Source organism: Ranitomeya imitator, chromosome 1, assembly GCF_032444005.1.
Source record: "Ranitomeya imitator isolate aRanImi1 chromosome 1, aRanImi1.pri, whole genome shotgun sequence".
NCBI classification, from domain to species: domain Eukaryota; kingdom Metazoa; phylum Chordata; class Amphibia; order Anura; family Dendrobatidae; genus Ranitomeya; species Ranitomeya imitator.
The window spans coordinates 23393860-23454807 of record NC_091282.1 but is presented as its reverse complement, the minus strand read 5'-3'; the positions used below and the strand labels follow the sequence as shown (position 1 = coordinate 23454807).

Genomic DNA, 60948 nt, shown 5'->3' with positions numbered 1-60948 from the left:
GGCTCCGCTCACATTACACACACGGCTCCGCACACATTACACACACATTACACACTTGGCTCCGCACACATTACACACACGGCTCCGCTCCGCACACATTACACACACGGCTCCGCTCCGCACACATTACACACACATTACACACACGGCTCCGCTCCGCACACATTACACACACGGCTCCGCTCCGCACACATTACACACACGGCTCCGCTCCGCACACATTACACACACGGCTCCGCTCCGCACACATTACACACACGGCTCCGCTCCGCACACATTACACACACGGCTCCGCTCCGCACACATTACACACACGGCTCCGCTCCGCACACATTACACACACGGCTCCGCTCCGCACACATTACACACACATTACACACACGGCTCCGCTCCGCACACATTACACACACATTACACACACGGCTCCGCTCCCCACACATTACACACACGGCTCCGCTCCGCACACATTACACACACGGCTCCGCGCCGCACACATTACACACACGACTCCGCTCCGCACACATTACACACACGGCTCCGCTCCGCACACATTACACACACGGCTCCGCGCCGCACACATTACACACACGACTCCGCTCTGCACACATTACACACACGGCTCCGCACACATTACACACACGGCTCCGCTCCGCACACATTACACACACGGCTCCGCTCCGCACACATTACACACACGGCTCCGCGCCGCACACATTACACACACGACTCCGCTCCGCACACATTACACACACGGCTCCGCACACATTACACACACGGCTCCGCACACATTACACACACGGCTCCGCTCCGCACACATTACACACACGACTCCGCGCCGCACACATTACACACACGGCTCCGCTCCGCACATATTACACACACGGCTCCGCTCACATTACACACACGGCTCCGCTCCGCACACATTACACACACGGCTCCGCTCACATTACACACACGGCTCCGCTCCGCACACATTACACACACGGCTCCGCTCCGCACACATTACACACACGGCTCCGCTCTGCACACATTACACACACGGCTCCGCTCCGCACACATTACACACACGGCTCCGCTCCATCCTCCTCTATCACACTAGACATCATCCAGCACAGCAGAGTCCTGCAGACACTGAGAACCCTGGAGCTCCGCCCCTGATCATGTGACTCCTCCCCATGTGACTGATCACATGACGGTGACGTCACACAGGTCCTGTCCGCACACGGAGCCGCTCTGCAGGTGGAGGAGGTAGGTGCTGTGTCCTCACCCCGATCTACAGGGAGTCGCCCTATTTATAGCCACCATCACCCTGCACTGTATATGGGGGAGAGAGAGTGACAGACCCCGCACTACACATGGAGGAGAGAGAGTGACAGACCCCGCACTACACATGGAGGAGAGAGAGTGACAGACCCCGCACTACACATGGAGGAGAGAGAGTGACAGACCCTGCACTACACATGGGGGAGAGAGAGTGACAGACCCCGCACTACACATGGAGGAGAGAGAGTGACAGACCCCGCACTACACATGGAGGAGAGAGTGACAGACCCCGCACTACACATGGAGGAGAGAGAGTGACAGACCCCGCACTACACATGGAGGAGAGAGAGTGACAGACCCCGCACTACACATGGGGGAGAGAGAGTGACAGACCCCGCACTACACATGGGGGAGAGAGAGTGACAGACCCCGCACTACACATGGAGGAGAGAGAGTGACAGACCCCGCACTACACATGGAGGAGAGAGAGTGACAGACCCTGCACTACACATGGGGGAGAGAGAGTGACAGACCCCGCACTACACATGGGGGAGAGAGAGTGACAGACCCCGCACTACACATGGGGGAGAGAGAGTGACAGACCCCGCACTACACATGGAGGAGAGAGAGTGACAGACCCCGCACTACACATGGGGGAGAGAGAGTGACAGACCCCGCACTACACATGGAGGAGAGAGAGTGACAGACCCCGCACTACACATGGAGGAGAGAGAGTGACAGACCCTGCACTACACATGGGGGAGAGAGAGTGACAGACCCCGCACTACACATGGAGGAGAGAGAGTGACAGACCCTGCACTACACATGGGGGAGAGAGAGTGACAGACCCTGCACTACACATGGAGGAGAGAGAGTGACAGACCCCGCACTACACATGGAGGAGAGAGAGTGACAGACCCTGCACTACACATGGGGGAGAGAGAGTGACAGACCCCGCACTACACATGGAGGAGAGAGAGTGACAGACCCTGCACTACACATGGAGGAGAGAGAGTGACAGACCCCGCACTACACATGGGGGAGAGAGAGTGACAGACCCTGCACTACACATGGAGGAGAGAGAGTGACAGACCCTGCACTACACATGGGGGAGAGAGAGTGACAGACCCTGCACTACACATGGAGGAGAGAGAGTGACAGACCCTGCACTACACATGGGGGAGAGAGAGTGACAGACCCCGCACTACACATGGGGGAGAGAGAGTGACAGACCCCGCACTACACATGGAGGAGAGAGAGTGACAGACCCTGCACTACACATGGAGGAGAGAGAGTGACAGACCCCGCACTACACATGGAGGAGAGAGAGTGACAGACCCCGCACTACACACGGGGGAGAGAGAGTGACAGACCCTGCACTACACATGGAGGAGAGAGAGTGACAGACCCCGCACTACACATGGAGGAGAGAGAGTGACAGACCCCGCACTACACATGGAGGAGAGAGAGTGACAGACCCCGCACTACACATGGAGGAGAGAGAGTGACAGACCCCGCACTACACATGGAGGAGAGAGAGTGACAGACCCCGCACTACACATGGGGGAGAGAGAGTGACAGACCCCGCACTACACATGGGGGAGAGAGAGTGTCACGATTCACACCGTGACCGTCACCCCTACGTCACGGGTCGGGGTGACTTTAGGCCAACAGACGGCTATCACATGTGCAGGGGGGTTATCTTAGTTATCGCTCCACTGCTAACAATGTGATGAAACAACACACACAAGGCTATAGACCTCTTAGTTTACAGCAGGGGCTTATTTTAGGTATCCCACTGCTCTTCAATATACCACGAACTGCAGGGATTTATGTATATCCCGCTTACAGTTCCACTTAACACTTGCAGCTCTCTGGCGCCCCCTTACTCTCAGGTCAGATTAGGTACTGCACCCTGGGTAATTAGTCGCCAGACAGGCTGCCTGCTATGTACTGGCTATTGGGCACGCTGCAGCGACGCGATAAACTACTCCCACTCAGGCAGGAACAATAATTATTAACGCCGCAGTCGCTACAACATCACCCAAAAGCCTGCACGGTATTGCTGCTACCAGCTCCGATTAAACGGGTCCGAAGCTAACTCAACACAGTAGCGTAATTCCCTTCAGGAGACTTAGGGTACGTTTTAGAGCATGGAGAAAGAACTAGTATTAAATATATACCCCACAAAAGTTAGGCAGTGCTTTATCAAAATATTTTACAAGGATGTTACAAAAGAGACAATTGCAAATATGTACAGGGTAATTATAAAAAAACAAGGATTACATGAGAATAACACTTACATGTGTTCAAAGCATTGCAGGCAACCAGGCTAGTGGAGTTTCCATCTGTCCCAATGCATCAGTAGCACTCTGGGTAGGAACAGCTCTTCACGTCAGACTCACATGTTCTCCCAGCAGCAGACTGACTCCTGGGATCTGGCCAGACAGTTATAGCTGCAGCCTGTGACATCCTAGAAAGGGGTTGGATCACCTCGTCCCTCCTACCTCTTCAGCTTTAGTAATTCAACCTTAAATTTGTCTAATTTCTATAACTCCGCTCCAGAACATGTCATGGTCATAACAAACCCAGCATTCATCTCGTATTAACATTGGCATTCTAACGAGATCAAATATGTCATATGTGTGATGCGTCATTACAGAGAAATCCCTACTTTTTTACCTGATGGAGTTAGAAGCTCAGGTTTACCGTGGTGGATAGATCCACCGAGAGAGATTAAGAATATGTATTTTCCTGTTCCTATCTTAAATGGTTTGCCTAATATCTTACAAAAACAGAACAAAGAACTTCCATGGATTCTAGAGATTTCTAATCCAGTTATAGCTGGAGAAGAGTTTGAGCCTTCCAAAGCGATCGTAAATTCCTTTCTTCAATAAATCTCCCCCCAGTACATTGGCAAGGCAGCTCTTGGCTGAGTGAAAGGGAAGGGGGGGGGGGGGGGGGCTTTTTAGCCTACAGCCTGCTAACAAGAGAAACTACTTATATGATATTTCATACAATATCGTGACAGATTGTGACAGACCCTGCACTACACATGGAGGAGAGAGAGTGACAGACCTTGCACTACACATGGAGGAGAGAGAGTGACAGACCCTGCACTACACATGGAGGAGAGAGAGTGACAGACCCTGCACTACACATGGAGGAGAGAGAGTGACAGACCCTGCACTACACATGGAGGAGAGAGAGTGACAGATCCTGCACTACTCATGGAGGAGAGAGAGTGACAGACCCTGCACTACACATGGAGGAGAGTGAGTGATAGACCCTGCACTACACATGGAGGAGAGAGAGTGACAGACCCTGCACTACACATGGAGGAGAGAGAGTGACAGATCCTGCACTACACATGGGGGAGAGAGAGTGACAGACCCTGCACTACACATGGAGGAGAGAGAGTGACAGACCCTGCACTACACATGGGGGAGAGAGAGTGACAGACCCCGCACTACACATGGGGGAGAGAGAGTGACAGACCCCGCACTACACATGGAGGAGAGAGAGTGACAGACCCCGCACTACACATGGAGGAGAGAGAGTGACAGACCCTGCACTACACATGGGGGAGAGAGTGACAGACCCTGCACTACACATGGAGGAGAGAGAGTGACAGACCCTGCACTACACATGGGGGAGAGAGAGTGACAGACCCCGCACTACACATGGGGGAGAGAGAGTGACAGACCCCGCACTACACATGGAGGAGAGAGAGTGACAGACCCTGCACTACACATGGGGGAGAGAGAGTGACAGACCCTGCACTACACATGGAGGAGAGAGAGTGACAGACCCTGCACTACACATGGGGGAGAGAGAGTGACAGACCCCGCACTACACATGGATGAGAGAGAGTGACAGACCCCGCACTACACATGGAGGAGAGAGAGTGACAGACCCTGCACTACACATGGAGGAGAGAGAGTGACAGACCCTGCACTACACATGGAGGAGAGAGAGTGACAGACCCTGCACTACACATGGAGGAGAGAGAGTGACAGACCCTGCACTACACATGGAGGAGAGAGAGTGACAGACCCTGCACTACACATGGGGGAGAGAGTGACAGACTCTGCACTACACATGGGGGAGAGAGAGTGACAGACCCCGCACTACACATGGGGGAGAGAGTGACAGACCCCGCACTACACATGGGGGAGAGAGAGTGACAGACCCCGCACTACACATGGAGGAGAGAGAGTGACAGACCCTGCACTACACATGGGGGAGAGAGAGTGACAGACCCCGCACTACACATGGGGGAGAGAGAGTGACAGACCCCGCACTACACATGGAGGAGAGAGAGTGACAGACCCCGCACTACACATGGAGGAGAGAGAGTGACAGACCCTGCACTACACATGGGGGAGAGAGTGACAGACCCCGCACTACACATGGGGGAGAGAGAGTGACAGACCCTGCACTACACATGGAGGAGAGAGAGTGACAGACCCCGCACTACACATGGAGGAGAGAGAGTGACAGACCCCGCACTACACATGGAGGAGAGAGAGTGACAGACCCTGCACTACACATGGGGGAGAGAGTGACAGACCCCGCACTACACATGGGGGAGAGAGAGTGACAGACCCTGCACTACACATGGGGGAGAGAGAGTGACAGACCCCGCACTACACATGGAGGAGAGAGAGTGACAGACCCCGCACTACACATGGAGGAAAGAGAGTGACAGACCCTGCACTACACATGGAGGAGAGAGAGTGGCAGACCCTGCACTACACATGGAGGAGAGAGAGTGACAGACCCTGCACTACACATGGGGGATAGAGAGTGACAGACCCTGTACTACACATGGGGGAGAGAGAGTGACAGACCCCGCACTACACATGGATGAGAGAGAGTGACAGACCCCGCACTACACATGGAGGAGAGAGAGTGACAGACCCTGCACTACACATGGAGGAGAGAGTGACAGACCCTGCACTACACATGGGGGAGAGAGTGACAGACTCTGCACTACACATGGGGGAGAGAGAGTGACAGACCCTGCACTACACATGGGGGAGAGAGTGACAGACCCCGCACTACACATGGGGGAGAGAGAGTGACAGACCCCGCACTACACATGGAGGAGAGAGAGTGACAGACCCTGCACTACACATGGGGGAGAGAGAGTGACAGACCCCGCACTACACATGGAGGAGAGAGAGTGACAGACCCTGCACTACATATGGAGGAGAGAGAGTGACAGACCCTGCACTACACATGGGGGAGAGAGAGTGACAGACCCTGCACTACACATGGGGGAGAGAGTGACAGACCCCGCACTACACATGGGGGAGAGAGAGTGACAGACCCTGCACTACACATGGAGGAGAGAGAGTGACAGACCCCGCACTACACATGGAGGAGAGAGAGTGACAGACCCTGCACTACACATGGGGGAGAGAGTGACAGACCCCGCACTACACATGGGGGAGAGAGAGTGACAGACCCTGCACTACACATGGAGGAGAGAGAGTGACAGACCCTGCACTACACATGGAGGAGAGAGTGACAGACCCCGCACTACACATGGGGGAGAGAGAGTGACAGACCCTGCACTACACATGGAGGAGAGAGAGTGACAGACCCTGCACTACACATGGAGGAGAGAGAGTGACAGACCCCGCACTACACATGGAGGAGAGAGTGACAGACCCTGCACTACACATGGAGGAGAGAGAGTGACAGACCCCGCACTACACATGGGGGAGAGAGAGTGACAGACCCCGCACTACACATGGGGGAGAGAGAGTGACAGACCCTGCACTACACATGGGGGAGAGAGAGTGACAGACCCTGCACTACACATGGAGGCTCCTGTAATGACTCAGTGCAGGGAGGAACCTTTCTTCTGTTGCACATTATTTCTCAGTTATCAGGATGTCACAATACACATGGAGGCTCCTATAGTTTTTTTTGTGTGTGAGTGGTGAAGGACACGGGCAGGAAGTGTCCAGTGTGACGGTTCCTCCTTGGTGACGTGTTGTATGTTCTGAGCGGCCTCGATGCTGAATAATCTCTCGTGATCAGTAATATTGTTGTTCTGCGCATTTCCAGTTCATTGTTTGTAGAACTACAATGATCTCAGTCGGCGGTGATCTATTGCAGCAGCTCAGACTTTGGGCTTCTCTACAAAGAGATTCATATGTAACAATGGATTCCAGTCATGAAGGAGGAATCTTTGTTTCTCAGTAGATCAAGAAGTCGCGGTGTCTTGGAGTTTGGTCATGACATCTGCGGTGTGAATCTAGAGAAGACATATTCTATCAAGAATCAGAGATTAATATAATATCTATAACAAAGTCACCTCAGCTTCGCTGCTGGTCCATCCCATAAATCTCCCTCCTTATCACTGTGTTTCATCTCTCTGTAAATAATAACATGCGATGAATATGTGTTAGAATAACAAAACCAGTTGGTAAATATACCAAAGCTGTAGATAGAGATACGGGTCTCACACGAGGCTCTAATATTAGTCGCCAGGGGAAAGTATACAGAACTGAACATGACGTTCTTAGTTTAACCTTCTGATCAGATTGTATGAAGTGTTATGGACCTGGTGGTTAGGAGCACCCGGCACGACCTGATAGTTAAACTCACACAGGACAAGCTCTGGGATGTGGGAGCTATGCTGACCGCAATCCCTAATCCTATCACACACACTAGAAATAGCCGTGGAGCGTTCCTGACTCTCCCTAGACGCCTCTTCACAGCCTAAGAGTTAGCTAGCCCTAGAGATAGAAAATAAAGCCTACCTTGCCTCAGAGAAATTCCCCAAAGGAAAAGGCAGCCCCACACATATATTGACTGTGAGTAAAGATGAAAGTCACAAACGCAGAAATGAAACAGGTTTCAGCAAAGGGAGGCCAGACTTACTAAACAGACAGAGGATAGGAAAGGTATCTTTGCGGTCAGCACAAAAAACTACAAAAGACCACGCAGAGTGTGCAAAAAGACCTCCGCACTGACTAACGGTGCGGAGATGCCACTCTGCATCCCAGAGCTTCCAGCTAGCAAGACAAAATCATGATAACCAGCTGGACAAGGAAACAATGAACAAATAATAACTATCAGGAACTTAGCTTCTGCTGGAGAAGACAGGTCACCAGAAAGATCCAAGAGCGAACTGAACCAGTACAGGAACATTGACAGCTGGAATGGAGTAACGATCTGAGTGGAGTTAAATAGAGCAGCCAACCAAAGGCTAACCACGTCACCTGCGTAAGGAACCTCAGAAGCAACAGCTTCACTCACAGCCACCAGAGGGAGTCCATGGACAGAACTCGCCGAAGTACCATTCACGACCACAGGAGGGAGTTCGACAACAGAATTCACAACAATGAAGCCACTGCTACGTCAACGTGACCCTACCTAGTTAGACCGCACATGGAGTACTGTGTCCAGTTTTGGGCACCGGTGCTCAGGAAGGATATAATGGAACTAGAGAGAGTACAAAGGAGGGCAACAAAATTAATAAAGGGGATGGGAGAACTACAATACCCAGATAGATTAGCGAAATTAGGATTATTTAGTCTAGAAAAAAGACGACTGAGGGGCGATCTAATAACCATGTATAAGTATATAAGGGGACGATACAAATATCTCGCTGAGGATCTGTTTATACCAAGGAAGGTGACGGGCACAAGGGGGCATTCTTTGCGTCTGGAGGAGAGAAGGTTTTTCCACCAACATAGAAGAGGATTCTTTACTGTTAGGGCAGTGAGAATCTGGAATTGCTTGCCTGAGGAGGTGGTGATGGCGAACTCAGTCGAGGGGTTCAAGAGAGGCCTGGATGTCTTCCTGGAGCAGAACAATATTGTATCATACAATTATTAGGTTCTGTAGAAGGACGTAGATCTGGGTATTTATTATGATGGAATATAGGCTGAACTGGATGGACAAATGTCTTTTTTCGGCCTTACTAACTATGTTACTATGTTACTATGTTACCTTACTGACCCACTGAGAAGGTCACCGTGACGTGGCAGCGGGTTCACACAGTCCGATCAGAAGTCTAATCTAAGAACATTCAGTTCTGTATATTTTTCCCTGGCAGCATTAGATCAGTGTGTGACCATGTGGATGTAGTTTTCATGTGAAGGCGTGACCTTCTTTGACGCTGCTTTAATGGTGGCGCTTTCTTGACAAGTTATTCTGCTCCTCTATCCAAGCAGAAAGAATGCAATATCTGCACTATATTCCGTGGTGCTTGAAAATTTGTGAACTCTTCAGAATTTTTTTTTATTCTGAAAAACAGATGACGGAAACCAGGTTAAATATATTAGACAAAATATTAGACTTTGTACCAGAATGGAGAGAATCGCGTTAGGCGTAGTGATGAGCGAATATACTCGTTACTCGAGATTTCCCGAGCACGCTCGGGGGTCCTCCGAGTATTTTTTTTTAGTTTTTCTTGCCGCAGCTGAATGAGTCAGCATAAGTACATGTGGGGATTCCCAAGCAGTCAGGCAAACCCCACATGTACTTATGCTGGCTAACAGATGTAAAGCATTCAGCTGCGGCAAGAAAAACTAAATTTCCGAGCACTATAAAAATACTCGGAGGACCCCTGAGCATGCTCGGGAAATCTCGAGTAATGAGTATATTTTCTCATCACTAGTTAGGTGGGCTGTGCTGATGGACATGAGGAGCCTTGAAGTTTCAGATAAGGGTTTTATTAGCACCAACGCGTTTCGGCAGACCAGTGCCATTCTCAAGGTCAAAAAAAACAAATGACCTTTGCGAAAGACACAGAAATGCGTTGGAAGTAATAGAAACCCCATCTGAAGCTCCGAGGCTTCTCATTTCCCGCAGTGCGGCCTGTCTAACGTGATTCTCTCCGTGCTGGTAAAAACAGATGTAGAAGGTATCTTCTCCAGCCACGGGGCACCAGCAGTGGATTTTCACGTTTTTTTTTACACACCACCACCAGATGAGCACAATCGCCCCCTCTGTGGGCCTCTTTTTTTAAAAGGTACTGCCCTATTGGCTGAACTAAGGAAAATGATCCAATATTATATGTCTGAGTGGCTAAAGTTTGTGAACCTCTGCTTTCAGTATCCGGTGTGACCCCTTGTGCAGCAATAACTGCGTCTAAACGTTACAGGTAATTGTTCGATAGTTTTCGATATCGGCTTGGAAGAATTTTATCCCATTCCTCCATACAAAACAAACATCTTCAGCTCAGTTATGTTAGTAGGATTTCTCCTATCAACTCAGATCCACAACATTTCTAGAGAACTAAAGTCAGGACTTTGACTTTGCTGTTCCTAAACATTGACTGCAGCCAGTCATATGTCGCTAATGGGCTGCTACGATCTTACTTCAAACGAAATTGACATGTAAAGGAAGTGAGAGATCAGCAGCAGTTGTGCCTACCTCCAGATGTCACTTTTATCTAATGGAAAAGAGAGTAAAGTGCTCTTTGGTGGCTGCTGATTGTCTGCAGAGCTCATAAGACGTAACACTGTCACATGAGACCCGGTGCTGAAAATTACGTTGCGTTCGTGATAAATTTATTTTACATGAGTTAATATTGTAATTGAAAAGGCGATATCCAAGTAGTAGACAAACCTTTTAACATTAGCTAATGTGAGAGAGGCCTTTGGTTGCTGAGAGGTTACCTTGGGTTCCTTTATGACCATGGACCACTACACGTTTTGCTTTAGGAGTCATCTTTATTGGCCGACCACTTCTGGGGAGGGTAATATGGCCTTGTACATCATCCATTTGTACACTATCTGTTTGATGGTGGATTGGTTCAATCTCTACAGAGACGGTTTTGTAACGTTTTTCAGCCTTCGCATCAATAACTCATTTTATTACCATATTTTTCAGACTATAAGACACACCAGACCATAAGACAAACCTAGCTATTTCCTATCCTGGTATATCTAGTCCCCTCATCCATCTCCTGGTATATATGGTCCCCCCTCATCCCTATCCTGGTATGCATGGCTCCCTCATCCCTCTCCTGTTATACATGGCCCCCTCATCCCTATCCTGGTATGCATGGCCCCCTCATCTCTGTCCTGGTATGCATGACCCCCTCATCCCTATCCTGGTATACATGGCCCCATCATCCCCATCCTGGTATGCATGGCCCCCTCATCTCTGTCCTGGTATGCATGCCCCCCTCATCCCTGTCCTGGTATGCATGCCCCCCTCATCCCTATCCTGGTATGCATGGCTCCCTCATCCCTATCCGGGTATACATGGCTCCCTGATCCCTATCCTGGTATACATTGTCTCCTCATCCCTGTCTTAGTATACATGGCCTCCTCTTCCATATCCTGTTATGCATGGCCCCCTCATCCCTATCCTGGTATGCATGGCCCACTCATCCATAGCCTGGCCTGCATGGCCCCCTTCATCCCTATCCTGGTATGCATGGCCCCCTTATCCCTATCCTGGTATGAATGGCCCCCTCATCCCTATCCTGGTATGCATGCTCCCCTCATCCCTATCCTGGTATGAATGGCCCCCTCATCCCTATCCTGGTATGCATGCCCCCCTCATCCCCATCCTGGTGTGCATGGCCCCCTCATCCCTATCCTGGTATGGTATGCATGGCCCCCTTATCCCTATCCTGGTATGAATGGCCTCCTCATCCCTATCCTGGTATACATGGCCCCTGTTATGACCTGGTGGTCAGGACAATAATGGACCTGGTGGTTAAGAGCACACGGAATGACCTGATAGTTACTGATAATAAGGACGAGCTCAGGGACGTGGGAACTCTGCTGACCGCAATCCCTAAACCTATCAAACACACTAGAAATAGCCGTGGATTGCGCCTAACGCTCCCTATGCAACTCGGCACAGCCTAAGAAACTAGCTAACCCTGAAGATAGAAAAATAAAGCCTACCTTGCCTCAGAGAAATTCCCCAAAGGAAAAGGCAGCCCCCCACATATAATGACTGTGAGTAAAGATGAAAATACAAACACAGAGATGAAATAGATTTAGCAAAGTGAGGCCCGACTTACTGAACAGACCGAGGATAGGAAAGGTTACTTTGCGGTCAGCACAAAAACCTACAAAAAGACCACGCAGAGGGCGCAAAAAGACCCTCCGCACTGACTCACGGTGCGGAGGCGCTCCCTCTGCGTCCCAGAGCTTCCAACAAGCAAGACAACAAATTAAATAGCAAGCTGGACAGAAAAATAGCAAACCAAAGAAATACAAGCTGGAACTTAGCTTCTGATGGGAAGACAGGTCACAAGAACGATCCAGGAGTGAACAGACCAATACTGGAACATTGACAGGTGGCATGGAGCAAAGATCTAAGTGGAGTTAAATAGAGCAGCAGCTAACGAATTAACCTCGTCACCTGTGAAACTCAGAAAGACCCACCAGAGGAAGTCCATGAACAGAACCAGCCGAAGTACCATTCATGACCACAGGAGGGAGCCCCACAACAGAATTCACAACAGTACCCCCCCCCTTGAGGAGGGGTCACCGAACCCTCACCAGAGCCCCCAGGCCGACCAGGATGAGCCAAATGAAAGGCACGAACCAGATCGGCAGCATGAACATCAGAGGCAAAAACCCAGGAATTATCTTCCTGACCATAACCCTTCCACTTGACCAGGTACTGGAGTTTCCGTCTCGAAACACGAGAATCCAAAATCTTCTCCACCACATACTCCAACTCCCCCTCAACTAACACCGGGGCAGGAGGATCAACGGATGGAACCACAGGCGCCACGTATCTCCGCAATAACGACCTATGGAACACATTATGGATGGCAAAAGAAGCAGGAAGGGCCAAACGAAATGACACAGGATTGATAACCTCAGAAATCTTATACGGACCAATGAAACGAGGCTTAAACTTAGGAGAGGAAACCTTCATAGGAACATAACGAGATGACAACCAAACCAAATCCTCAACACGAAGTCGGGGACCCACACAGCGCCGGCGGTTAGCGAAACGTTGAGCCTTCTCCTGGGACAATGTCAAATTGTCCACCACATGAGTCCAAATCTGCTGCAACCTATCCACCACAGTATCTACACCAGGACAGTCTGAAGACTCAACCTGCCCTGAAGAGAAACGAGGATGGAAACCAGAATTGCAGAAAAACGGCAAAACCAAAGTAGCCGAGCTGGCCATTTGTCTGAGGATGGAAAGCCGAGGAAAAAGACAAATCAATGCCCATCCTAGCACAAAAGGATCGCCAAAACCTTGAAACAAACTGGGAACCTCTGTCAGAAACGATGTTCTCCGGGATACCATGTAAACGAACCACATGCTGGAAAAATAATGGCACCAAATCAGAGGAGGAAGGCAATTTAGACAAAGGTACCAAATGGACCATCTTAGAAAAGCGAGCACAAACCACCCAAATGACCGACATCTTTTGAGAGACGGGGAGATCCGAAATAAAATCCATAGAAATATGCGTCCGGGGCCTCTTCGGGACCGGCAAGGGCAAAAGCAACCCACTGGCACGAGAACAGCAGGGCTTAGCCCGAGCACAAGTCCCACAGGACTGCACAAAAGAACGCACATCCCGCGACAAAGACGGCCACCAGAAGGATCTAGCCACCAAATCTCTGGTACCAAAGATTCCAGGATGCCCAGCCAACACTGAACAATGAATCTCAGAGATAACTCTACTAGTCCATCTATCAGGGACAAACAGTTTCTCCGCTGGGCAACGGTCAGGTCTATCAGCCTGAAATTTTTGCAGCACCTGCCGCAAATCAGGGGAGATGGCAGACAAAATTACCCCCTCTTTGAGAATACCCGCCTGCTCAGGAAAACCCGGAGAGTCAGGCACAAAACTCCTTGACAGGGCATCAGCCTTCACATTCTTAGAGCCCGGAAGGTACGAAACCACAAAATCAAAACGGGAGAAAAATAATGACCATCGAGCCTGTCTCGGATTCAACCGTTTGGCAGACTCAAGATAAGTCAAATTCTTGTGATCTGTCAAGACCACCACGCGATGCTTGGCTCCTTCCAGCCAATGACGCCACTCCTCGAATGCCCACTTCATGGCCAACAATTCACGATTACCAACATCATAGTTACGCTCAGCAGGCGAAAACTTTCTAGAAAAGAAAGCACATGGCTTCATCACCGAGCCCTCAGAACTTCTTTGCGACAAAACAGCCCCTGCTTCAATCTCAGAAGCATCAACCTCAACCTGAAACGGAAGCGAAACATCTGGCTGGCACAACACAGGGGCATAAGAAAAACGACGCTTTAACTCCTGAAAAGCCTCTACAGCCGCAGAAGACCAATTGACCACATCAGCACCCTTCTTGGTCAAATCAGTCAACGGTTTAGCAACTGTAGAAAAATTAGCGATGAAGCGCCGATAAAAATTAGCAAAGCCCAGGAACTTTTGCAGGCTCTTCACAGATGTCGGCTGAGTCCAATCGTAAATGGCCTGGACTTTAACAGGGTCCATCTCGATAGTAGAAGGGGAAAAAATGAACCCCAAAAATGAAACCTTCTGAACTCCAAAGAGACACTTTGACCCCTTCACAAACAAGGAATTCGCACGAAGGACCTGGAACACCATTCTGACCTGCTTCACATGAGACTCCCAATCATCCGAAAAGACCAAAATATCATCCAAATACACAATCAGGAATTTATCCAGGTACTCTCGGAAGATGTCATGCATAAAGGACTGAAATACTGATGGAGCATTGGAAAGCCCGAATGGCATAACTAGGTACTCAAAATGGCCCTCGGGCGTATTAAATGCTGTTTTCCATTCATCGCCTTGTTTAATACGCACAAGATTATACGCCCCTCGAAGATCTATCTTGGTGAACCAACTAGCCCCTTTAATACGAGCAAACAAATCAGACAGCAACGGCAAAGGATACTGAAATTTGACTGTAATTTTATTAAGAAGGCGGTAATCAATACAAGGTCTCAAAGAACCATCCTTCTTGGCCACAAAAAAGAACCCTGCTCCTAACGGTGATGACGACGGGCGAATATGGCCTTTCTCCAAGGATTCCTTTAGATAACTCCGCATAGCGGCGTGTTCTGGCACAGATAAATTGAACAATCGGCCCTTAGGAAACTTACTACCAGGAATCAAATTAATTGCACAATCGCAATCCCTATGAGGAGGTAGGGCACTAGCTTTGGGCTCATCAAATACATCCCGATAATCCGACAAAAACTCTGGAACTTCAGAAGGAGTGGAAGATGAAATATACAAAAATGGAGCATCACTATGTACCCCCTGGCAACCCCAGCTGGACACAGACATAGATTTCCAGTCCAATACTGGATTATGAATCTGTAGCCATGGCAACCCCAAAACGACCACATCATGCAGATTATGCAACACCAGAAAGCGGATATCCTCCTGATGTGCAGGAGCCATGCACATGGTCAATTGGGTCCAATACTGAGGCTTATTCTTGGCCAAAGGCGTAGCATCAATTCCTCTCAATGGAATAGGATACTGCAAGGGCTCCAAGAAAAAACCACAGCGCCTAGCATACTACAAGTCCATCAAATTCAGGGCAGCGCCTGAATCCACAAATGCCATAACAGAATAGGATGACAAAGAGCAAATCAGAGTAACAGACCATAGAAATTTAGACTGTACCGTACCAATGGTGGCAGACCTAGCGAACCGCTTAGTGCGCTTAGGACAATCGGAGATAGCATGAGTGGAATCACCACAGTAAAAGCGTAGCCCATTCCGACATCTGTGTTCTTGCCGTTCAGCTCTGGTCAAAGTCCGATCACATTGCATAGGCTCAGGCCCATGCTCAGATAGTACCGCCAAATGGTGCACAGCTTTACGCTCACGCAAGCGTCGATCGATCTGAATGGCCAAGGACATAGACTCATTCAGACCAGCAGGCATGGGAAACCCCACCATGACATCCTTAAGGGCTTCAGAGAGACCCTTTCTAAAGATTGCTGCCAGGGCACATTCATTCCACTGAGTGAGCACATACCACTTTCTAAACTTCTGACAATATATCTCCGCTTCATCCTGACCCTGACACAGAGCCAGCAAGATTTTCTCTGCCTGATCCACTGAATTAGGTTCGTCATAAAGCAATCCAAGCGCCAGGAAAAACGCATCAACATCACGCAATGCCGGATCTCCTGGCGCAAGGGAAAATGCCCAGTCTTGAGGGTCACCACGTAACAAAGAAATAATGATCTTTACTTGTTGAACAGGGTCACCTGAGGAGCGAGGTTTCAAGGCAAGAAACAATTTACAATTATTTTTGAAATTCAAGAACTTAGATCTATCACCAAAAAACAAATCAGGAATTGGAATCCTAGGCTCTGACATCGGATTCTGAACCACAAAATCTTGAATGTTTTGTATCCTTGTAGTGAGATTATCCATCCAAGAGGACAGACCTTGAATGTCCATGTTTACACCAGTGTCCTGAACCACCCAGAGGTAAAGGGGAAAATAGAGACAAAACACACTGCAAAGAAAAAAAAATGGTCTCAGAACTTCTCTTATCCCTCTATTGAGATGCATTAGTACTTTGGGCCACCTGTAATGTTATGACCTGGTGGTCAGGACAATAATGGACCTGGTGGTTAAGAGCACACGGAATGACCTGATAGTTACTGATAATAAGGACGAGCTCAGGGACGTGGGAACTCTGCTGACCGCAATCCCTAAACCTATCAAACACACTAGAAATAGCCGTGGATTGCGCCTAACGCTCCCTATGCAACTCGGCACAGCCTAAGAAACTAGCTAGCCCTGAAGATAGAAAAATAAAGCCTACCTTGCCTCAGAGAAATTCCCCAAAGGAAAAGGCAGCCCCCCACATATAATGACTGTGAGTAAAGATGAAAATACAAACACAGAGATGAAATAGATTTAGCAAAGTGAGGCCCGACTTACTGAACAGACCGAGGATAGAAAAGGTTAATTTGCGGTCAGCACAAAAACCTACAAAAAGACCACGCAGAGGGCGCAAAAAGACCCTCCGCACTGACTCACGGTGCGGAGGCGCTCCCTCTGCGTCCCAGAGCTTCCAACAAGCAAGACAACAAATTAAATAGCAAGCTGGACAGAAAAATAGCAAACCAAAGAAATACAAGCTGGAACTTAGCTTCTGATGGGAAGACAGGTCACAAGAACGATCCAGGAGTGAACAGACCAATACTGGAACATTGACAGGTGGCATGGAGATCTAAGTGGAGTTAAATAAAGCAGCAGCTAACGAATTAACCTCGTCACCTGTGAAACTCAGAAACACCCACCAGAGGAAGTCCATGGACAGAACCAGCCGAAGTACCATTCATGACCACAGGAGGGAGCCCGACAACAGAATTCACAACAGGCCCCCTCATCCCTATCCTGACATGCATTCCCCCTTTATCCCTATCCTAGTATGCATGGCCCCCTTGTCCCTAGCCTGATATGTATGGCCTCCTCATCCCTATTCTGGTATACAGGGACCCCATCTACGTCCTGGTATGCATGGCCCCATCCTTATCCTGGTATGATTGGCCCCTATCCTGTATGCATGGCCCCCCTCATCCCTATCCTGGTATGCATGGACCCCTTATCCCTAGCCTGGTAGGCATGGCCCCCTTATCCCTATTCTGGTAGGCATAGCCTCCTCATCCCCCTCCTGGTATGCATGGCTCCCTCATCCCTATTCTAGTATGCATGGCCTCCTCATCTTGGTATGCATGGCTCCCTTGTCCCTATTCTGGTATGCAGGGACTCCATCTGCGTCCTGGTATGCATATCCCCATCCTTATCCTGGTATGATTGGCCACTGTCCTGTATGCATGGCCCCCCTCATCCCTATCCTGATATGCATGCCCCCCCTCATCCCTAGCCTGGTAGGCATGGCCCCCTTGTCCCTAGCCTGGTATGCATGGCCCCCTTGTCCCTAGTCTGGTATGCATGGCCTCCTCATCCCCATCCTGGTATGTATGGCTCCCTCATCCCTGTTCTAGTATGCAGGGACCCCATCTGCGTCCTGCTATGCATATCCTCATCCTTATCCTGGTATGATTGGCCACTGTCCTCTATACATGGCCCCATCAGAAAAACATTAAAAAAACATAAACTATTACATTTAGCTTCCTTCACTCCCTCGCAGCATCTTATTCTGATGCCAGCAGCTGATTTTAGCTTGTAAGCAGCTTATGGTAGTGCCATCATTCGCTGCTCGCAAGCCGAGGACAGCTGATGGAATACTCGCTGCTCTCCACGACGGGACTATGGGAGTGGAAAGCAATGAATATTCATTGCTCATTAATAGCAGACACGCTGTTAGCCGCAGCAGCCGGCTTCCTGCAGCTGCTAGCGTTCATGTGTACCCGCTACTAAAGGTAATGAATATTCACTGCATTCCACGCCTATAGGAGTGGCAAGCGGTGACTGTTCATTCCCTTAAGTAACGGGGACATGCGAAAGCCCGGCAGCTGCAGGAGCCGGTTGCTACGGTTAACAGCGTGTCTGCTATTAAAGAGAAATGAATATTCACTGCTTTCCACTCCCATAGGTGTGGAATGTAGTGAATATTCATTACTCTTTAGCAGCGGGCACAGGAGTTAGCCGCAGCAGCTGACTCCTGCCTCCTGTGACCTGCTGCTCGATCGCTGCCGGGGCCAGACAGGGCATTCTGGACTATAAGACGCACTCCCCATTTTTTTCTACATTTTTTGTAGGAAAAAAAGTCAGTCTTATAGTCCAAAAAATATACCGTATATACTCGAGTATAAGCCGAGATTTTCAGCCCACTTTTTTGGGCTGAAAGTAACCCTTTCGGCTTATACTCAAGTCATACCCAGGGGTCGGCAGGGGAGGGGGAGCGGGGGCAGTGTAATTATACTCACCTGCTCCTGGCGCGGTCTCTGCAAGTCTTTTCCCCGGTGCCGGCAGCTTCTTCCTGTAGTGAGCGGTCACATGGTACCGCACATTACAGTAAGGAATATAGACCCGACTCCACTCCCTTAGGGGTGGAGCCGCATATTCATTACTGTAATGAGCGGTACCATGTGACTGCTCATTACAGGAAGAAGCTCCCGGAGCCGGGGAACAGACGTGCAGGGACCGCGCTGTTATGAAGGCAATCCAGTGACACAGTGTGCCAGCAATCAGAACACATACAGTGATCTGACAATAACCCAAAAACAATAGAACGAGCTCTGAGACGTGGAATCTCTGTAGACCGCAATACCTGAACCTATCCTAAACACAACTAAAGGGAGCTGTGGATTGCGCCTGACACTACCTATGCAACTCGGCACAGCCTGAGGAACTGACTAGCCTGAAGATAGAAAAACAAGCCTGGCTTGCCTCAGAGAAATACCCCAAAGGAAAAGGCAGCCCCCCACATATAATGACTGTTAGCAAGATGAAAAGACAAAACGTAGGGATGAAATAGATTCAGCAAAGTGAGGCCCGATATTCTAGATAGAGCGAGGATAGCAAAGAGAACTTTGCAGTCTACAAAAAAACCCTAAAGCAAAAAACCACGCAAAGGGGGCAAAAAGACCCACCGTGCCGAACTAACGGCACGGCGGTACACCCTTTGCGTCTCAGAGCTTCCAGCAAAATGAATAGACAAGCTGGACAGAAAAAATAGCAACAAAAGCAAAGAAGAACTTATCTAAGCAGAGCAGCAGGCCACAGGAAAGATCCAAAGCTCAGATCCAACACTGGAACATTGACAAGGAGCAAGGAAGACAGAATCAGGTGGAGTTAAATAACAAAGCAGCCAACGAGCTCACCAGAACACCTAAGGGAGGAAGCTCAGAAGCTGCAGTACCACTTGTGACCACAGGAGTGAATTCAGCCACAGAATTCACAACAGTACCCCCTCCTTGAGGAGGGGTCACCGAACCCTCACCAGAGCCCCCAGGCCGACCAGGATGAGCCACATGAAAGGCACGAACAAGATCTGGAGCATGGACATCAGAGGCAAAAACCCAGGAATTATCTTCCTGAGCATAACCCTTCCATTTAACCAGATACTGGAGTTTCCGTCTAGAAACACGAGAATCCAAAATTTTCTCCACAATATACTCCAATTCCCCCTCCACCAAAACCGGGGCAGGAGGCTCAACAGATGGAACCATAGGTGCCACGTATCTCCGCAACAACGACCTATGGAATACATTATGTATGGAAAAGGAGTCTGGGAGGGTCAGACGAAAAGACACAGGATTGAGAATCTCAGAAATCCTATACGGACCAATAAAACGAGGTTTAAATTTAGGAGAGGAAACCTTCATAGGAATATGACGAGAAGATAACCAAACCAGATCCCCAACACGAAGTCGGGGACCCACACAGCGTCTGCGATTTGCGAAAAGTTGAGCCTTCTCCTGGGACAAGGTCAAATTGTCCACTACCTGAGTCCAGATCTGCTGCAACCTGTCCACCACAGAATCCACACCAGGACAGTCCGAAGACTCAACCTGTCCTGAAGAGAAACGAGGATGGAACCCAGAATTGCAGAAAAATGGAGAGACCATGGTAGCCGAGCTGGCCCGATTATTAAGGGCGAACTCAGCCAACGGCAAAAAGGACACCCAATCATCCTGGTCTGCAGAAACAAAACATCTCAGATATGTTTCCAAGGTCTGATTGGTTCGTTCGGTCTGGCCATTAGTCTGAGGATGGAAAGCCGAGGAAAAGGATAGGTCAATGCCCATCCTACCACAAAAGGCTCGCCAAAACCTTGAAACAAACTGGGAACCTCTATCAGAAACAATATTCTCAGGAATGCCATGCAAACGAACCACATGCTGGAAGAACAAAGGCACCAAATCAGAGGAGGAAGGCAATTTAACCAAGGGCACCAGATGGACCATTTTAGAAAAGCGATCACAGACCACCCAAATGACTGACATCTTTTGAGAAACGGGAAGGTCAGAAATGAAATCCATCGAAATATGTGTCCAAGGCCTCTTTGGGACCGGCAAGGGCAAAAGCAACCCACTGGCGCGTGAACAGCAGGACTTAGCCCTAGCACAAATCCCACAGGACTGCACAAAAGTACGTACATCCCGTGACAGAGATGGCCACCAGAAGGATCTAGCCACTAACTCTCTGGTACCAAAGATTCCAGGATGACCAGCCAACACCGAACAATGAAGTTCAGAGATAAGTTTATTAGTCCACCTATCAGGGACGAACAGTTTCTCCGCCGGGCAACGATCAGGTTTATTCGCCTGAAATTTTTGCAACACTCGCCGCAAATCAGGGGAGATGGCAGACACAATGACTCCTTCCTTGAGGATACTCGCCGGCTCAGATAAACCCGGAGAGTCGGGCACAAAACTCCTAGACAGAGCATCCGCCTTCACATTTTTAGAGCCCGGAAGGTACGAAATCACAAAATCGAAGCGGGCAAAAAATAACGACCAACGGGCCTGTCTAGGATTCAAGCGCTTGGCAGACTCGAGATAAGTAAGGTTCTTATGATCAGTCAATACCACCACGCGATGCTTAGCTCCTTCAAGCCAATGACACCACTCCTCGAATGCCCACTTCATGGCCAGCAACTCTCGGTTGCCCACATCATAATTACGCTCAGCAGCCGAAAACTTCCTGGAAAAGAAAGCACATGGTTTCAACACTGAGCAACCAGAACCTCTCTGTGACAAAACCGCCCCTGCTCCAATCTCAGAAGCATCAACCTCGACCTGGAACGGAAGAGAAACATCTGGTTGACACAACACAGGGGCAGAACAAAAATGACGCTTCAACTCCTGAAAAGCTTCCACAGCAGCAGAAGACCAATTAACCAAATCAGCACCCTTCTTGGTCAAATCGGTCAATGGTTTGGCAATGCTAGAAAAATTACAGATGAAGAGACGATAAAAATTAGCAAAGCCCAGGAACTTTTGCAGACTTTTCAGAGATGTCGGCTGAGTCCAATCCTGGATGGCTTGGACCTTAACCGGATCCATCTCGATAGTAGAAGGGGAAAAGATGAACCCCAAAAATGAAACTTTCTGCACACCGAAGAGACACTTTGATCCCTTCACAAACAAAGAATTAGCACGCAGGACCTGGAAAACCATTCTGACCTGCTTCACATGAGACTCCCAATCATCTGAGAAGATCAAAATGTCATCCAAGTAAACAATCAGGAATTTATCCAGATACTCACGGAAGATGTCATGCATAAAAGACTGAAACACAGATGGAGCATTGGCAAGTCCGAACGGCATCACTAGATACTCAAAATGACCCTCGGGCGTATTAAATGCAGTTTTCCATTCATCTCCTTGCCTGATTCTCACCAGATTATACGCACCACGAAGATCTATCTTAGTGAACCAACTAGCCCCCTTAATCCGAGCAAACAAGTCAGATAACAATGGCAAGGGATACTGAAATTTAACAGTGATCTTATTAAGAAGGCGGTAATCAATACACGGTCTCAGCGAACCATCCTTCTTGGCTACAAAAAAGAACCCTGCTCCCAGTGGTGATGACGATGGGCGAATATGTCCCTTCTCCAGGGATTCCTTCACATAACTGCGCATAGCGGCGTGTTCAGGCACGGATAAATTAAATAATCGACCTTTAGGGAATTTACTACCAGGAATCAAATTGATAGCACAATCACAATCCCTATGCGGAGGTAGGGCATCGGACTTGGGCTCTTCAAATACATCCTGATAATCAGACAAGAACTCTGGGATCTCAGAAGGAGTGGATGACGAAATTGGCAAAAATGGAACATCACCATGTACCCCCTGACAACCCCAGCTGGATACCGACATAGAGTTCCAATCCAAAACTGGATTATGGGTTTGCAGCCATGGCAACCCCAACACGACCACATCATGCAGATTATGTAGCACCAGAAAGCGAATAACTTCCTGATGTGCAGGAGCCATGCACATGGTCAGCTGGGCCCAGTACTGAGGTTTATTCTTGGCCAAAGGTGTAGCATCAATTCCTCTCAACGGAATAGGACACCGCAAAGGCTCCAAGAAAAACCCACAACGTTTAGCATAATCCAAATCCATCAGATTCAGGGCAGCGCCTGAATCCACAAACGCCATGACAGAATACGATGACAAAGAGCATATCAAGGTAATGGACAGAAGGAATTTGGACTGTACAGTACCAATGACGGCAGACCTATCGAACCGCTTAGTGCACTTAGGACAATCAGAAATAGCATGAGTGGAATCACCACAGTAGAAACACAGCCCATTCAGACGTCTGTGTTCTTGCCGTTCAACTCTGGTCATAGTCCTATCGCACTGCATAGGCTCAGGTTTAATCTCAGACAATACCGCCAAATGGTGCACAGATTTACGCTCGCTCAAGCGTCGACCGATCTGAATGGCCAAAGACATAGACTCATTCAAACCAGCAGGCATAGGAAAACCCACCATGACATCCTTAAGAGCCTCAGAGAGACCCTTTCTGAACAAAGCTGCCAGCGCAGATTCATTCCACAGAGTGAGTACTGACCACTTCCTAAATTTCTGACAATATACTTCTATATCATCCTGACCCTGGCACAAAGCCAGCAAATTTTTCTCAGCCTGATCCACTGAATTAGGCTCATCGTACAGTAATCCGAGCGCCAGGAAAAACGCATTGACATTACTCAAATCAGGGTCTCCTGACGCAAGAGAAAATGCCCAGTCCTGAGGGTTGCCGCGCAAAAAAGAAATAATAATCAAAACCTGTTGAACAGGATTACCAGAAGAATGAGGTTTCAAGGCCAGAAATAGCTTACAATTATTTTTGAAACTAAGAAACTTAGTTCTATTACCAAAAAACAAATCAGGAATAGGAATTCTTGGTTCTAACATAGATTTCTGATCAATAGTATCTTGAATCCTTTGTACATTTGTAACGAGATTATCCATTGAAGAGCACAGACCCTGAATATCCATGTCCACACCTGTGTCCTGAAACACCCAAATGTCTAGGGGAAAAAAAAGACTGAACACAGAGCTGAGAAAAAAAAATGATGTCAGAACTTCTTTTTTCCCTCTATTGAGAATCATTAGTGGGGCTCCTTGTACTGTTATGAAGGCAATCCAGTGACACAGTGTGCCAGCAATCAGAGCACATACAGTGATCTGACAATAACCCAAAAACAATAGAACGAGCTCTGAGACGTGGAATCTCTGTAGACCGCAATACCTGAACCTATCCTAAACACAACTAAAGGGAGCTGTGGATTGCGCCTGACACTACCTATGCAACTCGGCACAGCCTGAGGAACTGACTAGCCTGAAGATAGAAAAACAAGCCTGGCTTGCCTCAGAGAAATACCCCAAAGGAAAAGGCAGCCCCCCACATATAATGACTGTTAGCAAGATGAAAAGACAAAACGTAGGGATGAAATAGATTCAGCAAAGTGAGGCCCGATATTTTAGATAGAGCGAGGATAGCAAAGAGAACTTTGCAGTCTACAAAAAACCCTAAAGCAAAAAACCACGCAAAGGGGGCAAAAAGACCCACCGTGCCGAACTAACGGCACGGCGGTACACCCTTTGCGTCTCAGAGCTTCCAGCAAAACGAATAGACAAGCTGGACAGAAAAAATAGCAACAAAAGCAAAGAAGAACTTATCTAAGCAGAGCAGCAGGCCACAGGAAAGATCCAAAGCTCAGATCCAACACTGGAACATTGACAAGGAGCAAGGAAGACAGAATCAGGTGGAGTTAAATAACAAAGCAGCCAACGAGCTCACCAGAACACCTAAGGGAGGAAGCTCAGAAGCTGCAGTACCACTTGTGACCACAGGAGTGAATTCAGCCACAGAATTCACAACACCGCGCCAGGAGCAGGTGAGTGTAACGCAGTGCGCGATATTCACCTGCTCCCCGTTCCACCGTCGGCACCGCTGCGTCTTCCGCGTCCTCTGCAGTGACGCTCATGTCAGAGGGCGCGGTTACGTGATTAGTGCGCACCGCCCTCTGCCTGAACGTCAGTGCAGAGGACGGGGAAGACACAGCGGCGGTCGGCGGTGGAACAGGAAAGGTGAGTATAGCAAGTGCCGGGGGCCGGAGAGGTGAGTATGTGATTTTTTTATTTTTTTCATCGCAGCAACAGCATATGGGGCAAATGTCTGTATGGAGCTGCTTATGGGGCCATGTGCAGTATTATATGGGGCAAATACCTGTATGGAGCATCTTATGGGGCCATGTGCAGTATTATATGGGGCAAATATCTGTGTATGGGGCCATGTGCAGCATTATATGGGGCAAATATCTGTATGGAGCATCTTATGGGGCCATGTGCAGTATTATATGGGGCAATTATCTGTATGGGGCCATGTGCAGCATTATATGGGGCAAATATCTGTGTATGGGGCCATGTGCAGCATTATATGGGGCAAATATCTGTATGTAGCATCTTACGGGGCCATGTGCAGCATTATATGCGACAAATATCTGTATGGGGCCATGTGCAGCATTATATGGGGCAAATATCTGTATGGAGCATCTTATGGGGCCATGTGCGCATTATATGGGGCAAATATGTCTATGGAGCATCTTATGGAGCCATGTGCGCATTATATGGGGCAAATATCTCTATGGAGCATCTTATGGGGCCATGTGCGCATTATATGGGGCAAATATCTCTATGGAGCATCTTATGGGGCCATAATCCTCATTTGTGGAGCATTATACAGGGCAAATGTGTCTATGGAGCATGTTATAGGGTCATAATCAACATTTGTGCAGCATTATATGGGGCATATTTTAATATGGAGCATCTTAGGCTACTTTCACACTAGCGTCGGGCTCGGCTGTTGTGAATTCTGTGGCTGAATTCACTCCTGTGGTCACAAGTGGTACTGCAGCTTCTGAGCTTCCTTCCTCAGGTGTTCTGGTGAGCTCGTTAACTGCTTCGTTACTTAACTCCGCCTGATGCTGCTATCCCTGCTCCTTGTCAATGTTCCAGTGTTGGATCTGAGCTTCTCCTGATTGTTCCTGTGACCTGCTGCTCTGTATAGCTAAGTGCTTTTTTGCTATTTTGTTGCTTTTTTTCTGTCCAGCTTGTCTTTTGTTTTGCTGGTAGCTCTGAGAAGCAAAGGGTGTACCGCCGTGCCGTTAGTTCGGCACGGTGGGTCTTTTTTGCCCCCTTTGCGTGGTTTTTGCTTTAGGGTTTTTTTGTAGACTGCAAAGTTCGCTTTACTATCCTCGCTCTGTCTAAGATTATCGGGCCCCACTTTGCTGAATCTATTTCATCCCTACGTTTTGTCTTTTCATCTTACTCACAGTCATTATATGTGGGGGGCTGCCTTTTTCTTTGGGGTATTTCTCTGGGGGCAAGTCAGGCCTATTTTTCTATCTTCAGGCTAGCTAGTTTCTTAGGCTGTGCCGAGTTGCATAGGTAGTTGCTAGGCGCAATCCACAGCCGCTTTTAGTTGTGTTTAGGATATGATCAGGTGGGCAGTCTACAGAGTTTCCACGTCTCAGAGCTCGTTCTTTTGTTTTTGGGTATTTGTCAGATCACTGTGTGCGCTCTGATCGCTAGGCACACTGTGTCTCTGGATTGCCTTCATTACACCTTTCATTAGCAGACATAACAGTACAAGGAGCCTAACTAATGATTCTCAATAGAGGGAAAGAAAAAGTTCTGACATCATTTTTTTTTTTCTGCTCTGTGTTCATTTTTTTTTTCCCCTAGACATTTGGGTGATTCTGGACACAGGTGTGGACATGGATATTCAGGGTCTGTGCTCTTCAATGGATAATCTCGTTATAAATGTACAAAAGATTCAAGATGCTATTGATCGGAAATCTATGTTAGAACCAAGAATTCCTATTCCTGATTTGTTTTTTGGAGATAGAACTAAGTTTCTAAGTTTCAAAAATAATTGTAAGCTATTTCTGGCCTTGAAACCTCATTCTTCTGGTAATCCTATTCAACAGGTTTTGATTATTATTTCTTTTTTGCGCGGCGACCCTCAAGACTGGGCATTTTCTCTTGCGCCAGGAGACCCTGTATTGAGTAGTGTCGATGCGTTTTTCCTGGCGCTCGGATTACTGTACGATGAGCCTAATTCAGTGGATCAGGCTGAGAAAAATTTGCTGGCTTTGTGCCAGGGTCAGGATGATATAGAAGTATATTGTCAGAAATTTAGGAAATGGTCAGTACTCACTCAGTGGAATGAATCTGCGCTGGCAGCTTTGTTCAGAAAGGGTCTCTCTGAGGCTCTTAAGGATGTCATGGTGGGATTTCCTATGCCTGCTGGTTTGAATGAGTCTTTGTCTTTGGCCATTCAAATCGGTCGACGCTTGCGCGAGCGTAAATCTGTGCACCATTTGGCGGTATTGCCTGAGGTTAAACCTGAGCCTATGCAGTGTGATAGGACTATGACCAGAGTTGAACGGCAGGAATACAGACGTCTGAATGGGCTGTGTTTCTACTGTGGTGATTCCACTCATGCTATTTCTGATTGTCCTAAGCGCACTAAGCGGTCCGCTAGGTCTGCCGTCATTGGTACTGTACAGTCCAAATTCCTTCTGTCCATTACCCTGATATGCTCTTTGTCGTCGTTTTCTGTCATGGCGTTTGTGGATTCAGGCGCTGCCCTGAATCTGATGGATTTGGATTATGCTAAACGTTGTGGGTTTTTCTTGGAGCCTTTGCGGTGTCCTATTCCATTGAGAGGAATTGATGCTACACCTTTGGCCAAGAATAAACCTCAGTACTGGGCCCAGCTGACCATGTGCATGGCTCCTGCACATCAGGAAGTTATTCGCTTTCTGGTGCTACATAATCTGCATGATGTGGTCGTGTTGGGGTTGCCATGGTTACAAACCCATAATCCAGTATTGGATTGGAATTCCATGTCGGTATCCAGCTGGGGTTGTCAGGGGGTACATGGTGATGTTCCATTTTTGTCGATTTCGTCATCCACCCCTTCTGAGGTCCCAGAGTTCTTGTCTGATTATCAGGATGTATTTGAAGAGCCCAAGTCCGATGCCCTACCTCCGCATAGGGATTGTGATTGTGCTATCAATTTGATTCCTGGTAGTAAATTCCCTAAAGGTCGATTATTTAATTTATCCGTGCCCGAACACGCCGCTATGCGCAGTTATGTGAAGGAATCCCTGGAGAAGGGACATATTCGCCCATCATCATCACCACTGGGAGCAGGGTTCTTCTTTGTAGCCAAGAAGGATGGTTCGCTGAGACCGTGTATTGATTACCGCCTTCTTAATAAGATCACTGTTAAATTTCAGTATCCCTTGCCATTGTTATCTGACTTGTTTGCTCGGATTAAGGGGGCTAGTTGGTTCACTAAGATAGATCTTCGTGGTGCGTATAATCTGGTGAGAATCAGGCAAGGAGATGAATGGAAAACTGCATTCAATACGCCCGAGGGTCATTTTGAGTATCTAGTGATGCCGTTCGGACTTGCCAATGCTCCATCTGTGTTTCAGTCTTTTATGCATGACATCTTTCGTGAGTATCTGGATAAATTCCTGATTGTTTACTTGGATGACATTTTGATCTTCTCAGATGATTGGGAGTCTCATGTGAAGCAGGTCAGAATGGTTTTTCAGGTCCTGCGTGCTAATTCTTTGTTTGTGAAGGGATCAAAGTGTCTCTTCGGTGTGCAGAAAGTTTCATTTTTGGGGTTCATCTTTACCCCTTCTACTATCGAGATGGATCCAGTTAAGGTCCAAGCCATCCAGGATTGGATTCAGCCGACATCTCTGAAAAGTCTGCAAAAGTTCCTGGGCTTTGCTAATTTTTATCGTCGCTTCATCTGTAATTTTTCTAGCATTGCCAAACCATTGACTGATTTGACCAAGAAGGGTGCTGATTTGGTTAATTGGTCTTCTGCTGCTGTGGAAGCTTTTCAGGAGTTGAAGCGTCGTTTTTGTTCTGCCCCTGTGTTGTGTCAGCCAGATGTTTCTCTTCCGTTCCAGGTCGAGGTTGATGCTTCTGAGATTGGAGCAGGGGCGGTTTTGTCACAGAGAGGTTCTGATTGCTCAGTGATGAAACCATGTGCTTTCTTTTCCAGGAAGTTTTCGCCCGCTGAGCGTAATTATGATGTGGGCAACCGAGAGTTGCTGGCCATGAAGTGGGCATTCGAGGAATGGCGCCATTGGCTTGAAGGAGCCAAGCATTGCGTGGTGGTATTGACTGATCATAAGAACTTGACTTATCTCGAGTCTGCCAAGCGCTTGAATCCTAGACAGGCCCGTTGGTCGTTATTTTTTGCCCGCTTCGACTTTGTGATTTCGTACCTTCCGGGCTCTAAAAATGTGAAGGCGGATGCTCTGTCTAGGAGTTTTGTGCCCGACTCTCCGGGTTTATCTGAGCCAGCGGGTATCCTCAAGGAAGGAGTCATTGTGTCTGCCATCTCCCCTGATTTGCAGCGGGTGCTGCAAAAATTTCAGGCGAATAAACCTGATCGTTGTCCAGCGGAGAAACTGTTCGTCCCTGATAGGTGGACTAATAAACTTATCTCTGAACTTCATTGTTCGGTGTTGGCTGGTCATCCTGGAATCTTTGGTACCAGAGAGTTAGTGGCTAGATCCTTCTGGTGGCCATCTCTGTCACGGGATGTACGTACTTTTGTGCAGTCCTGTGGGATTTGTGCTAGGGCTAAGCCCTGCTGTTCTCGTGCCAGTGGGTTGCTTTTGCCCTTGCCGGTCCCAAAAAGGCCTTGGACACATATTTCGATGGATTTCATTTCTGACCTTCCCGTTTCTCAAAAGATGTCAGTCATTTGGGTGGTCTGTGATCGCTTTTCTAAAATGGTCCATCTGGTGCCCTTGGCTAAATTGCCTTCCTCCTCTGATTTGGTACCTTTGTTCTTTCAGCATGTGGTTCGGTTGCATGGCATTCCTGAGAATATTGTTTCTGACAGAGGTTCCCAGTTTGTTTCAAGGTTTTGGCAAGCCTTTTGTGGTAGGATGGGCATTGACCTATCCTTTTCCTCGGCTTTCCATCCTCAGACTAATGGCCAGACCGAACGAACCAATCAGACCTTGGAAACATATCTGAGCTGTTTTGTTTCTGCTGACCAGGATGATTTGGTGTCCTTTTTGCCGTTGGCTGAGTTCGCCCTTAATAATCGGGCCAGCTCGGCTACCTTGGTTTCTCCATTTTTTTGCAATTCTGGGTTCCATCCTCGTTTCTCTTCAGGACAGGTTGAGTCTTCGGACTGTCCTGGTGTGGATTCTGTGGTGGACAGGTTGCAGCAGATCTGGACTCAGGTAGTGGACAATTTGACCTTGTCCCAGGAAAAGGCTCAACTTTTCGCTAATCGCAGACGCCGTGTGGGTCCCCGACTTCGTGTTGGGGATCTGGTTTGGTTATCTTCTCGTCATATTCCTATGAAGGTTTCCTCTCCTAAATTTAAACCTCGTTTTATTGGTCCGTATAGGATTTCTGAGGTTCTCAATCCTGTGTCTTTTCGTTTGACCCTCCCAGACTCCTTTTCCATACATAATGTATTCCATAGGTCGTTGTTGCGGAGATACGTGGCACCTATGGTTCCATCTGTTGAGCCTCCTGCCCCGGTTTTGGTGGAGGGGGAATTGGAGTATATTGTGGAGAAGATTTTGGATTCTCGTGTTTCTAGACGGAAACTCCAGTATCTGGTTAAATGGAAGGGTTATGCTCAGGAAGATAATTCCTGGGTTTTTGCCTCTGATGTTCATGCTCCCGATCTTGTTCGTGCCTTTCATGCGGCTCATCCTGGTCGGCCTGGGGGCTCTGGTGAGGGTTCGGTGACCCCTCCTCAAGGGGGGGGTACTGTTGTGAATTCTGTGGCTGAATTCACTCCTGTGGTCACAAGTGGTACTGCAGCTTCTGAGCTTCCTTCCTCAGGTGTTCTGGTGAGCTCGTTAACTGCTTCGTTACTTAACTCCGCCTGATGCTGCTATCCCTGCTCCTTGTCAATGTTCTAGTGTTGGATCTGAGCTTCTCCTGATTGTTCCTGTGACCTGCTGCTCTGTATAGCTAAGTGCTTTTTTGCTATTTTGTTGCTTTTTTTCTGTCCAGCTTGTCTTTTGTTTTGCTGGTAGCTCTGAGAAGCAAAGGGTGTACCGCCGTGCCGTTAGTTCGGCACGGTGGGTCTTTTTTGCCCCCTTTGCGTGGTTTTTGCTTTAGGGTTTTTTGTAGACTGCAAAGTTCGCTTTACTATCCTCGCTCTGTCTAAGATTATCGGGCCCCACTTTGCTGAATCTATTTCATCCCTACGTTTTGTCTTTTCATCTTACTCACAGTCATTATATGTGGGGGGCTGCCTTTTTCTTTGGGGTATTTCTCTGGGGGCAAGTCAGGCCTATTTTACTATCTTCAGGCTAGCTAGTTTCTTAGGCTGTGCCGAGTTGCATAGGTAGTTGCTAGGCGCAATCCACAGCCGCTTTTAGTTGTGTTTAGGATAGGATCAGGTGGGCAGTCTACAGAGTTTCCACGTCTCAGAGCTCGTTCTTTTGTTTTTGGGTATTTGTCAGATCACTGTGTGCGCTCTGATCGCTAGGCACACTGTGTCTCTGGATTGCCTTCATTACACCTTTCATTAGCAGACATAACACTCGGCCCGTTACAGTGCGTCGGGCCGAGGTACCGACGCATACTGTGGAAGCGCCGCACAACGGGGCAGCAGATGCATTTTTTCCACGCATCAGCTGCCCCATTGTGAGTTGCGGGGAGGAGGGGGCGGAGCTTCGGCTGCGCATGCGCGGTCGAAAATGGCGGACACAACGCACAAAAAAAGTTACATTGAACTTTTTTGTGCCGACGGTCCGGCGCAACCGTCGCACGACGGTTGCGACGTGTGGCAATACGTTGCAATGCGTCGGTAATGTTAGTCTATGGGGAAAAAACCCATCCTGCAGACAACTTTGCAGGATGTGTTTTTTCACCTAAACGACGCATTGCGACATGCAGCGAAAAATGCTAGTGTGAAAGTAGCCTTATGGGGCCCATCATAAACTGTATGGAGCATTATATGGGGCTCCTGATTTAATATTCAATGCTGATAACACTCAGATCTACCTCTCTGGCCCAGACGTCACCGCTCTGCTGTCTAGAATCCCAGAGTGCCTATCGGCCATATCCTCCTTCTCCCCTCGCTTCCTCAAACTCAATGTGGACAAATCTGAACTCATCATCTTTCCTCCATCTCACAGATCTTCCTTACCTGACCTATCTATCGCAATCAATTACATCATGCTTTCCCCCGTACCGGAAGTCCGCTGCCTAGGAGTAACCTTCGACTCTGCCCTGTCCTTCAAACCGCACATCCAAGCACTTTCCACCTCCTGTCGCCTCCAGCTCAAAAATATCTCCAGAATCCGTCCTTTCCTCAATCGTCAATCTACTAAAATGCTTGTGCATGCCCTCATCATCTCCCGCCTTGACTACTGCAACATCCTTTTCTGCAGCCTCCCTGCTTACACCCTTGCACCTCTCCAGTCCATCCTTAACTCTGCTGCCCGACTAATTCATCTCTCTCCTCGCTACTCCTCCTCTTCCCCCCTCTGCAAATCTCTTCACTGGCTCCCACTCCCTCAGAGTATCCAGTTCAAATTACTAATACTAACCTACAAAGCCATCCATAACCTGTCTCCTCCATATATCTCTGAACTAATCTCCCGATATCTTCCCTCACGTAATCTCCGGTCCTCCCAAGACCTCCTTCTCTCCTCCACACTTATTTGCTCTTCATCCAACCACCTCCAAGACTTCTCCCGAATATCCCCCATCCTCTGGAACTCTCTGCCCCAACACGTCCGACTATCAACCACATTTGGATCCTTCAGATGGAACCTGAAAACCCATCTCTTCAGGAAAGCATACAGCCTGTACTGACCGCGCTGCCTCCACACCACTACCGGAGCTACTGCCTCACCAACACCGGAGCTCCTGCAACCCTCAACCTACTGTCTCCTTCCCAACCATCCTGTAGAATGTAAGCCCGCAAGGGCAGGGTCCTCGCCACTCTGTATCAGTCTGTCATTGTTAGTTTGTTGACTGTAAGTGATATTTGTATTTTGATGTAACCCCTTCTCATGTACAGCAGCATGGAATCAATGGTGCTATATAAATAAATAATAATAATAATAATAATAATATGGATATTCAAAAACACTTAACCTACTGATGTCTCAATTAATTTTACTTTTATTGGTATCTATTTTGATTTTTGAAATTCACCGGTAGCTGCTGCATTTTCCACCCTAGGCTTATACTTGAGTCATTAGGTTTTCCCAGTTTTTTGTGGCAAAAGTAGGGGGGTCGGCTTATACTCGGGTCGGCTTAAACTCAAGTATATACGGTAAAGGTACCTTCACACTCAGCGACGCTGCAGCGATACCGACAACGATGTCGATCGCTGCAGCGTCGCTGTTTTGGTCACTGGAGAGCTGTCACACAGACCGCTCTCCAGCGACCAACGATCCTGAGGTACCCGGGTAACCAGGGTAAACATCGGGTTACTAAGCGCAGGGCCGCGCTTAGTAACCCGATGTTTACCCTGGTTACCAGCGTAAAAGTAAAAAAAACAAACACTACATACTTACCTACCGCTGTCTGTCCCCGGCGCTCTGCTTCTCTGCACTCCTCTTGCACTGGCTGTGAGCACAGCGGCCGGAAAGCAGAGCGGTGACGTCACCGCTCTGCTTTCCGGCTGACCGACGCTCACAACCAGTGCAGGAGGAGTGCAGAGAAGCAGAGCGCCGGGGACAGACAGCGGTAGGTAAGTATGTAGTGTTTGTTTTTTTTACTTTTACGCTGGTAACCAGGGTAAACATCGGGTTACTAAGCGCGGCCCTGCGCTTAGTAACCCGATGTTTACCCTGGTTACCAGTGAAGACATCGCTGGATCGGTGTCACACACGCCGATCCAGCGATGTCTGCAGGGAGTCCAGCGACAAAATAAAGTTCTGGACTTTCCTCAGCGACCAACGATCTCCCAGCAGGGGCCTGATCGTTGGTCGCTGTCACACAGAACGATTTCCGATATCGTTGCTACGTCACAAAAAGCAACGATATCGTTAACGATATCGTTATGTGTGAAGGTACCTTAAGTCTTTAGAATTTTCCTTTGATTTTTCCCATGATTTACTTCCACAAAGATGTTGTGACAATCAGACTTTTATAGATCCCTGTTCTTAAAATTAAACATGTCGCCCCCTCACACCTGATTTTCATCCTATTGATTGAAAACATCAGACTTTAGTTTCACCTTCAAATTAGTTGTTAATCCTAAATGTTCACATACGTTACTGATTAACAGATATGTGATACTGGATTATTTTCAAAGTTTCATATTTTTGAATCATTTGTTTACGGTATTTTGATTCCTTATCTACTTTTAGGACTAAATAATCTGATGTAAATTTAGGGCAAATTTATGTAGGAAAAAATGAAAATTCTAAACTGTTCACACACTTTCAAACATCACTTTATCCCTCAAATGTTTCTACTAATTATCTCCAGTTAATTTTTGTGTTTTTCACTTGTTTATATTTACTGTAAGATCTTCTGATCCTCTTTAGAATAAAGATCTTCTGTTGAATTTTTCTAAATAGGAGATTTTCCCTGTCTGATCCATCAAAGATGACTAAGGACAGAGACAAAATGGCGGAGAAGATACTAAACCTCACCCTTGAGATACTCTTCCATGTTACCGGAGAGGTGAGAGGCTCTGATGTCATCACATGACCTCATTATCTATGGGAATAACAGGGGATATGACCAGAGAGGAGAGAGGTTCTGATGTTATCACATGACCTCATTATCTATGGGAATAACGGGATATGACCGGAGAGGTGAGAGGCTCTGATGTCATCAAATGACATCATTATCTATGGGAATAACGGGATATGACCGGAGAGGTGAGAGGCTCTGATGTCATCAAATGACATCATTATCTATGGGAATAACGAAATATGACCAGAAAGGAGAGAGGCTCTGATGTCATCACATGACGTCATTATGGGAATAACGGGGGATATGACCGGAGAGGTGAGAGGCTCTGATGTCATCACATGACCTCATTATCTATGGGAATAACGAGATATGACCGGAGAGGTGAGAGGTTCTGATTTCATCACATGACCTCATTATCTATGGGAATAACAGTGGATATGACCGGAGAGGTGATGGACTCTGGAGATGTCTGTAGTGATATTATTGATGTCTCCACACTCAGGATTACACAGTAGTGAAGACCTCTAGTGATCGCTGTCATGCCCCTGTGTCTGAGGGACGGGGAGGAATCCTGAGCCCAATCCCATGGGCTCCACCTCACCCCCGAATACATGAGGACATCAGTGACCAGAAGATCCTAGATCTCACCAACAAGATGATTGAGCTGCTGACTGGAGAGGTGACACTGCTGGGAATGCTGGAACATTATACAGGACAGCACTGGAGGATTCTGGGTGATGACGGTATCATTGTGTGTGTCAGGTTCCTATAAGGTGTCAGGACGTCACCGTCTATTTCTCCATGGAGGAGTGGGAGTATCTAGAAGGACACAAGGATCGGTACCAGGAGGTGATGATGGAGGAGCACCGGCCCCGCACATCACCAGGTAATAGACAGGACTAAATACACACGGCCTATAATTCTCTGTATGTAATAATGATGTCAGTCCTGTCTGTGTCTCCTCAGTTCTCTCCAGTAAGATGACAACCCCAGAGAGATGTCCCGCTCCTCCTCCTCCTCCACAGGACCATCAGGTAGATGGAGATCTCCCTATGATGTGTAAACGCCTGTGACGTCCTTGTGTTCAGTCTTGTTTTCTCCTCCAGTATTATATGTTTTATACTTGTGTAATGAGAGCGGTGGAGACGGCAGGATCACAGCTGACCACAGACATCACATGTCCAGATCTTCTCACCATTATTCCCGGGGACTTCTCCGATCATCGGGGACTTTTACAATATTTGTTTTGCAGGTTTTGGATCCAGATAAAGATCTGAACAATATTAATGGTCCAGAGAGAAATGTGAGGTGCGATCAGCGGTGTAAAGAGGAGACTCCTAATGTGAGGGGCGATCAGCGGTGTAAAGAGGAGACCCCTAATGTGAGGGGCGATCAGCGGTGTAAAGAGGAGACCCCTAATGTGAGGGGCGATCAGTGGTGTAAAGAGGAGACCCCTAATGTGAGGGGCGATCAGCGGTGTAAAGAGGAGACCCCTAATGTGAGGGGTGATCAGCGGTGTGAAGAGGAGACCCCTAATGTGATGGGTGATCAGCGGTGTAAAGAGGAGACCCCTAATGTGAGGGGCGATCAGTGGTGTAAAGAGGAGATCCCTAATGTGAGGGGCGATCAGCGGTGTAAAGAGGAGACCCCTAATGTGAGGGGTGATCAGCGGTATGAAGAGGAGACCCCTAATGTGAGGGGCTATCAGCGGTGTAAAGAGGAGACCCTTACAGATGACCGTCCAGGTGAGTGGAGACCGCAGAATAAAACAGAAAAGTCGCAGATTTGTCTTATTCTGAATGAAACAAATTTTTATGCTCTTTTCTCTTTGTTTTGTACCTGTATATTAACCTCATTTACCCCCAAGGGTGGTTTGCACGTTAATGACCGAGCCAATTTTTACAATTCTGACCACTGTCCCTTTATGAGGTTATAACTCTGGAACGCTTCCCCGGATCCCGTTGATTCTGACACTGTTTTCTCGTGACATATTGTACTTCATGATATTGGCAAAATTTCTTTGATATTACCTGTGTTTATTTGTGAAAAAAACGGAAATTTGGTGAAAATTTAGAAAGTTTCGCAATTTTCCAACTTTGAATTTTTCTGAAATTAAATCACAAAGATATGTCACACAAAATACTTAATATGTAACATTTCCCACATGTCTACTTTACATCAGCACAATTTTGGAACCAATTTTTTTTTGTTAGGGAGTTATAAGGGTTAAAAGTCGACCAGCAATTTCTCATTTTTACAACACAATTTTTTTTTAGGGACCACATCTCATTTGAAGTCATTTTGAGGGGTCTATATGATAGAAAATACCCAAGTGTGACACCATTCTAAAAACTGCACCCCTCAAGGTGCTCAAAACCACTTTAAAGATGTTTATTAACCCTTCAGGGGTTTCACAGGAATTTCTCCTTCGCCTCATTGGGGGACACAGACTGTGGGGTGTATGCTGCTTCCTATAGGAGGCTGACACTAAGTGATACAAAAAAAAGTTAGCTCCTCCCCTGCAGTATATACCCTCCTGCTGGCTCTCAGCTCCTCCCCTGCAGTATATACCTCCTGCTGGCTCTCAGCTCTTCCCCTGCAGTATACACCCTCCTGCTGGCTCTCAGCTCCTCCCCTGCAGTATATACCTCCTGCTGGCTCTCAGCTCCTCCCCTGCAGTATACCCCCTCCTGCTGGCTCTCAGCTCCTCCCCTGCAGTATACACCCTCCTGCCGGCTCTCGGCTCCTCCCCTGCAGTATACACCCTCCTGCCGGCTCTCAGCTCCTCCCATGCAGCATACACCCTCCTGCTGGCTCTCAGCTCCTCCCCTGCAGTATACACCCTCCTGCTGGCTCTCAGCTCCTCCCCTGCAGTATATACCTCCTGCTGGCTCTCGGCTCCTCCCCTGCAGTATACACCCTCCTGCTGGCTCTCAGCTCCTCCCCTGCAGTATACACCCTCCTGCTGGCTCTCAGCTCCTCCCCTGCAGTATATACCTCCTGCTGGCTCTCAGCTCCTCCCCTGCAATATACACCCTCCTGCTGGCTCTCAGCTCCTCCCCTGCAGTATACAGCCTCCTGCTGGCTCTCAGCTCCTCCCCTGCAGTATATACCTCCTGCTGGCTCTCGGCTCCTCCCCTGCAGTATACACCCTCCTGCTGGCTCTCAGCTCCTCCCATGCAGCATACACCCTCCTGCTGGCTCTCAGCTCCACCCCTGCAGTATACACCCTCCTGCTGGCTCTCAGCTCCTCCCCTGCAGTATATACCTCCTGCTGGCTCTCGGCTCCTCCCCTGCAGTATACACCCTCCTGCTGGCTCTCAGCTCCTCCCCTGCAGTATATACCTCCTGCTGGCTCTCAGCTCCTCCCCTGCAGTATACACCCTCCTACTGGCTCTCAGCTCCTCTCCTGCAGTATACACCCTCCTGCTGGCTCTCAGCTCCTCCCCTGCAGTATACAGCCTCCTGCTGGCTCTCAGCTCCTCCCCTGCAGTATATACCTCCTGCTGGCTCTCAGCTCCTCCCCTGCAGTATACAGCCTCCTGCTGGCTCTCGGCTCCTCCCCTGCAGTATACACCCTCCTGCTGGCTCTCAGCTCCTCCCCTGCAGTATATACCTCCTGCTGGCTCTCAGCTCCTCCCCTGCAGTATACACCCTCCTACTGGCTCTCAGCTCCTCTCCTGCAGTATACACCCTCCTGCTGGCTCTCAGCTCCTCCCCTGCAGTATACACCCTCCTACTGGCTCTCAGCTCCTCCCCTGCAGTATACACCCTCCTGCTGGCTCTCAGCTCCTCCCCTGCAGTATACAGCCTCCTGCTGGCTCTCAGCTCCTCCCCTGCAGTATACACCCTCCTGCTGGCTCTCAGCTCCTCCCCTGCAGTATACACCCTCCTGCTGGCTCTCAGCTCCTCTCCTGCAGTATACACCCTCCTGCCGGCTCTCAGCTCCTCCCCTGCAGTATACACCCTCCTGCTGGCTCTCAGCTCCTCCCCTGCAGTATACACCCTCCTGCTGGCTCTCAGCTCCTCTCCTGCAGTATACACCCTCCTGCCAGCTCTCAGCTCCTCCGCTGCGGTATACACCCTCCTGCCGGCTCTCAGCTCCTCCCCTGCAGTATACACCCTCCTGCTGGCTCTCAGCTCCTCCCCTCCAGTATACACCCTCCTGCCGGCTCTCAGCTCCTCCCCTGCGGTATACACCCTCCTGCTGGCTCTCAGCTCCTCCCCTGCAGTGTACACCCTCCTGCTGGCTCTCAGCTAACCAGTTCTTGCTTAGTGTCTGTAGGAGGCACATGGGTCTGTTTCAGACCCCAACGTTTTTATTTTATTGTTTACTTTTCTGTAAATTTTTATTTTTTAACCCCTTCAAGTCGCGGCCCTTTTTCATTTTTGCGTTTTCGTTTTTCACTTCCCTCCTTCCCTGAGCCATAACTTTTTTATTTTTCCGTCAATATGGTCATGTGAGGGCTTATTTTTTGCAGGACAAGTTGTACTTTTGAACGACACCATTGCTTTTAGCATGTCTTTTACTAGAAAACGGGAAAAAAATTCCAAGTGCGGTGAAATTGCAAAAAAAAGTGCAATCACACACTTGTTTTTTGTTTGGCTTTTTTGCTAGGTTCACTAAATGCTAAAACTAACCTGCCATTATGATTCTCTAGGTCATTACGAGTCCATAGACACCTAACATAACTAGGTTATTTTTTATCTTAGTGGCAAAAAAAAATTCCAAACTTTGCTAAAAAAAACAAAACAAAAAAAGTGCCATTTTCCGATACCTGTAGCGTCTCCATTTTTCGTGATCTGGGGACGGTTGAGGGCTTATTTTTTGCGTGCCGAGCTGATGTTTTTAATGATACCATTTTTGCGCAGATACGTTCTTTTGATCGCCCGTTATTGCATTTTAATGCAATGTCGCGGCGACCAAAAAAACCTAATTCTGGCGTTTCTGATTTTTTTCTCGCTACGCCGTTTAGCGATCAGGTTAATGCTTTTTTTTAATTGATAGATCGGGCGATTCTGAACACGGCGATACCAAATATGTGTATGTTTGATTTTTTTTTTTAATTGTTTTATTTAGGATGGGGCGAAAGGCGGGTGATTTAAACTTTTATATTTTTTATTTTTTTTCATATTTTTAAAAACATATTTTTTTACTTGTGCCATGCTTCAATAGTCTCCATGGGAGGCTAGAAGCTGGCATAGCCTGATCGGCTCTGCTACATAGCAGCGATCATCAGATCGCTGCTATGTAGCTGAAATGCAGGTGTGCTGTGAGCGCCGACCACAGGGGGGCGCTCACAGCAGGCCTGAATCGGTAACCATAGAGTTCTCAAGGACCTCTATGGTTACCTTCCTGATGCATCGCCGACCCCCGATCATGTGACGGGGTCGGCGATGACGTCATTTCTGGCCGCCAGGCCGGATGTGGTAGTTAAATGCCGCTGTCTGTGTTTGACAGCGGCATTTAACAGGTTAATAGCGGCGGGTGAATAGCGATTTCACCCGCCGCTATTGCGCGCACATGTCAGCTGTACAAAACAGCTGATATGTCGCGACTTTGATGTGGGCTCACCGCCGGAGCCCACATCAAAGGGGGTGACACGGCATGCGCAGTACTAGTACGGCGCATGTCGTGAAGGGGTTAATTAACGGAGTGAAGGGGGCGACGGTTCCTTTCAAGGTTCCGATCTCCCCGAACCATCAACAGGCGAGCACGGCGAGTATACCTCCCCGCGACGTGGGAAGCCATGCTTAAGCTCACTTCAGGGGCGACGGTTCCTTCATGGTCCCGATCTCCCCACACCAGCAGCAGGCGACCACATGGAGTGTCGCCTCCATGTATCCTCTCCTGGAGCCAGGCCTAATGCCGGACAACTGGCCCCGTCCACCCGGACTGAACTCCGTGGCTGCACAGAGGCTCCTCTCTATGGCGTCCGAGCAGCCCCCACTGTCCCACCACTGTGAAAGCGGACGGCACAAGGAGGCGGACGGTTCCTCTCCACCTCCCTAACAAACGGATGATGGATTGAGGTTTATCCCTGCACCATCCGCGCTGCACAGAACAGCGCTGAAACCCCCATCCACGGCGGCTCCATGCTGGGACGCGCACCAATGGTGAGTGGATCCATCTTCAGAGGGATATTCACATGCTGACAGGCAGCCTCAGCCACTTCCCTGTGGCCCACCTCTCTGAGGTAACGCTCTGGATGGCTGAAAAAATTTCGTCCCCGGCTTCGGCCGATTTGTAGGCCGCATCCTGGAAGTCTTGCCTGGAACGACCCACTGGTGACGTCCGCCGGCTACAGAAATTTAGGCCCCGGCTTAGGCCTATTCAACATCGTGTCTGTGGCTCCGCCCCCAAAATTGGCGCTTCTCGCTCTCTGCGAGATTTTATCAACTCTGCAACTCCCGGTGGCCATCTTGGTCCACCCGGCCAGCTCACACTGGGGTGACAGTATTTTTGCATTAAAGGGGCACATCGACTCTACATCAGTACCCGGGTAAGGAAGTACCTGGTCTTAAAGGCACATGACCAGTATTTCCTGGTCTTAAAAGCACATGACCAGTATTCCCTGGTCTTAAAGGCATGTGGCCAGTATTCCCAGTCTTAAAGGCGCATGACCAGTATTCCCTGGTCTTAAAGGTGCATGACCAGTATTCCCTGGTCTTAAAGGCGCATGACCAGTATTCTCTGGTCTTAAAGGTGAATGACCAGTATTTCCTGGTCTTAAAAGCACATGACCAGTATTCCCTGGTCTTAAAGGCGCATGACCAATATTCCCTGGTCTTAAAGGTGCATGACCAGTATTCTCTGGTCTTAAAGGTGCATGACCAGTATTCTCTGGTCTTAAAGGTGCATGACCAGTATTCTCTGGTCTTAAAGGTGCATGACCAGTATTCTCTGGTCTTAAAGGTGCATGACCAGTATTCTCTGGTCTTAAAGGTGCATGACCAGTATTCTCTGGTCTTAAAGGTGCATAACCAGTATTCTCTGGTCTTAAAGGTGCATGACCAGTATTCTCTGGTCTTAAAGGTGCATGACCAGTATTCTCTGGTCTTAAAGGTGCATGACCAGTATTCTCTGGTCTTAAAGGTGCATGACCAGTATTCTCTGGTCTTAAAGGTGCATGACCAGTATTCTCTGGTCTTAAAGGTGCATGACCAGTATTCTCTGGTCTTAAAGGTGCATGACCAGTATTCTCTGGTCTTAAAGGTGCATGACCAGTATTTCCTGGTCTTAAAGGTGAATGACCAGTATTCTCTGGTCTTAAAGGCGCATGACCAGTATTCCCTGGTCTTAAAGGCGTATGACCAGTATTTCCTGGTCTTAAAGGTGCATGACCAGTATTCCCTGGTCTTAAAGGCGCTTGATCAATCCGAGGAGCCCTCCGCCGCCGACCCCAGCTTTATCCTCTAGTTCCCCTCAGTGGACTTCTTCACTGACCAATCCATGGTTCTCTGACCAAGAGATTGAATCCCTCTGTGTACCCTCTGTGTTTGGAGTGCTCGCCGGACCAATATACATGGTCCCTATCCTACATGGGAGCCGTCGGCTAGCAGGGGCCGCAAGTATTCTAGAAACGTGCAGGCGTCTAGAAACATACAGGCATCTAGAAAACGGAAGTTTTTCGTTTCCTGCTCCCTCACCAATGATTTGATGACAACAAGGCTCTGAATATGGATTGGATATTGCCTGAGCTTGCCAGAGCTTCAGAGACTAAACTCCCTCGAGAGCATTTGCCATTCAATTCGGATAAGCGATTCACTGGAGAGAAGCCTCTACGTGGGATGCCATGCCTGGCCTGTTTTTTAAGGGCGACGGGTCCTTTAAAGGGCACCGATCTCCCCACACCATCAACAGACGAGCACACGGAGTGTCGTCTCCATGTTTCCTCTTCTGCATCCAGGCCTAACGCCAGACAACCTGTCCTGTCCACCCGGAGACCTGAACTCTGTGGACATATAGAGGCACCCTTTTTGGCGTACGAGCTTCCCCCTCTGCATCACCACTATTTAGCGGATGATGCAAGAAGGCGGACAATTCCTCTCCACTTCCCTGTTAAGAGGTTGATGGATCGAGGGTTCCTAATTTTTATCTCTGCACCGTGAAAAGAGGAGATGGCAAGAGACTATGACCTGCTGGATGCAGCCGCACATTCTGCCATGGGGCAGATTAACCGGGTAGAATCTCCTGTGGTATACCTACCAGTATCCCTACCCGATGGGTCATCAATTAAAAATACCACGGACTGTCAGATAGCAAATCTGGTTCGTTCCGTCTTGCGGCTTCGGGTCCAGCGCTCTATCCTCCCTAGCGGCCGCATGGATTGCTAGAGCAATGGTCTCCTGGCTGGAGACCTTAACTACCTTGATTCACACCAGCAACAACTGGCCAATCAAATCCTTTGAGCGGGAGACTGACAAAGGATTGTATAAGGATTGTCCAGCACAGTCTAGATCTAAGGGATCTTGGTTCCAAACAGGGGAACGAAAAGTAAGATCGACCCTGGACCTCAAACTTCTAACAACCTTTGACATGGTCCTCCTCCTTTGGATGGAGTTCCTCCGCTCAGCCATTACTTCAACATAAAAAGGTGCAGTTTCCGGCATCCATCGACATTCGGGTTGCTTGCCCTCTGCAAAAATTCCTTCGCCTTTCCATTCGTCAACAGCATTTTCAAGTCACAACCTTGTCCTTCGGCCTTGCTTCCGCACCCAGAGTGTTCGCTCGGGTCATGGCGGATGTCATGTTTCTCTTGCACTCTAGAGGCGTGCTCGCCTTGCCCTGTTTGGTCGACTGTCTCGCCGCCCTTCCAGGACTACGCTGAGTCGTCTATATCTCTTGCGATACCTTCTCTCCTGGGCTGGCAGCTACACTTAGACAAGTTCTCCTCATTTCCAGCCCAGCAGATATCCTTTTTGAGGATGATCCTGCACACTTCTAGAAGGATGGTAATTCTTCCTCGAGACAAGGTCATGGCCCTTCAACAGGGAGCTCGCGCAAGGAGAGTTCTGAGGACTTGATTACTCACCCCCTCATTTCATTCGATTTGCTAAGAGAGTTCTGAGGAAAAATGGTGACGACAATGGAAGAGGTTTCCTTCGCTCCGCTCATTTTCAGCAAGTCAAACAGACTTTCAGACAATAGTCTCTGAGCTCCTTCTTCACCCAGGGCCTTTCTCCCGGTTCAATGGTTATTAGTAACTACGAATGCCAGTCTTCTTCTCCCCATCATTGTTCTGGAGATCCGAACGGTAGTCTTACAGCAGGTCCACTGCCTTCTGGCGGGTCACCCTATCCGAATTCAATTGGATAATGCCACGGCGGTGCCTTACATCAGTCATCTAGCAGGTACCCACGGTCAGGCGCCATGACCGAGGTACCTCACTTTCTCTGATGGGCCGAAGTCTATTATTCGGTGATCTCGGCAGTATATATCCCAGAAATAGAACTCTGAACGGCAAACAAATTCAGCCGTCAGGATTCCACCTCAAGTCAGTGGGAACTTCACCCCGAAGTCTTCCATCAGATCTGTCCTTACTGGAGCTCTCCAGTTGTAGGTGGGATGACATCCAGACTGAAGGCCAATGTACTCGAGTTCGTGGTTCGGCCTCGAGATCCAAGAGCCATCGCTCTCCATGCTCTGGTTCTGCCGTGGTACCAGTTTCCATAACTCGCCTTCCACTGCTTCCGAAAGCCTTTCGGAAGCAGAAAGGGGCCCCAGTGATCCTCAGAGATCCGCACTGACCACGTCCGTTTTTTGTTTGCGGAGCTGGTATCTTCTCGCCTTATCGCAGCACAACTGCAAGTAGGGACTTTCTCACAGGGAGTTTTCACACATAGGGAAGAACTATCGCATACCGTTAGATCATTGGGACCTTATTATTCCTAGGAGCCATACAGTAGGCTCCTTTTTCATCCGGGCAGACTTTACTATCAGGGAAAGTCGTCCCGTTCTCCTCTGCGATATTCTCACTCTGACGAGTCTTCGGAGCTAGCTTCTCTGCTCTTTCAGACTTTTTTCCCTTATTACCTTCGAGGCAAGGTTGTCCTCAGGCCATCTCCATCCCTTGTTACCAAGGTGGTACTGTATTACCACTGTTATGAGGGCTTAGTTCTTTCCTCATCTCTTTTGGCTCCAGTCCACAAAATGGAATAAGATCCCCCATATTCTGGACGAAGTGAGTGCTCTGAGTAGGTACGTCTTGAGGACGGCGTCCTTCTGAAGGTTGGACGTTTTATTTGGGCTTCCTGACGGTAGAGGAAGGCTTCCTGACATTTTCAGGAAGGATTTAGCTGTTTCATCGACCATGATAACATGGTGAATTCTTTTCACCATCCAGGAGTCCTTCCGTGCTAGATATCAGCCTATCTCACTGTCTATCAAGGGTTCTAGGCACCAGGCGTCGGCAAGGCACGCCTGCAAGCTTGCGGATTTGTCCAGTCCGCATGCATTCTTGAAGCACTATAATTCCCACACTTCCACAGATGTGAGTCGGGGCAGGCGGACTCTGCAGGCCGCGGTGGCGCACTTGTAAGTAGCGGTTACACAGGGCCTGATCTATTGTTGTCCCCACCCAGGGACTGCTTTGGGACGTCCCACGGTCTGTGTCCCCCAATGAGGCGAAGGAGAAATAGGGATTTTTGTGTACTCACCGTAAAATCCTTTTCTCCGAGCCATTCATTTGGGGACACAGCTCCCACCCTGTTATTAGCTTATGCTTGTTTTTTTTATAATATGACATGCTATACGCTCATATATTGTTATTGATCTCCTACTGCTTTTGCACCGAACTGGTTAGCTGAGAGCCAGCAGGAGGGTGTATACTGCAGGAGCTAACTTTTTTTTGTATCACTTAGTGTCAGCCTCCTATTGGCAGCAGCATACACCCACGGTCTGTGTCCCCCAATGAATGGCTCGGAGAAAAGGATTTTACGGTGAGTACACAAAAATCCCTATTTTTGGAATGTTTAAATAAAAATGAACATTTAACTTTTTTTTCACAAAAAATTTACTTCAGCTCCAATTTGTTTTATTTTACCAAGGGTAATAGAAGAAATTGGACCCCAAAAGCTGTTGTACAATTTGTCCTGAGTATGCTGATACCCCATTTGTGGGGGTAAACCACTGTTTGGGCGCATGGGAGAGCTTGGAAGGAAAGGAGCGCCATTTGACTTTTCAATGCAAAATTGGCTGGAATTGAGATGGGAAGCCATGTTGCTTTTGGAAAGCCACTGATGTGCCTAAACATTGAAATCCCCCACAAGTGACACCATTTTGGAAAGTAGACCCCCTAAGGAACTTATCTAGATGTGTTGTGAGCACTTTGACCCACCAAGTGCTTCACACAAGTTTATAATGCAGAGTCGTAAAAATAAAAAATCATATTTGTTCACAAAAATTATCTTTTCGCCCCCAATTTTTATTTTCCCAAGGGTAAGAGAAGAAATTCGACCCCAAAAGTTGTTGTCCAATTTGTCCTGAGTACGCTGATACCTGATATGTGGGGAGTAACCACCATTTGAGCGCATGGCAGAGCTCGGAAGGGAAGGAGCGTCATTTGGAATGCAGACTTAGATGGATTGGTCTGCAGGCGTCCCATTGCGTTTGCAGAGCCCCTAATGTACCGAAACAGTAGAAACCCCCCACAAGTAACAACATTTTGGAAAGTAGACCCCCTAAGGAACTCATTTAGATGTGTTGTGAGAGCTTTGAACCCCCAAGTGTTTCACTACAGTTTATAACGCAGAGCCGTGCAAATAAAAAATCTTTTTTTTCCACAAAATTTATTTTTTAGCCCCCAGTTTTGTATTTTTCCAAGAGTAACAGTTGAAATTGAACCCTAAAAGTTGTTGTCCAATTTGTCCTGAGTATGCTGATACCCGATATGTGGGGGGTAACCACTGTTTGAGCGCATGGCAGAGCTCGGAAGGGAAGGAGCATCATTTGGAATGCAGACTTCGATGGATTGGTCTGCAGGCGTCACATTGCGTTTGCAGAGCCCCTAATGTACCTAAACAGTAGAAACCCCCCACAAGTGACCCCATATTGGAAACTAGACCCCCCAAGGAACTTATCTAGATGTGTTGTGAGAACTTTGAACCCCCAAGTGTTTTACTACAGTTTATAACGCGGAGCCGTGAAAATTGAAAAACAAAATTCCCACGAAAATTATTTTTTAGCCCCCAGTTTTGTATTTTCCCAAGGGTAACAGGAGAAATTGGACCTCAAAAGTTGTTGTCCAATTTGTCCTGAGTACGCTGATACCCCATATGTGGGGGTAAACCCCTGTTTGGGCACACGGGAGAACTCGGAAGGGAAGGAGCACTGTTTTACTTTTTCAACGCAGAATTGGCTGGAATTGAGATCGGACGCCATGTCGCATTTGGAGAGCCCCTGATGTGCCTAAACAGTGGAAACCCCCCAATTATAACTGAAACCCTAATCCAAACACACCCCTAACCCTAATCTCAATGGTAACCCTAAACACACCCCTAACCCTGACACACCCCTAACCCTAATCCCAACCCTATTCCCAACCGTAAATGTAATCCAAACTCTAACCCTAACTTTAGCCCTAACCCTAGCCCTAATGTGAAAATGGAAATAAATGCATTTTTTTAATTTTTCCCTAACTAAGGGGGTGATGAAGGGGGGTTTGATTTACTTTTATAACGGGTTTTTTAGCGGACTTTTATGATTGGCAGCCGTCACACACTGAAAGACGCTTTTTATTGCAAAAAATATTTTTTGCGTTACCACATTTTGAGAGCTATAATATTTCCATATTTTGGTCCACAGAGTCATGTGAGGTCTTGTTTTTTGCGGGACGAGTTGACGTTTTTATTGGTAACATTTTCGGGCACGTGACATTTTTTGATCGCTTTTTATTTATTTTTGTGAGGCACAATGAACAAAAACCAGCTATTCATGAATTTCTTTTGGGGGAGGCGTTTATACCGTTCCGCGTTTGATAAAATGGATAAAGCAGTTTTATTCTTCAGGTCAGTACGATTACAGCGATACCTCATTTATTTTATTTTTTTTATGTTTTGGCGCTTTTATACGATAAAAACTATTTTATAGAAAAAATAATTATTTTTGCATCGCTTTATTCTGAGGACTATAACTTTTTTATTTTTTCGCTGATGATGCTGTATGGTGGCTCGTTTTTTGCGAGACAAGATGACGTTTTCAGCGGTACCATGGTTATTTATATCAGTCTTTTTGATCACGTGTTATTCCACTTTTTGGGGTTATTCCACTTTGAAGGGGTTAACTAGTGATATAGTTTTATAGGTGGTGTCGTTACGGACGCGGCGATACTAAATATGTGTACTTTTATTTTTTTTTTATTTAGATAAAGGAATGTATTTATAGAAACAATATTTTTTGGGGGGGGTATTTTTTTTTTTTTTTTACACATGTGAATATTTTTTTTTTTACACTATAACATTGCCCCAGGGGGGCATCATGTTATAGTGTAAGATCGCTGATCTGACACTTTGCTGTGCACTGTGTCAGATCAGCGATCTGACGTGCACTTCTGCAGGCTTACCAGCGCTTGCTCTGAGCAAGCGCAGTGAAGCCACCTCCCTGCAGGATCCGGATGCCGCGGCCATCTTGGATCCGGGCCTGCTGCAGGGAGGAGGAGGTAAGAGACCCTCAGAGCAACGCGATTACATCGCGTTGCTCTGAGTGTCTCAGGGAAGCCCGCAGGGAGCCCCCTCCCTGCGCGATGCTTCCCTATACCGCCGGAACTCCGCGATCATGTTTGATCGCGGTGTGCCGGGGGTTAATGTGCCGGGGGCGGTCCGTGACCGCTCCTGGCGCATAGTGCTGGATTTCTGCTGCGATAGTCAGCTGACACCCGGCCGCGATCGGCTGCGCTCCCCCCGTGAGCGCGGCCGATCGTGCTGGACGTACTATTCCGTCCTTGGGAATTAGGGCCCACCCCACATGGACGGAATAGTACGTCCAATGTCAGAAATGGGTTAAACAGGTTGTCCAACCCCAAAATCCAATTTTTTTTAACCCCTTCTCGACCGCCAAAATGCCTTTTAACGGCGGTTTATTCCTCAGCGCCTCTTTTTAACACACTGATAAATAAGGGTATAGTGCCTCCCAGCATCGGAAAATCTCCAGGGTCTCGGCTATCACCTCTTTATCACTTCCTTTAGTTATGTAAAAATAATAAAATTAAAAAAATGTATTTTTTTCCATTCTTTGCGGTTACGGTTGTGTTGGGGCTAGGGTTGTAGTGTTGGGATTAGGGTTAGAGGTGTGTTGAGGTTTAGGGTTGGGGTTAGGAGTGTGTTGGGGATAGGGTTAGGGCTGTGTTAGGGTTGTAGTTAGAATTGGGGGGCTTCCACTGTTTAGGTACATCATGGGGTCTCTAAACGCGACATGGCGCCCGACATTGATTCCAGCAAATTTGGTGTTCAAAAAGTCAAACTGTGTTCCTTTCCTTCTGAACACTGTCATGCGCCCAAACAGCTTTTTTTCCCCACATATGTGGTATCTGCGTACTCAGGAGAAATTGCACGAGAAATTTTGTGGTCTATTTTCTCCTGATGCCCTTTTGGAAATAAAAAAGTTTGGGTCTAAAGTCAATTTTTTGTGAAAAAAGTCACATGTTCATTTTTTCCTTCCAGATTGCTTTAGTTTTCGTGAAGACCCTGAAGGGTTAATAAACTTCTTGAATGCAATTTTGAGCACCGTGAGGGGTGCAGTTTTTAGAATGGTGTCACTTTTGGGTATTTTCTGTCATATTGACCCCTCAAAATGACTTCAAATGTGAGGTGGTCACTAGAAAAAAATGGTTTTGTAAATTTTTTGGGAAAAATTAGAAATCATTGGTCAACTTTTAACCCTTATAACGTCCTAACAAAAAATGTATATATGTTTCCAAAATTGTGCTGATGTAAAGTAGACATGTGGGAAATATTATTTATTAACTTGTTTTGTGCGATATGACCATCTGATTTAAGAGCACAAAAATTAAAAGTTTGAAAATTGCACAATTTTCAAATTTTTTGACAAATTTGCCTTTTTTCCCATAAATAATCGCAAGTTATATCGATTATATTTTACCACTTACATGAAGTACAATTTCTCGAAAAAAATCAGTGGAATCTGTTGCAGCGTTTCAGAGTTATGACATCGTAAAGTGACAGTGGTCAGAATTGGAAAAATTGGCTTGGTCATTAAGGTTAAAAATTGGCTCAGTCACTAAGGGGTTAAGTTATTCTGTGCTGTATGGTGATATACAACACCTCTATACATTGTTTTTCTTTCTGCCTTTCCTCCTGAATTTCATTTCATTCCTGGCTCACACTTTTGTTTCCATATGGCTCTACCAAACTTACCGCTACCTGTGCTTTATTACCTGACCTCAGAGCCGCTACCGCCCCCTCAGGCCATGTTCACACGTTCCTGATTTCCCTGCTGTTTTTTCTGCACTAAAAACCGCAGCTCTTGACAGAAAACGCAGGTGCGTTTTTTGGTACTTTTTGGTGCGTTTTTTGATGCGTTTTTTGATGCGTTTTTTATGCGTTTTTTAGTGCAGTTTGTGTGTTTTCTATCAAGTTTTTTTAGGGTTAAAATGGCTGAAAATACCCTACCCCTAACCCTACCCCTAACCCTACCCCTAACCCTACCCCTAACCCTAACCCTAGTTCTAACTGTAGTGGGGAAAAAAAAAAAAAATCTTTATTTTATTATTGTTACTACCTATGGGGGTGATAAAGGGGGGGGGGGCATTTACCTTTTTTTTATTTTGATCACTGTGAAGTTATCACAGAGATCAAAATGTGCCTGGAACGAATCTGCCGGCCGGCAGATTCGGCGGGCGCACTGCGCATGCGCCCGCCATTTTGGAAGATGGCGGCGCCCAGGGAGAAGACGGCCGGATGGACACCGGGAGGCCCGGTAAGTATAAGGGGGGGAGATTAGGGCACGGGGGGGGGGGGGCGTCGGAGCACGGGGGGGTGGCATCGGAGCATTGGGGGTGGGATTGGGGCACGGGGGGGCAGCCACACTCCGCCCACGCACTTCCTGCTGCAGCGGTTCTGCACCACAAACCGCAGAAAACCCGCAGATATTTTTTTCGTCTGCGGGTTTTACTGCGGGTTTGACCTCACAATGGAGGTCAATGGGTGCAGAACCGCTGCAGTTCCGCAAAAAGAAGTGACATGGTACTTCTTTTTTACCGCAGCTATTCAGCGCGGCTTTTTTTGCGATTTTCCGCAATGTGGGCACAGCGGTTCCTGTTTTCCATAGGGTACATTGTAATGTACCCTGCATGGAAAACAGCTGCGGACCCGCAGCGGCAAAATCGCGGCGGTTCCGCATTAAAAAAAGGATTGTGTGAACATGGCCTCAGTGTTCAGCCGCCATCTGCACAGCAGTGGGTAGTCAGTCATCTGCGCCTGCGCTGACCTCTGTCATCACTCCAGTGTTGGAAATATCAGAGCAGTGTCCTGAGTCTTTGGAAAGCAGCACAATCACTGCACTCCACACCGTGGTGATAGAGCGGCCCCACATTACTCCTGACATATCAGTGCTGTGCCGCGAAGAGTCTGTAGTGATGTGTGCGTGTGTGGCTGGATGTGTGTGTGTGTGTGTGTGGCTGGATGTGTGTGTGGCTGGATGGATGTGTGTGGATGGATGGATGGATGGATGGATGTGTGTGTATGGATGGGTGTGTGCATGTGGATGAATGTGTGCTTGTGGATGGATGGATGTGTGCGTGTGGATGGATGTGTGCGGATGGATGTGTGCGTGTGGATGGATGTGTGCGGAAGGATGGATGTGTGCGGAAGGATGGATGTGTGCGGAAGGATGGATGTGTGCGTGTGGATGGATGGGTGTGTGTGTATGGATGATGTGTGAGTGTGTTTGGAGATGGATGGATGTGTGCGTGTGGATGGATGGGTGTGTGTGTATGGATGATGTGTGAGTGTGTTTGGAGATGGATGGATGTGTGCGTGTGGATGGATGTGTGTGGCTGGATGGATGGATGGATGTGTGTGCTTGTGGCTGGATGGGTGTGTGTGGATGGATGTGTGTGGCTGGATGTGTGTATGGATGGATGTGTGTATGGATGGATGGATGTGTGCGGATGGGTGTGTGCATGTGGCTGGATGGGTGTATGCCTGTGGATGGATGGATGTGTGTGGTGTATGTGTGTATGGATGATGTGTGCGTGTGTTTGGAGATGGATGTGTATGGATGGATGTATGGATGGAGATGGATGGATGGATGTGTGTGTATGGATGGAGATGGATGTCTGTGGATGTGTATGGATGGATGTGTGGATGAAGATGGATGGATGTGTGTGTATGGATGATGTGTGCGTGTGTTTGAAGATGGATGTGTATGGATGGAGATGGATGGATGTGTGTGGATGGATGAGGGAGTGATGGATTCACACAGTACATTATACTCACCTGTGTAGAAAGCTTTTCCTTTTTGGTTTGTCCAATCAGCTGAGTTATTCCCCTGATGCCTGGCACTGTGTGCAGCAGGAGGAGGCTGGAGTGGGAGGGGAAAAGTCTGGCAGAGACTGGGGACGGTTAGGACCAGACAGACAGGAAACCTTTAGTCAGGGAGTGAGCAGCTCCTCTAGAGTCAAGAGACATCTCTTTAGAGGTAAAGAGCTTCACAATGGGGAAATCTTTTCAGCATTCTGCTGTTTTGTACAGGAAATGTACAGATCTGGGGATTTATTTTTATTCTAAAGGGCTCGAATGTGGGAAATATGTGCTTGGTTGTACATTTCTGTTGCTGACTCCTCCATCCTTATATATAGAGATACTAATCCATATTATAAGCTCCTTTTCTATGTGATCTCACTTTGGAATTGTAGAAGAGTCATCTTTGTAATAAGACCATTATCATCTGGCCAGTGCATTGATACTGCAGTCGGGGGCCTGAGTTTACCAGTGAAAACCAGATTTTACATTTTTTGTTTTATTTTTTTTACAGGTAGTTGTGGCATACATTGTACATATGAAGAGCATGCCGTAATCCCAGGTATAGCTTCAGCCCTTCAAATCCAAGATCTGTCAACTGATGCTTCTATCCAATCTCCCGATTCACTGCAGAATGTTGAGCAAAATGAAAGTCACAAAAGGGGTGTTCAACACACAAGAACTGCCACAGGGGAGAAGCCATATTCATGCTCAGAATGTGGGAACTGTTTTACTGATAATTCATCTCTGGTTGACCATCAGAAAACTCACACAGAGGTGAAGCCTAATTTATGCTTAGAATGTGGGAAATGTTACAGCAGAAAATCAACTCTTGCTGAACATCTAAGAACTCACACAGGGGAGAAGCCATATTCGTGCCCAGAATGTGAGAAATGTTTTACCTATAAATCAGATCTTGTTAGACATCAAATAATTCACACAGGGAATAAGCCATTTTCTTGTTCACTATGTGGAAAGTGTTTTAGACAAAAGTCAGCTGTAATTGTACATCAAAGAACTCACACAAAGGAGAAGCCATTTTCATGTTCAGAGTGTGAGAAATGTTTTGCCCATAAATCAGAACTTGTTAACCATGAAAGAATTCACACAGGGGAGAAGCCATTTTCTTGTACTGTATGCGGAAAGTGTTTTAGACGAAAGACAACTTTAATTGTACATCAAAGATTTCACACCGGAAAGAAGCCATTTTCATGTTCAGAATGTGGCAAAAGTTTTATTTGGAAATCTGATCTGGTTAAGCATGAAAAAACTCACACAGGGGAGAAGCCATTTTCTTGTACCCTATGTGGAAAGTGTTTTAGACAAAAGACAGCTCTAATTGTGCATCAAAAAACTCACACAGGGGAGAAGCCATTTTCTTGTTCAGAATGTGATAAATGTTTTATTTGGAAATCAGGTCTCATTAATCATGAAAGAATTCATACTGGGGAGAAGCCATTTTCATGTTCAGAATGTGGGAAATGTTTTAATCGAAAATCACAGCTTGCTATACATCTAAAAACTCACACAGGGGAGAAGCCATTTTCTTGTTCAGAATGTGGAAACCGCTTTGTTCACAAATACAATTTTGTTAGACATATGAGAATTCACACAGTGGAAAAGCCATTTTCATGTAATCTATGTGGGAAATCTTTTACTCAGAATTCATATTTGGTTGATCATCAGAAAACTCACACAGGCACAAAGGCTATTTTATGTTTAGAATGTGGTAAAAGTTATAGCAGTAAATCAAGTCTTGATATACATGTAAAAGTTAATCACACAGGGGAGAAGCCGTACTCTTGTCCAGAATGTGAGAAATGTTTCACTCGTAATTCACAGCTTGCTGCACATATAAAAACTCACACAGGTGAGAAGCCATATTCATGTTCAGAATGTGAGAGATGTTTTACCCATAAATCAGATCTTGTTAGGCATCAAAGAATTCACACAGGGGAGAAGCCATATTCATGTACTGTATGTGAGAAGTGTTTTACCCAAAAGTCAGCTCTTATTTCACATGAGATAATTCACAAAGAAAAACCATACTTATGTATAGAATGTGGAAAATGTTTTACTTGGGAATCACAGCTTAATGTACATATAAAAACTCACAATGTGATTTAGATGAAGTGGTTCACCTTGGTGCAATTAGACTTTAAACCAAGCACCATAGTAGTATCTGACTTGCCCCAAATTAGCACTCCTAAACAAGGGTGGTTTTTAGAAAGTGAAAATTGGCGGTAATGAAGAAGGTAAGCATACTTTTGAGTTGTCTTCTGACTGTTAATGGTATAAATGGTCGCTGTCATTACAGACAATGTGCTCTCATTTAATACCATTAGGCAATGTGCACGCGATGCGGATTTGTTGCGTTTCAGCAGCGGCTTTTCCACTCAGAAATGCTTCAAAAATGCAAGTGATTACTGAAGCAATGTTAATCAATGACATTCCTGAAGTGTTGTGCACATGATTCAGAAATTTTCATCCTTTATTAGCAGCGTTTTATTTTCCGCAGCATGTTAATTCTTTCTGTGGATCTGCAGCGTTAGTTGTTATGAACTGGTGATTCAGAAACACAATAGACCTGGTGATTAAGAGCACACAAAGTGACCTGATAGTTACTAGCAACATAGGACGAGCTCTGAGACGTGGGAACTCTGCTGACCGCAATCCCTAATCCTATCACACCACACTAGAGGTAGCCGTGGAGCGCTCCTGACCAGACCTAGGCGCCTCGGGCACAGCCTGAGAAACTAGCTAGCCCTGAAGATAGAAAAATAAGCCTACCTTGCCTCAGAGAAATTCCCCAAAGGAAAAGGCAGCCCCCCACATATAATGACTGTGAGCAAAGATGAAAATACAAACACAGAGATGAAATAGGTATTAGCAAAGTGAGACCCGACTTACTGAATAGACCGAGGATAGTAAAGATAGCTTTGCGGTCAGCACAAAAACCTACAAACAACCACGCAGAGGGCGCAAAAAGACCCTCCGTACCGACTAACGGCACGGAGGTGCTTCCTCTGCGTCTCAGAGCTTCCAGCAAGCAAGAAAAACCAATATAGCAAGCTGGACAGAAAAAATAGCAAACAAAAGTAACACAAGCAGAACTTAGCTTATGCAGGGCAGACAGGCCACAAGACGATCCAGGAGAGAGCAAGACCAATACTGGAACATTGACTGGAGGCAAGGAACAAAGAACTAGGTGGAGTTAAATAGAGCAGCACCTAACGACCTAACCTCGTCACCTGAGGAAGGAAACTCAGAAGCCGCAGCCCCACTCACATCCACCAGATGAAGCTCATGGACAGAACCAGCCGAAGTACCACTCATGACCACAGGAGGGAGCTTGACCACAGAATTCACAACAGTTAGTGCACCCATTGCCTTCCATTGAGTGTTATGTCTGCTAATGAAAGGTGTTATGAAGGCAATCCAGAGACACAGTGTGCCTAGCGATCAGAGCGCACACAGTGATCTGACAAATACCCAAAAACAAAAGAACGAGCTCTGAGACGTGGAAACTCTGTAGACTGCACACCTGATCCTATCCTAAACACAACTAAAAGCGGCTGTGGATTGCGCCTAACAACTACCTATGCAACTCGGCACAGCCTAAGAAACTAGCTAGCCTGAAGATAGAAAAATAGGCCTGACTTGCCCCCAGAGAAATACCCCAAAGGAAAAGGCAGCCCCCCACATATAATGACTGTGAGTAAGATGAAAAGACAAAACGTAGGGATGAAATAGATTCAGCAAAGTGGGGCCCGATAATCTTAGACAGAGCGAGGACAGTAAAGCGAACTTTGCAGTCTACAAAAAACCCTAAAGCAAAAACCACGCAAAGGGGGCAAAAAAGACCCACCGTGCCGGACTAACGGCACGGCGGTACACCCTTTGCGTCTCAGAGCTTCCAGCAAAACAAAAGACAAGCTGGACAGAAAAAAAACAACAAAATAGCAAAAAAGCACTTGGCTATACAGAGCAGCAGGTCACAGGAACAATCAGGAGAAGCTCAGATCCAACACTGGAACATTGACAAGGAGCCAGGATAGCAGCATCAGGTGGAGTTAAGTAACGAAGCAGCTAATGAGCTCACCAGAACACCTGAGGAAGGAAGCTCAGAAGCTGCAGTACCACTTGTGACCACAGGAGTGAATTCAGCCACAGAATTCACAACAGTACCCCCCCCTTGAGGAGGGGTCACCGAACCCTCACCAGAGCCCCCAGGCCTACCAGGATGAGCCGCATGAAAGGCACGAACAAGATCGGGAGCATGAATATCAGAGGCAAAAACCCAGGAATTATCTTCCTGAGCATAACCCTTCCATTTAACCAGATACTGGAGTTTCCGTCTAGAAACACGAGAATCCAAAATCTTCTCCACAATATACTCCAATTCCCCCTCCACCAAAACCGGGGCAGGAGGCTCAAGAGATGGAACCATAGGTGCCACGTATCTCCGCAACAACAACCTATGGAATACATTATGTATGGAAAAGGAGTCTGGGAGGGTCAGACGAAAAGACACAGGATTGAAAATCTCAGAAATCCTATACGGACCAATAAAACGAGGTTTAAATTTAGGAGAGGAAACCTTCATAGGAATATGACGAGAAGATAACCAAACCAGATCCCCAACACGAAGTCGGGGACCCACACGGCGTCTGCGATTAGCGAAAAGTTGAGCCTTCTCCTGGGACAAGGTCAAATTGTCCACTACCTGAGTCCAGATCTGCTGCAACCTGTCCACCACAGAATCCACACCAGGACAGTCCGAAGACTCAACCTGTCCTGAAGAGAAACGAGGATGGAACCCAGAATTGCAAAAAAATGGAGAAACCAAGGTAGCCGAGCTGGCCCGATTATTAAGGGCGAACTCAGCCAACGGCAAAAAGGACACCCAATCATCCTGGTCTGCAGAAACAAAACATCTCAGATATGTTTCCAAGGTCTGATTGGTTCGTTCGGTCTGGCCATTAGTCTGAGGATGGAAAGCCGAGGAAAAGGATAGGTCAATGCCCATCCTACCACAAAAGGCTCGCCAAAACCTCGAAACAAACTGGGAACCTCTGTCAGAAACAATATTCTCAGGAATGCCATGCAAACGAACCACATGCTGAAAGAACAAAGGTACCAAATCAGAGGAGGAAGGCAATTTAGCCAAGGGCACCAGATGGACCATTTTAGAAAAGCGATCACAGACCACCCAAATGACTGACATCTTTTGAGAAACGGGAAGGTCAGAAATGAAATCCATCGAAATATGTGTCCAAGGCCTCTTTGGGACCGGCAAGGGCAAAAGCAACCCACTGGCACGAGAACAGGAGGGCTTAGCCCTAGCACAAATCCCACAGTACTGCACAAAAGTACGTACATCCCGTGACAGAGATGGCCACCAGAAGGATCTAGCCACTAACTCTCTGGTACCAAAGATTCCAGGATGACCAGCCAACACCGAACAATGAAGTTCAGAGATAAGTTTATTAGTCCACCTATCAGGGACGAACAGTTTCTCCGCTGGACAACGATCAGGTTTATTCGCCTGAAATTTTTGCAGCACCCGCCGCAAATCAGGGGAGATGGCAGACACAATGACTCCTTCCTTGAGGATACCCGCTGGCTCAGATAAACCCGGAGAGTCAGGCACAAAACTCCTAGACAGAGCATCCGCCTTCACATTTTTAGAGCCCGGAAGGTACGAAATCACAAAGTCGAAGCGGGCAAAAAATAACGACCAACGGGCCTGTCTAGGATTCAAGCGCTTGGCAGACTCGAGATAAGTCAAGTTCTTATGATCAGTCAATACCACCACGCGATGCTTAGCTCCTTCAAGCCAATGACGCCACTCCTCGAATGCCCACTTCATGGCCAGCAACTCTCGGTTGCCCACATCATAATTACGCTCAGCGGGCGAAAACTTCCTGGAAAAGAAAGCACATGGTTTCATCACTGAGCAATCAGAACCTCTCTGTGACAAAACCGCCCCTGCTCCAATCTCAGAAGCATCAACCTCGACCTGGAACGGAAGAGAAACATCTGGCTGACACAACACAGGGGCAGAACAAAAACGACGCTTCAACTCCTGAAAAGCTTCCACAGCAGCAGAAGACCAATTAACCAAATCAGCACCCTTCTTGGTCAAATCGGTCAATGGTTTCGCAATGCTAGAAAAATTACAGATGAAGCGACGATAAAAATTAGCAAAGCCCAGGAACTTTTGCAGACTTTTCAGAGATGTCGGCTGAATCCAATCCTGGATGGCTTGGACCTTAACTGGATCCATCTCGATAGTAGAAGGGGAAAAGATGAATCCCAAAAATGAAACTTTCTGCACACCGAAGAGACACTTTGATCCCTTCACAAACAAAGAGTTAGCACGCAGGACCTGAAAAACCATTCTGACCTGCTTCACATGAGACTCCCAATCATCTGAGAAGATCAAAATGTCATCCAAGTAAACAATCAGGAATTTATCCAGATACTCACGGAAGATGTCATGCATAAAAGACTGAAACACAGATGGAGCATTGGCAAGTCCGAACGGCATCACTAGATACTCAAAATGACCCTCGGGCGTATTGAATGCAGTTTTCCATTCATCTCCTTGCCTGATTCTCACCAGATTATACGCACCACGAAGATCTATCTTAGTGAACCAACTAGCCCCCTTAATCCGAGCAAACAAGTCAGATAACAATGGCAAGGGATACTGAAATTTAACAGTGATATTATTAAGAAGGCGGTAATCAATACACGGTCTCAGCGAACCATCCTTCTTGGCTACAAAGAAGAACCCTGCTCCCAGTGGTGATGACGATGGGCGAATATGTCCCTTCTCTAGGGATTCCTTCACATAACTGCGCATAGCGGCGTGTTCGGGCACGGATAAATTAAATAATCGACCTTTAGGGAATTTACTACCAGGAATCAAATTGATAGCACAATCACAATCCCTATGCGGAGGTAGGGCATCGGACTTGGGCTCTTCAAATACATCCTGATAATCAGACAAGAACTCTGGGACCTCAGAAGGAGTGGAAGACGAAATCGACAAAAATGGAGCATCACCATGTACCCCCTGACAACCCCAGCTGGATACCGACATGGAATTCCAATCCAATACTGGATTATGGGTTTGTAGCCATGGCAACCCCAACACGACCACATCATGCAGATTATGCAACACCAGAAAGCGAATAACTTCCTGATGTGCAGGAGCCATGCACATGGTCAGCTGGGCCCAGTACTGAGGTTTATTCTTGGCCAAAGGTGTAGCATCAATTCCTCTCAATGGAATAGGACACCGCAAAGGCTCCAAGAAAAACCCACAACGTTTAGCATAATCCAAATCCATCAGATTCAGGGCAGCGCCTGAATCCACAAACGCCATGACAGAAAACGACGACAAAGAGCATATCAAGGTAATGGACAGAAGGAATTTGGACTGTACAGTACCAATGACGGCAGACCTAGCGGACCGCTTAGTGCGCTTAGGACAATCAGAAATAGCATGAGTGGAATCACCACAGTAGAAACATAGCCCATTCAGACGTCTGTATTCCTGCCGTTCAACTCTGGTCATAGTCCTATCGCACTGCATAGGCTCAGGTTTAACCTCAGGCAATACCGCCAAATGGTGCACAGATTTACGCTCGCGCAAACGTCGACCGATCTGAATGGCCAAAGACAAAGACTCATTCAAACCAGCAGGCATAGGAAATCCCACCATGACATCCTTAAGAGCCTCAGAGAGACCCTTTCTGAACAAAGCTGCCAGCGCAGATTCATTCCACTGAGTGAGTACTGACCATTTCCTAAATTTCTGACAATATACTTCTATATCATCCTGACCCTGGCACAAAGCCAGCAAATTTTTCTCAGCCTGATCCACTGAATTAGGCTCATCGTACAGTAATCCGAGTGCCAGGAAAAACGCATCAACACTACTCAATGCAGGGTCTCCTGGCGCAAGAGAAAATGCCCAGTCTTGAGGGTTGCCGCGCAAAAAAGAAATAATAATCAAAACCTGTTGAATAGGATTACCAGAAGAATGAGGTTTCAAGGCCAGAAATAGCTTACAATTATTTTTGAAACTTAGAAACTTAGTTCTATCTCCAAAAAACAAATCAGGAATAGGAATTCTTGGTTCTAACATAGATTTCTGATCAATAGTATCTTGAATCTTTTGTACATTTATAACGAGATTATCCATTGAAGAGCACAGACCCTGAAAATCCATGTCCACACCTGTGTCCAGAAACACCCAAATGTCTAGGGGGAAAAAAAAAAAAAAAAATGAACACAGAGCAGAAAAAAAAAAAAAAATGATGTCAGAACTTTTTCTTTCCCTCTATTGAGAATCATAAGTGGCTCCTTGTACTGTTATGTCTGCTAATGAAAGGTGTTATGAAGGCAATCCAGAGACACAGTGTGCCTAGCGATCAGAGCGCACACAGTGATCTGACAAATACCCAAAAACAAAAGAACGAGCTCTGAGACGTGGAAACTCTGTAGACTGCACACCTGATCCTATCCTAAACACAACTAAAAGCGGCTGTGGATTGC

At 47.5% G+C, this 60948-nt stretch overlaps 1 protein-coding gene across 1 annotated transcript; it reads left to right on the top strand.

Annotated features, from left to right (window-relative positions):
- Positions 1-1224: 1224 nt before the first annotated feature.
- LOC138659016 (zinc finger protein 271-like) lies at positions 1225-54593 on the top strand. Its single transcript, XM_069745876.1, has 7 exons — positions 1225-1248; positions 34779-34884; positions 35402-35578; positions 35662-35785; positions 35866-35933; positions 36152-36644; positions 52892-54593. Exons 2-7 carry the CDS (start codon positions 34807-34809, stop codon positions 54502-54504), a joined length of 2553 nt encoding a protein of 850 aa, XP_069601977.1. The 5' UTR covers positions 1225-1248; positions 34779-34806; the 3' UTR covers positions 54505-54593.
- The last annotated feature ends 6355 nt before the right edge of the window (positions 54594-60948 follow it).

Bases quoted from the DNA above. Each gene is read 5' to 3' on its own strand.
- LOC138659016 (XM_069745876.1), top strand. From the start codon at position 34,807: ATGACTAAGGACAGAGACAAAATGGCGGAGAAGATACTAAACCTCACC. The intron at 35,934-36,151 runs GTAGATGGAGAT...TTTGTTTTGCAG, and splicing joins CTCCTCCACAGGACCATCAG to GTTTTGGATCCAGATAAAGA. The intron at 36,645-52,891 runs GTGAGTGGAGAC...TTTTTTTTACAG, and splicing joins CCTTACAGATGACCGTCCAG to GTAGTTGTGGCATACATTGT.